The sequence below is a fragment of the Balaenoptera acutorostrata genome, chromosome 3 (genome assembly GCF_949987535.1).
Source record: "Balaenoptera acutorostrata chromosome 3, mBalAcu1.1, whole genome shotgun sequence".
NCBI lineage: Eukaryota > Metazoa > Chordata > Mammalia > Artiodactyla > Balaenopteridae > Balaenoptera > Balaenoptera acutorostrata.
The window spans coordinates 39731455-39802513 of NC_080066.1; the positions used below are offsets into that span (position 1 = coordinate 39731455).

Genomic DNA, 71059 nt, shown 5'->3' on the forward strand with positions numbered 1-71059 from the left:
TCCACTGCTGGGGTGAGCGCCTAGCCCCACCGTGCTCCTAAAGTGCTCGTCCATTGAGGAACAGAAACCCTTGTCCAACCAGGAAGCACTGCTGGCTTGTGCCTGGGGAGCGGGACAAATCCTTTAGTCACCAGGCATGGAGAAGGCGGGAGGCTGTGTCCCCATGGCCCACCGGGCTCTGTGCCCAGTAGGAGAAGGCTCACTGATCCTGGAGGCCCCGAGGGTGTCTGACTCCTCTTTGCACCTCCCATGCACCTGGCCCAGGCCCCGCTTATGCAGGATGGTAAAGGGGCTTCTTCCTGCTGCCTTGGAACTTCCGCTAACAGCCCAGCTGAGGAGCACAGATGCTCAGCACCCTCACAAGCTAAAGCTGTGTTCTTGAGCATGTCTGGGGTGGAAATACTGCAAAGGCATTACCTGGAACTTGTCAGAAATGCAGACTCTCAGGCCTCACCCAAGACCCACCGAATCAGAACCTGTATTTTAACAAGGGTCCCCAAGGATTTCACGTGCTCAGTCGAGGATGAGAAGGGCTGATAAAGAGAGGGGCTAGTCATATCCATGCAGGACTTATAAGATGGCAAGACGAATCCAACAATCGCCACCCCATCCAGGCGAGGGAAGAGATTCGGAATTTGAAAAGGCGTCCGGTGCCAGTCAGGTTCACAGTTGCAGGAAACAGAAACCACTTTGGCTGTTTTAGGTAGAAGAGGATTTGTTACTGGAAATTCAGTGTTTACAACACTGTTGGAAGGGCCCAGAACACCCCTGCAGACCCTCTAGAGAGCTGCTGCCTCTGCCCCATCAGGAAGGCAGGGCTTCAGGAGTGATTGAGGGCGTGGGCGACCCCAGACCACTGCCTCTTTTTGACCCAGAGCTGGGGACGCCACCGCGGCCACTGCCGCAACTGCCTCTCCATACTGACGAAAAACCCAACATCTCCCCAGCCAAAGCAGCGGGGAGGCCGTGGTCTCTGCCTCTCTTCTTCCTTCCAAATCTAGTGCAAGCACAACTAATTCGCAGGACTGCTTTATACAGCCAGGACTGCTTTCCCCTGCTTTGAAGTCAAGTGATGGGGGAAGAGCTTGCAGAGTTTGGGGCACCTACCAGAAGGGGAGGATGGTGTCTCATGCCCTGGCTGGGAGCACACTGAGCTGCAGAAAACCAGAACCTGCTCCATGCCACCGCTAAGGCAGGGTTCAAGAGAGTCCTTGGGAGCAAAACATTGATGGTATCTCACAGGTAGTGGGGAGGGCATAGACATGAAGACGGAGGGTGGTGCCTGCTTCCAGCCGGGAGAAGCCTGGAGCGGGGAGGCTGGCAGAGCGGGGCAAAGGGAGATGGGGCAGCAGCTGGGTAGGCCGTGCTGCTGGCGTTTGGTGGGGCAGGAATAAGTGGGGCGTCCCTAAGGTCCCTGTGGCTCAGTGGGGACCGTGGGGGGAGCTGGGCTTGAGCCAGCATTGCCGGTACCCCACTCACCTAATGGGGCTCAGGGCTCCCCGTAGCAGCACCCTGGGTGGGGTGGGCCACAGGGCCAGGAGCTGAGATGGGTGGGGAGGGGTCAGCCCGAGTGCATGTGCTTCTTGCTAAAGGGGTCACGTGTGGGTTCTCCGGGGAGCAGACTTGAGACACTTGTGTGGGGATGTTTATTAGGGAGTGGCCCAGGAGCGGCCCTATGGAAGGGAGGGGAGGAGGCAGGGTGGGCAGAGGGAAGCCGAGCTGTGCTGCAGGCCTAAACCGACCCGAAGGTGCCTGTCAGAGCTGGCCAGGCCCTATGCCCGGGCCTCCATCAGCCATCGGTGGACCTGCCGTTGGAAGGGTGACAGCTCTCTGTGACTGTCCCTGGGGCTGACAACAGCTGGGCAACAGGCCCTTCCTTTGGGGGGGGTGTCTGGGCAGCCATCTCCATGTCCACCACAGACGGCCCAGGGCAGAGGTCTCTGTGTGGGTGGTGGGCTGGGGACTGGTTCCAGAGAACCCACCACGGGCCCACATGAGAGCCAGCCTGTCAAGACGAAGGTGTGATGGCCGGTGTTGGCCAAGAGAGCCCCACGGAGAGCAGGATGACTTTGCACTTCCCCCCTCATTCCATCCTCCCTCATCCCGTTCCTGGAGGAGTGAAGATGGGGACTACAGAGGGGCGAGGGGAGAAGCTGTGAAAGGTCCGAAATCAGAGTTTTCTAATAGATTTGTCTGGACTTTTAGATCCCTGGAAGAGAGTTGAACGATCAAAATGGGACTTATTCTTACAACTAAAAGAAGGCCATGAACTCTTCCTGAGATGGGGGTTCAGGGGTACAGAAAAGGAGCTCTGACACAGTTGATGCGAGGCAGAGATGGGAGAAAAATAAAGTTGTACCCTGATAGTCCAAATTCAGCCTGTTTGCTGAATTTGGCCATCACTGAGGGGCTGCACAGAGCTGGCGATGTCCTTGGTGGGGCACAGGAGGGGGGTGGGCCTACACTGTTTGCTTGTTGCATCCGAGAGGCTCTGGAGCCTGTGTGGTGACCCAGTTTGCTGCCTTGTCTGAGCGACATGTGCTCTGATTATAGGGATGTGAGGGCCCTAAATGACTGCAAAGTACTTTTCAATCAGACAGAAAATAGGTAAGAAATGCATTTCCATTAATGCCCCAATTATCCCGGTCCCAACAGGACAAAAACCTGTGCTATGCCGGCTCCCAGGGATGTGTCGTCAGGATCCCGACTGTCCTCTCCCAGAGGCAGCTTGCGCTCCGCTCGCACAGCTGAGGGGCTAGAGAGGGGTCCTAGCGATGGCTGAGGCTCATCCCTCCCTTCAGAGGCCCGGGTGCAAGGCCCGGGAAGGGAGCCCTGTCGGTCCCTCAGAGGCAGGGCCACCAGCCCAGGGTGTCCGTGTGAAGTGGGAGCTGCCGTAGCCCTACCAGTCCCTTTTGTTAGACATGCCCTGTGGCAGCTCTGGTGCTTCTCGGCCCCCTTCAACCCAGAGAGCAATTTTGCCTCGTAAACCTCTCTTGAATGGGCCCTGCGCAGCAGCCTGACTGTCTGTTCTCGGTCAGACTCTCATCTCTCATCTCATCTCCAGGGGAGAACCTTTTCCTTGCCTCTACCAGCTTCTGGTGGCTCCGGTAGGTCCTTGGCTTGTGGCTGCATCACTCGTCTCTGCCAACGTGGTCACATGGCCTTCTCCTCCTCTGTGCAGTTACATCTCCTGCTGCCTCCATTTCTTAAGGGTACATGTGATCTCATTTAGGGTCCACCCAGGTAATCCAGGATAATCTCCCCATTTTTATATCCTTAACTTGATCACATCTGCAGAGACCCCGTTTCCAAATAAAGTGACACATACAGATTCCAGGGTTAGGATCTGTTATCTCTGGGGGCCGTTATTCAGCCTGCTACAGCCTCCTTTCCTCCCTCACATTATGTTCTAAACTGCTGGTAGTTTACTGCACAGACTGTCATTTCTGCCCCCTGCCCTTTGTCCATGCGTGCATCCTCTCTGCTGGAAACTACCCCCCTCACCCCTCATCCCCCACATTTGCCTCCTAATGCTTACTCTTATTTTGAGCTCAGGTGTCACCTCCTCCAGGAAGTGTTCCTTGATACCTCTTCTCATCACACACACCCCTGTTCTGTGGTAGCACCTGCGGGATTACAATGGATTTTTTCTGAATTTGTCTTCCCCACCAGCCTCGAAGCTGCTGAGGGCAGCTACCAGGTTCTAGACATATTTTATCTGAGTATGGATAGATTTTTGAGGAAGGAGGGATGGAAGAAAGGCTCTTGAAGGATAGATTCTAGAATCATTTGGCTTTTAAATTTAATTTAATTTTTGGCTGCAAATTTGTAACAATCTGGCTTAATCTACAATTGAGTGGGTTTAAGGGAGTAGGAGGATGGGTGGTTGGCTCCATCAGAACCTTCTCTGATTAAAATCGCAGGAAAGAAAGCTTTGGGAATAGTAATAATAATAATGGCAGCAAGATGGGCTTGCATCTGCATCCACCACCGTTCTCAGCCAGAACCCCACAGACTGGAGCCCGAGGGAGCAGTGTGGGGAGAGCGCAGAGGCATCCTTCGTGAGCACCAGCTGTGTACAAGTGGGTACACAGCTGTCTGGGCAAATGCTCCTAAGAGTCCCGTGGAGGTGGAGTAGCTGAGCGTCAGGCTGATGCTGAGCCGGGGTCCCAACCTGGCCTGGGTGTCTCCGAAGCCCCGGCCCTCCCCACTGCAAGCAGGCAGGGGGAATGGAGCCCTGGGGAGAGCACACGGGGAGAAGAGCGAAGGGCATTTCCGCGGCATCCAGTCAGGCCTGTGCCGCAGCCCTGAGGGTCTCCCCCAGTGTGGGCTAGTGCATCCGAACCCGGGCTGTCCTCCCAGCCACAAAGGAGCTGTGGGTTCCTGGGTGCCGGAGCTACAGCCCACTCAACCGCCTCTTGGTCCTGAGGGGGAAAGTGAGGTCCATTTGGGGAAGGGGGGTGTGGCTGACAGCCTGCTGAGTCTGTGCTCAAGCTGGGTTGAGACAACAGGTGTCCTGCCAGCCAGGGCCCCCTGTGACACCACACTGCCCCTCAGTTGACATTTCCTTTCCGTTCAAGGGGATTACGCAAATCCAAGGTGGTTAAGCTGCCACAGGGCACTATGGAAACGGGGCGCTGTGCTCTGTCTGCCCCTTCCTTCCAGCCAAGCAACAATGACACTGAGGCCAACTTTTCTGGCCAGACTTGTTAGGCTGAATCGCAGAGCATGTGTACAATTTAATTTGAACCTGGGCGGGCAGAGGGGAGAAGCCAGATTGATTACCAGAACAAATTTCAGAGCCAAGTCAGAAGTCCTCCCCCAAATACTGGGCCAGCTGCAGGGTGGGGGGGTGTTACAGATCTGTGTGTGTCAAAATGTCTATTAAAAAATGTGATCTGCCCACTTGAGATAATTTACATAGTGCCTGACTCTGCAGCTTCTACGCATTTCTTATAAACCAGTTTTTTATTTCTATTTTTATTTTATTTTAATTGATTCATTAATTAACCCGAATAAGCAACAACATGGACAACTGACCCTTGAACAACACAGGCTTGATTTGTGAGGGTCCACTTCTATGTGGATTTTTTTCACTAAATCCGTTCAGTACTACGACACCCAAGGTTGAATCTGTGGATGCGGAACCATGGATACGGAGGGTCACTGTGAAGTTATACGTGGATTTGCACTGCACGCAGGGTGGGCGCCCCTAACCCCGGCGTTGTTCAAGGGTCAGCCGTACATGGCACCCTCTTCTGAAGGTGGAAAAGGTAAAAAATCTTCTTCCTGCCTGTTACCCAGTCACTGAGTTTCTCTCCCTGGAGGGAATGCTCCCATTTGGGGTATGTCTTTCCAGATAGTCAGTGCATCCACATTTATGTACACATATCCTGTCCTTTTCTACAGCAGTTCGCAACTGTACTCTGCACTGTCTTGCCTGTCCCACCCCCCAACCCCCCTGTTTTTCACTTAGCAATACATCTTGGCTTGTTTCAGGGCTAACATTCCGTTATCCAGATGGGCTGTCATTTCCTTAGCTAGCGCCCTGTTGATGGACATTTAGGTTCCAATCTTCTTCCGTGACTCGCAGTGCCTCAGTGAGTATATACCTGTGCCTACTCCCACCCACGTGAGAGCCTGTCTCCGCTGCACTGTCCGAGACAGTAGCCACCAGCCACGTGCTGTACTTACATTTCAGTGAATTTGAACTGGATCAAACCGAACTGCCAATTCCTCAGTCATGGTCCTGCTCGCCACATCGCCAGTGCTGAGAGTCCCGCGGGGCTGGTGGCTGCTGTGCTGGCCACGCAGCTCCAGGGCACGTCCGTGAGCAGGGACAGCGCTGCTCCACGTGGGAACTTCCTAGGAGGGAACTGTGAAGGTCTGTACATCGTAAGTGGTGAACGATATTGCCAGATCTCCCTCTGAAGAGGCTCTAGCTATTTACATTTGAGAGCACTTTTATTTCAGAACAACTTATGGAATATTGGGAAAAAAAGGAAGGTTCCCTGTGTACCAATTGCAAGGACGTTCTGTTTCCGTTGTCAGTGCCATGTTGCTGGAGTTGGGCGCTGCTGTTCCCGCCTGTCACTGGAGCCCCACTCTGGCTGTGTCCCCCTGAGGCCTGGCCTCCTGCTGCCTTGCTGAGGTCTGCTTCTCCCCAGCTCGAGGCCTCTTCCCTCCCCCCTCCCTCAGGTCCAGGGCTCCTCCACACCCCGACTCACAGCTGCCATGTCTCAAGGGAGACGGCCCGTCTCCTCATCCACCCCTGTTGCCATGACACAGCCTCTACGGAAGACTCGGCATCCTGACTCTCTTCCACCCTCCTTTCCTTCGGTGAATGGGGACCTCCACGTTGCCAAATCCATGGCCATTGCCCAGTCCTCACCTTGCTTGAGCTGCCAGCTGACCTCTCAGCCGCACCGTGCACCCTGACTGTTCCCTTCTTCTGAAGTGCTCGGCCCTTTGGCTTCTGAGATGCCACTGATCTCTGTCTCTCTGATCGCTGCATCCCTGCCTCTTTGCAGCCTTGCCCTCCTTGCAGCATTTAACACTGGGTCGTCTTATTTTCCTCATTCTCTGCTTTTTTCCTGGGAGAGCTCATCCCCACTGTGGCCTGGATTAGTATCATTTGGGGAGTGATGGTCATGCATTTTAATTCCCATTTCCTTGATTACTTGTAAGACGGGTCATCGTTTCATGGCTTCCGGCCGTCTGTATTCTTTATGAAAGCAGCTTAGAAGCAGAGCACACACTGGACACAGGTTCCAGTCCAGACCACAGCCATGGCAGGTCCCTGTCCTCGCCCCCTCCAGGCCCTCCCCGGCCTCATCTCTCTCCACACCCTCTCAGCATCTGCAAAGTCACCAGGCCAGACACCCCCAACCCAGCCCACAGCCTGCATTCTTCTCCAGGACTCTCATCACCCCGCTCCTTCTTCTGTGGTCCCCAGAGCTTGATTCCACTGAGAAGAGACAGTCTCTCATCACCACACTCCTCCCCATTCCTCCCCAACTCTGCACATCTCACCCCGGTGCCCAGGCATGGGGGTCAGCATGTGGCCAGTGCCTCGTCTCCCTTCTGGGACATCGTTCTGCCACCTCCTCCCAACAGTCCTTCTCTTTTGAAGTTCATGCTGTTAACTCCCCTCTTCCTAAACCCATATACTCCTTCCTGTACTCTGGCCCCTCTGTGTTGTTTGGGGACTTTGATTCTACCAGACTTTTCTGTCCGCTGCCCTGATGCCCACTTTGGGGCTTCAGCATCAAGATTGACAGCTTTCTTTGTCCACATCTCATAGTTTCTTGACTTAAACCTCAGTGACTCTTTCTACTCTATTTTAGATGACTACACACCTACCTTCACTGCCTGCAAATGAGCTTGACTGCAGCCTTCTACACGCCCACCTCCCTTTCTCCATCACATCTTGTATGGCCACAGGTTTTTTGCCTCCTTCCTTTTCTCCCAATCCTTTGGTAAGATTTTACCCCCATTTGTCTTCCTATCATGACCCACCACGCCAACTAAGCCATATCCGGTAACCTGGGCCATGCTGCTTTGCCAGTTTCCAATCCTAAAGATACCTGGTGATCCTGCTGGGATGAACTGAGGGGATCATCCTTTTACTCAAACACCAATAACATTCGTGCCTCGTATGGAACTTCCTTCTGACTAATTCAGCCATGTGCCTGTCCCGCTTTCTTGGTCTGTGAGCTCCAGGACAGGAATGACAGTGCCATATCTGTTCTCCCTGTGCTCAGCCTGTGTTTGTGCAATAGCCCATGTTTGCTCACTTTGGCTGAATAGACATTTTCTGCTTTGGCAGTGACCACTCCATCACTGTGGGCTGATAATACTCAGATTTAAAAAGCAAGGTATCTATCCAGGGTAGGAAAAAATGACTAGAGAGAAAGAATAAAGGAGTCCGAGGGAAGCCATATATGCATTAAATGCCTTTTAATTTAATATGCATTAAAAAAAAATGGACATACGAGAGTCAGGTTGCAGGTAGAGGCGATTGCAAAATGGTTTCTCCTAAACTGCCGAGTTATATTCTGCCAGCATCCAGGTACTCTACTGTTAAAAAGGTTTATTTTGGTGGTGAAGGTACAGCTTGGTGTCGGGTGATGACCTTGGCCAAAAGAAGGGAAAACACTGCATCTATGCTGAAAGGAAAAAAATTATGTTTGCCTTTTCGCCTGCAGACGAGAGAAGAGAGGGGAGAGGGGAGGAGAGGCTTTCCTTATGCAGCTAGTCCTGGGCCACCTGCTTTGCGCTTTGATGCACTCATGGCAATAACCCAAGGCCCTGCTGCCAGGAAACAAGGAAGTGTGCTATCACACAAGTTGATGCCAACACTCTGCTTGTGCAAATACCTTGTGCAAACACAAGGACCCAGTGCCAGGCTCTGCATCTTCTCTGCCAGGGGTAAGTGCAAGCACACGGTCACCTGTGTCTCAGGACCGAGAGGCTGGCTTCGGAGAAGGGCTTGCGGCAGCAGGGGAAAGGGCAGCCTGGCATTTTGGGTGAACGATAACTGCCTTAAGTGGTCAGTGAAGGTCCTCCCCTGAGGAGGGGCCGGTCTCTGAGGCCAAGACCCCACGATTAAGAGGTGATAGAGTCTAAGAGAGCACAAGTTCACTGGCCTCTTAGAGCCTGGACCCAGCAGGGCACTGAGGCTCCCAGCAGCAAAGCTGTGTGCGTTCCCCCCAGGCGCCCTGTCGACAGTGCTCCCCCCACCTGGCTCCCGGCGGTGGTGCCGGGCTTCCATTTCTGGCCCTGAGACCATTGATCCTTTAGGGTCCCCTGTGTCCTGTCTACTTGTAGGCACTCTCAGGCAGTACCTTCCTTTTCAATGCCCTCTTGGGAATAAAATAACACTTTCTAAAACCACAGCGTACGGAGGATTTCACTTCTGGAATGATGGAGACCACCTGTGCTTCCTCTTCTCCATGTGCCCCTCCAGATCTGTTCTGCTGCCTGGGAGGCTGGCCCTCCAAGGACGGCACCACCCTGCTCCCCTGCCTTCTGGTTCTTGTTGGGATCAGCCACGGGGGACGTCAGGTGGTCAGAGGCTGGAGCCGTCAGGGTGTTTCTTTTCTCTCCCTCTGCCAGGCCGTGGCTTCGGCAGAGGCCGCATTCCTGTGACTATAGCTCCGGCCAGGTTCTGGGGACTGTTCCTTCCCCTGCTCCTGCTAGCCCTTGAGCGCTCCAGCGTGTTTATCCCCTGACCCTGCCCACACCTCTGTAAAGGACTTTCTTTAAGCTTCTCTTTTGAACCGCCTGTTTCTTGCTCTGTTAAACTAATTGCTCCAGGCCCTCTGTCCACCCGAATAAAGGCCAAACCATATCACATCACAGAGCGGTTCTCACGAGCCCCATGTTTTTTACGCATCATGTTTATATATAGTTTTAAAGTGTAACTATATAGTTTTAAAGTGTAACTAACTCCTTCCGTCAGTGGTTTCAACACAAGAAGCCTCCAGTTGGGTTCCTTTAGTCATTGGTCACAAGTTAACCTTCATAGGTCTTGCTAAGGATGGAAGAGAAGGCAGTAGGGAGACATTTTCCTTCTAAATTCACATTCAGGTCTTAGTCCTTTCCCCTTCTCTAACCTGTGTAACTCAGCAGCTTTCCTATGTAAGAGGGCATTCGTGCACTTACTACACGGGGTTCAGGCAAATCGCAATGCTTGGCTGGCTGTGCAGGCGTGGAGCCCCTCGGTGGTCGGCAGGCCCTTCCTGTAGACTCCCCTCTGACAGACGTGCACCTTTTCATCTCCTGGTAATGCTCTCATCCTTGGTCCTCTCTGTCCAAGGAAGAGGGGGTCTCTCCTGCTGGGTCCCCAGAGGCCCCACCTTTGGCTTCTGTGTGGCATCCAGGGACCCCCGAGTCCCGACTGAGCAGTCAGTCAGTGCTGCCTGGGAGCCCGGCTGAGCCCGCTGTGTCAGCACCACCCGGACTCGCTTTCCTGCACGTCTCAATTTGGGCTCTGCTCTCGCCCATCCCTCCATCTCCCCTAACTTCTAGAGAACCCTGTTTATACCGCTCCACCCTCCCTCCTTTAGGGTCATGCAGTCTCGGGTGTTGGGGCTGCTGACACCCACGGAGTGTGTAACGCAGCCTTGACTGTGGGGAGTCTCTGATGGTTCACACTTAAGGGAACCCGATTCCAGGACCACTCTCCCGTATTGTTAGGGCTAATTAACTTCAGACACGCCTGCTAACAGTGAAACCTGCTATCAGAATGCTCCAGAGGGAGGAGGCACAAAGCTGTCAATCTGGGGCCAAATTACAAGTTAGTAAGAAAAGTTGCTAATGAGCTCTGGAAACCTTGGTTAAGGGGCTAAAAAGGAAATATGTGAAACCAAAGAGGAAGGTGCCTGGTACTTAGCGGCCCACATTTACATCTTAATCCTTCCATCGAGGGTCTCACCTCAATTCACAATCTCATTTTCAGGAGGAAGTGGGGGGTTACTGTTTGCAACGCTGGAAGCAAAAAAACCCACAAATTACTACAGATGGTGGAGATATTTTTATTTTTTTCAGAGCAGCTGCAGCATTTACTGGTTGGAGTCTGGGCCACAGCTGCCCTGTAGCTCCCTTCCTGTCCAAGAGAGGTATGGCGTCACTTCTGGGCAAACTGGTCTCCAGTCGAAGGAACAAGCAAAGGCCATCACATAAGGAGGCAGAGCTCTCCCTTACTGCCTGAAGGGTCTCGAACAAGCCCTCCCTGGAGAGAGCTCTGACAGTGTGCTTTCCATGAGGTCCAGCGGGAGGCGGGACTTGAGGTCAGGTTCAGGTGCAGGCTTCCTGCCCCTCACAGCCTCCGAGCCTTCCTGGGGCGACAGCCGTTGTGCGGGATGGGGGTGTTGTCTGTGATTGAGATCACTTCCAGGCCCCCCATGGTCAGTCCCTTGATGGCAGACTGGAAGGAGAAGGAATAGCAGGATGGCACGGTCCCAGAAACGATGGCCCAGTGTGTCCAGACAGGGCTCGGAGAGGAACCAGTCAGGGCAGGCGGGGGGCAGCGTAGGGATGAGAAAGCTCACTGGCTCTGATATCTACAGTACCAACGTGATGCCCTCACAGAGCTCTCCCTACCAACCCCTTCACCAAGCCCTCAACGCTGCCCACATCTCCAATCCCACGTGCCACATCCCACCTTGTGCTTTACAATCTAAGAACAAAGACTGCTGTAAATCTCAACGCATCTTAAGCATTATGCTTTTGTAGTTTCCTCTGCCTGGAATGATCCCCCCACCCCCAATCCCATACGCATACCTGGTTAGTCCCTCGTCATTCTCAAAAAATCAGTAGAGATGTCACCTCTTTGGGGACACTTTCCTGATCACACCCAACAGGCTCCCAGCACCCTGGGCACAAGCTTTACCACTGCACTCACTAGTCTGTACTGAGGGACCCATTTGTGACAGTCCCCCAGGGGCCACCTTTCTGTTCCCAGTGCCTGGCACACAGCAGGCACTCCGTAAGTGTCTGATGAATTGAAACTAAGGGATCAGGGCTTGCTTTGAGAAGCTTAGTAGATTAGAGGCAATGGAAAGAAACTTCAAGCCGTTAGGGAAATCCACTACAGGGTCCACTCTCCCTCCTCTGCTCTCACCCCCGTTTCTCTCACTAACTGAAGAAGCAAGCACACATGCTGGGCTGTGAAGAAGCGAGGTCACTTACCAAGCGCCCTGGCCCCAGGCCTTTCACCACAACTCGGACGTGGGTCACACCCTTCCCCGTAGCTTTCTGGAGAGGAGCAGCAAGTGGTTAGTGCTCTGAGAGAGAAGTGCGACATCCAAGCCCCTTGCTACTGCCACCTGGAGCAACAGGGTTATGAGCTCCATGGAACAAGCACCCACACATGTAAACAGGCAGAAGACAGGGAAGGAAGCAAAGAGCAGATGGCCGAGGTGCAGGACGGACACCAGCAGTCAGCTGGGATCTCTTTCCGCCCAGGACAGCACTGCCACCTAGTGGAGACTTCTAAATATCGCTCAGATTTTTCCCAGGTGGATAAATGCAGAATTTCAGACCATAAGGTGCCCTGGACTCCAAGGCTAAGCCTCAGTACCCTCTTAGAAAGTGTTATCTTATCATTTTAATCTTTAGTTATAGTTAAAATTTTCTTTCTTGTTTATAAAGGTAGTTTATTGCAGAAAGTCTGGAAAACACACAGGTCACTCAACCCACCATGCAGAAGCCACCGTTAACACTGACATATTTCTTTTAAGTGTATAAACCTGCCCATTGGTGGCCATTTAGTATGTTTTGATGATCACTGATACATAGCAATCAGTATTTTGGGGCATCAAGCTTTGTCTGAAGGTCAAGGTTTTCCTTCCAGAGATACTCCCGGTTTGGCAGTGAACCTTTGTGAGGCCTGTGTGGTAGCAGACAGTGCCCAGGCCCTGGTCCCAGACCTGGTGGGGTCTTCAGAGAACTGGACTGGCTGCATGGCTCTGAGCAAGCCACACACCCTGAATCCCAAATGACTCTTAAAAATGTGGGCAATACCGAGGGTCTTCTGAGGATTCAAGATAATGAACGTAAAGTGTCTGGCGTATAGTAGATACTGACTAAACACACCAGCTGCAGCTCACTGCCACCTTGCTTCTAGAAAGGTCCGCAACAGTTCACGCTCCCTCTGGTACTGCAGGAGAGTCCTCACATGCCACCCCTCCTCCAGATGGACCGTTACCACAACCACACCCCACCCACCGCACTGGTCTTTAAATCCAGGAGGCTTCGGTGAGCCTTCAGCACCTGGCTCCTGCCTCTTCTAGAATGAACCGAGTGTTTCACTTCTACTGAAGCTGAGAGAAAGAGAAAAGAGAAGCCTTTTCACACACACCTCTTCAAACCACCCCCAATGTTAGGGTAGCCGCCTCAAGGACAATTTTCCTGCCAGTGATCAGCCATGCAGAAAGTGGAGCCCAGCACAGAGGGAGCCCGAAAGAACACACACTTACCACTGCGGCAGCTATGCCCGCTGTTTGCGCTGCAATGCCCGTGCCCTTCTTGGCATTCTGAAACCCCTCCGTGCCACAGGAAGTGCGGGCAAGGGGCTGGTGAGCGGCAGAGACTACCTGGATCTGTGTGCTGGGAAAGGAGGGGAGGTGTACAGAATATAATGGCTCTTCAGGGGAGTAAGAGAGCGCTAACCCATGCCCAGACAAGCCCGAGTGTGAAAGAAAAAGAGACCGTTAGCTGCTTTCACTCTGAGCTTATCAGATGAGTGTTTTTTGAACTCCTGTAGGAGGTGCCAGGAAAGGTCAGAATCAACCCCTAAACCTCACTAAAAACTGACAAGTCGTATAATCTAAAGAGAGCCATTATGCATGGAATGTTTGGGCTCCGCCCCCTAAATTCATGTTGAAATTCTAACCCCTAATGTGAAGGTATTGGGAGGTGGGGCCATTGGGAGATGATTAGGTCATGAGGGTGGAGCCCTTATAAACTGGATTAGTGCCTTATAAAAGGGACCCCAGAGAGCTCCCTTGCCTCTTCCAGCATGTGAGGACACAACGAGAAGCCAGCCATCTGCAACTTGGAAGAGCTGTCACTAGAACCCAATCCTGCTGGCACACTGATCTCTGACTTGCAGCCTCAGAACTGTGAGAAATAAATGCTGTTTAAGCCACCCAGTTTGTGGTATTTTGTTATAGTGGCCTGAGCTGACTAACAGGAGCTCCATAATCTGAGGGTGCTAAGTGTCATCCAGAGGAAAGGTGGCATATTTTCCTCCTAGTATCTTCCCTGTAGCCAGTGTTTTAAATTAGATTCAGGGTCCTTTCTGGCTTCTTTTTTTTTCCCTAAGAAATCAGATTTTCACATCAGGTAATTTTTAATGATTTTTCATTGGTAAAGTTTCAAATATACACAAGAGTGGATAGAATAATGTCTGAACTCCCATGGACTCACCATTCAGCTTCAACAATTATTAACTCATATCCAATTTGGTTTCACCTATAAACCCTGTTTCTACTCCCCTCTATCCCCTAACTAATGGATTATTTTGAAGCAAATCTTAGACCCATCATTTCATCTGTAAATATTTCAGTATATATCTCTAAAAGATAAGGACTCTTTAACAAGTTAAATTAAAATTAAGAATAACTTCAAGAAATCCTTAGACATGCTTTCCATTTCCCTCTTGATCACTGCCCAGTCTCCTGGTCTGAAGAGCTCCCTGAGAACTCACCACAGAGGGAAGTGGAGAGTGGTTATGGGGAGACCTGCTGGAGCTGGCCCTGGGCTCAGGCCACCTGCTGTTGGCCTGGCTACGGCTGCCATTTCCCTACCAGGGCTTCTTGGGTTTTCTACACTGAACAGAGTAGAAATAGACAAGAGAATGGCTTGTCCCTGAGACAACCTCAACAGAGATCTACAGAGTGGGCCACAGACCTTTAGAAAAGCAGACGAACAAAGAGAGCTTACCTGTGTCCTTAGCAGCCTGAGAAGAGAGGAAAATCCAGGGGCTCTCATCCCGAGCTCACCAGACGAAAGCGGAAATGCATCCTATGGCACCTCGCCTGTGCCCGCCCTCTAGCCCTGACTACCAACAGTCTCTTGTATTGTTCTCTAAATTGCTTCATAGGCGACTGGTGACCAAACACCAATCCCATCTCCAAGTGGGGGCTGGTGTGCAAAGATGTTACTGACGTCAGCAAGGTTTCCGTTGCCAACACACAGTTGGGAACTTACCCAGCACTGTCTGAAAGCCACACAGAACGCTAGTCTTCCAACCTTGTGCAGCCCTACAAAGGCAGAGGTCGGTGCACGGTGGCCCCAAAGCGAGTACTTTAAAGTGACCCTTATTTGGAGGTTTCCATTTTGCTTAGTTTGTGAGTAAATCATATATTCTGAAATAATCTCTCTCATTTATTAATCACCCATCCCCAGTACTAACACTTAACAAATACTTTCACAGAGGGACTTTCTGGCCCTAAAATATACTCTTCTCCAACTCTTGAGCAGAACCAGGAAATACAATTCCCAAGGACAGCAATGAAATCTTATGAATGTGATATGCCTAACCTAGTTCACATTTTCATGAAATCTGAATAAACTATATAAAGAGAGAGGTGGTCTCCCCAAACCAGGAGGGAGCCCGGGGGACCTCTGCATCAGCGTCTGTGTGCAGAACGTGGCAGCCTGACTTGCCCGCCCCCTCTGAAGGGGAAAGAAGCCCACTCTAGCCCTACCAGGTGCTCCCTTCCCTGCTTACTTGTTGTACGATGCTTTGATGTGTGCGATTGGGATCTCCTCAAATTTCTTTCCTGCCCACCTCAGAGAGCTCTCTTGTCCTGGAACTGGAGGGTAAATGCTGCAATTAGAAGAAAAATTTTAGGTAAGGTTGTCCTGATTTTTTTTTTTAATTAAAAAAAAATTACAAGGTTTAAAAAAAGCCAACAGTACAGACAAACTCATAATAAAAAACAGCAGCTCTCTGCCTCAACCTGCTCCTGAGGTCACTGCCCCCAACCCTTCTGGCGCTGCTGCCACATCTGGGAACACGGTGCTTCAGCAGCCGTTTCCTGAGTTGTTGACTCTAGACACAGCTAGTGACTTTCTGCTGGGAGGAAAGAGAATTTAATCCATGCTCCCCATCTTTCCCTGTCCCTTCTAGTATAATCAGATCACTCTTTCCAGTCCTCTATAAGCTACTCTTTCTGCATTTAAAAAAATAAAGTCGAACCTCTATTTCTTGTTTTATCAACCACAGATATCTTGACTATATTATTGTTCATTTGTACAAACAATATGATCTTTCATATCATATTGATATGACAAAATTATCTTAATAAAAAAAGACAAAATTATCTTAATAATACTTATAAAAATCATTATAAAAAAAAATCCAGTATTCCCTGGAATAGAGGTCAGCAAACTTTTTCTGTAAAGGGCCAGATAGTAAATATTTTAGGTTTTGCTGGCCGTAAAGTTTCTGTTGCAACTACTCAACTTTGCCACTGTGGTGCAAAAACAGCTACGGACAACAGTAAGTTAATAGGTGTGACTACTGTCCAATAAAAAACAGGAAACTGGCCAGATCTGGGTAGGGGCCAACTTGCCAAGCCCTATCCTAGACCAGCGGCTGTCCATGCTGGCTGAACAGCAGGATCACGTGATTCTTGCTTACACTCCACCCCAGACTTCTGGATGGGGCCTGAGAATCCATTTCTGAAGTAGCCCAAGTGAGTCAGAATGTGAACTCAGGGTTTAGCACACTGGCCTAGATATCACGTCGAGTTCAAGACCCCTCTCTATCTCAGTCCGATCTGTCCTCTGGCTGTCTCTCGGTCAGGACTCTTCATTTTCAGGTGGAGAAACTGAGTACAAATAGGGGAACAGGGTTAACAAGGGAAGCCAGGCCTTGGGTCAAGGGGCTCTACCCTGGTTCAGAGCTCTGCTCACCACCTGTGCTTTTTTTTAATTCTAGACTCGAGCAAACCTGCTGCTGCACCCTGCCTACACGTACAGATCAGATCAGTGTTTGTACCCCCTCAGCCACCTGAACTACAATGGGTTCTGATTTAGAGAATACACTATTATCTGAGCATTATCCTCCCGACTGGCTTTCCTAGAGAGATTTAAAAAAAAACAAAACAGTAGCACAGTGGTATTCAAGAGCTACAAGTGTATTCTTTCCTGCTTGGCCTGATCTTAGAGATGATTTAGCATCTCAGCAGGTTGCCAGCTTATCAGCCTGCACTGAGGTGGAATGTGGACGAGGCTCTGAGATGACATTCATATTTGAAACATTATCATTTCCCCATTGATAATTTCCCCTATGGACTTGTGGGTCAAAAACTTAAGCCTTCTAAAGTCTGAACATACCAGCATAATGCCTTTTATATAGGCCAAGATTTTTGAACTAGGAAGGATTTGGAGCTTGAACCATTTAACTGAAGGTGCAGACAAGATCAAGCTTTTAAGCCTCCCAGGTCCAATGTACAAACGAACAAGTTGTTCACCCCGAGGCAGCCCAGAAACAGGAAAGACAAAGCTTTCTAGCGCTGGTCTGCTGCCTCTTCATACCATCCTCAAACCAGGCCCGCACACACGGCATCTCTTGCAAATGGCTGACGAGGACTGAAAATAGCCTGCACAGTTGGGTAGAGAAAAATACACAGTAGTGCAGTAGTACCTACTGTCTGTCTCTCTATCACAGTTTCTTGACCTCGGTACTACTGACATTTTGGGCAAGAGAATTCTCTGAAGGGGGGCTGTCCTGCACACTGTGGGGTGTTTAGCAACATCCCTGGCCTCTACCCAACTAGACATTGTCCCTCAAGTTGTGACAACCAAAAATGTCTTCAAACATCGCTAAAAGTCCCCTTGGAGGCACAGCCGCCCCAGGCTGAGAACCGCTGCTTTACTTTAATGACTTCTAACATCCAGTGGGCCCTCATTGCTGGCAATCATACAGCGCATCCACAGTTCAATTACCCTTTCACTGTCCTGGATGACTATTTTGTACCGTCTTTTGTCCTCTCAGACCTTCAACTCCTTCCTGCTTCCTCACTGCCCGCTGATGACCTTCACAGAGAAATAGAAGCAATCAGAGGCTCTTCCAGCTCCCACTACCAAACATCTGTGCCCACAATCTCTGCCTTCTCTCCTGTTATGATGCTCCACTTGTGTGTTAGCCCCTCAAGGACAGCAGTCCGGCATCCTCATTCTTTCCCCTCTCTACTGCATCATTCCCATCAGCAAAACATGTGGTCATTTCCCCAACCTAAAAACAAACAAAAACCTCTTGATCCTAAAGCCTCCTTTAGCACCTGCCCATTTCTATATTCCTGCTCAAAGAAATGACCATACCTGCTGTTTCTTCCTGTCTTCTATTCTCCTTGAACCCACGCCACTCAGACCTTAGCCCCTCATACCTCCACCAAAAATGCTCTAGTCAAGGTCACCAACCAACTCACAATGTTAAGTCCAATGAGCAATTCTGTCATCAGCCTATGGACCTATCATATCAGTAGCATTTGATATAGCTAATCTCTCTGCCCTTGAACCACATTAAAAAAAAAAAAAAACCCTCCAGGTTTTCTTCGTACTTCTCTGGAGGTTTCTTCTTTCTCTTTTGCTGATTTTTCCTCATCTCCCAAATCTCTAAATGCCAGAGGCTCCAGGGTTCTGTCCTTGGACCTCTTCTTCTCTTTGTTTACCCTTTCTCTCTTGATGATCTTGTATCTTATGGTTTTAAATATCATCTAGGGACTTCCCTCGTGGTCCAGTGGTTAGGACTCGGTGCTCTCACTGCCAGGGGGCCCTGGGTTCGATCCCTGGTCGGGGAACTAAAATCCCATAAGCCTTGTGGCAAAAAAACCCCAAAACAAACGAAAAATCATCTATATGATGAGTCTTCCAAATGTATACCTCTAGCCCAGATCTGTCCCCTGAACTCCATTTCTAATAGTCAATATTGTATCTCCACTTGTATGTTAATGAAGCATCTCAAACTTAACCACCCAAATCCAAGCTCCTGCAGTCTCCCCCGTCTTCATGACAACTCTATCTTTCCAGTTGTTTAGGCCAAAAATTTTAGAGTGCTCCTTCAGTCCTCTCCTTTTCGCACATCTTACATGAACAAATCCTGTTGGTCATCTTCTAGGTGTATCAATCTGACCATTTATACTACCTCCACAGCTGCTACTCTGGTCCAGGCCAGCATCATTTCTCACCTAGATTACTTCAGTAGTTTTTTAGCTGCTTAGGAGACTTCGCCCACCTTCCATCCTTGCTTCCCTACAGTTCAATATCAACACAGCGGCCAAAGGGACCCTTTAAGATGTAAGCAGGATCATGTCAATCCTCCGTTCAGAATTCTCCAGTGACTTCCCACTTCACTCAGAGAATAAGCTGAAGTCCTCACGATGGCCCACAAGGCCGACAGGATGTAGCCCTGCCTGCCTGCTGCACCCCTTTGCCCTCCTGCCCCCACCTCCTGTTTTTTTTTTTTTTTTTTAACTTTAGGTGTATTTATTTATTTATGGCTGTGTTGGGTCTTCGTTTCTGTGCGAGGGCTTTCTCTAGTTGCGGCAAGCGGAGGCCACCCTTCATCGCGGTGCGCGGGCCTCTCATTATCGCGGCCTCTCTGGTCGCAGAGCACAGGCTCCAGACGCGCAGGCTCAGTAGTTGTGGCTCACGGGCCTAGTTGCTCCGCGGCATGTGGGATCTTCCCAGACCAGGGCTCGAACCCATGTCCCCTGCATTGGCAGGCAGATTCTCAACCACTGCGCCACCAGGGAAGCCCCCACCTCCTGTTTTTAATCACTCCACGTTGGCCTTCTTGCTGCTGCTCTCAAACACTAGACACACTCCTACACTCTGTCGTACTTGTTTTTCTTGTTTTCTATATACTGTCCTCTATCCACTCGAATTTAAGTTCTACGGGGGCAGGGACTTTTGTGTGTTTGGTCACCGATGCATCCCCAACACCTTGAACAGTGCCTGACGTTGCTGAGTGACTATAAGAGAATCTTGGCTTAAATTCCTTTGGCAGCTCCCCACTGCCTACAGTGGGGACTGCGTAAAAGCCCCAGTGTTACAGATAAGACCCTCATCATTCGGATTCCTTCTCACCCTGCTGGCCTCATCTGCCATCACACATACACTTGAATACACTGCATTCTTTCACAATGCATGCCTTACACAGACTGTTAGTTTGCCTAAAACGACCTTTCATCTTTTCCAGCTGAACTCCCATTCAGTTCAGTTCTTAGCTTCACATTATTTTCTTGGCACTCTTGCCTGATTTCCTCTGGAGTCAGACACTCACTCTTTCATACTTCAAAACAACCATCTCTTACCTCCAATATACCACTGGTCAGATTATGGTGAAAACATTTGTATGTTTGTCTTCCGTGGTAGACTGTGAACTACTTGTGGGGAGGAATGATCTTCTGCATTTGTATCCCCAGCACCTAGCACGGTGCCTGGCACCAAGCAGGTTCTTAGAAAAGGTTTGTTAAATACAGTGAAGTACAAGTAGCACAAAGAGGCAGTGGCACTGTGGAAAGCAAGTTGCCAGTCGCTCGGGCTAAGCACAAAAACCACCCTGGACCTTAGACCAACTCAAAAAAGTGCATAATAACATACACCCTAGTGTAGCCACCCATCCCCGCCCCCTTTTGTGTCCGAGACCCAGGGAAGGTTGTTAGTCTGACGTGATCCCAGAGGGAAACAAAGGTGATATTTACTATACAACTTGGACGTTCACTCATTCATTCATCAAATGTTCATGAGCATTCATTTTGTGCCAAAGCTCATCTCATTTGATCCTTACAACCTCTTCCGGCGTCATTTCCACTTTCAGACGAAAAAGCTGAGGCTCAAAGATTAATCTGCATAAGGTCCCGCAGATGGCAAGTGACAAAGAGTTGGGAATTCACTGGTTCTCTGACTCTGGAGGGTGGTGCCAGTCTCCCGAGAGCTGGACCTAAGTGGCCCTCACCTGAAGCTGCTGCGGCTCGGAGCTGGCGCCGGAGCCTTCGCCTTCTCAACTTCCGGCTTGGCCGCTGCGTCTTGCATCTGCTGGGCGCTAGTGTGGATGGTGGGGGCCGGCACTCCGGCCACGGCGACCCTGTGGAGAAGGAAAGCTCGGTGAGGTCCAGGCCTAACCGAGTCCTAACTGGAGTCCAGGTGTCTCATGGGACACGGGCAGGAGCGAATTCCCGCGGGTGGCCATAGGCTCGGAGGGAATAATCATTCTTACCTGGTCGTCGGTGGCCAAACCCATAACCGCAAGAGCCAAGACCCCGCATTTCTTACAACCTGCATGACTTGAGTTGACCCCAGTCAGCTCCCGTCCGCGGCGACCGCGGAGCTTAGCGGGGCTGGAGCGGAGCCAGCACCACGAGCGCTTGTGGGGGAGGGTGAAGAGGAAAAGTCACCTGATTCCTTTTTATAACATACATTAAAGATTTTTCTTCCCATTTAAATAATGTATAATAACTATCGTTGAGAGTGGCCACTGGGAATCCTCCCCCCTTTTCCTAGTTTTCTAACATGAGATCTTCGCCCGCCCCTCCATATTGGAATGGTTCGTTCTACTAGTTCCGGGGAACCTAGCTCTTCCCGTCATGCTGTGCCCGCGCTGCCTTGTGGGAATATAGGATTGGCCCAGGACCTCGCTGGAAGCCGCGGTACCTTGTGGGAAGGTTGACAGATGGCGGCGCCCGTAAGGCTGACTGTATTAGGGGTGGCGAGGGGCTGGCGGCGGTTCGAGGGCCCCTGGACCCGTAGACTGGGTTCTCGCAGTTTGGCCCTTGCGGCCGCACCCTCGAGCAGCGCGTCTCCATGGCGCTTGCTGGGCGCATTGTGCCTGCAGCGGCCACCGCTGGTCTCGAAGCCGCTGACCCCATTGCAGGAAGAGATGAAGGCTCTGCTACAGCAGGTGGGATTGAGGTGCGGGTCGTCGCTTCTAGGTGCAGTTGGGGAAGCAGTAGAGGCACGCTGACTTGCGTTTGATCCCGATTCCGCCACCAATTAGTTTGTGTGACTTTGGGCAAGTTATTTCACTGCTGTGAGCTTCAGTATACTTACCTGCAAAATAGTGCCTACCTTACTGGGTTGTTGTGGTACGTAGTACGCGTTCAATAAAAGGTACTTCGTTTTCATTGATCTTTTCTGTTGTTACCGTCGGCAACTCTTTGGAGATGCTCTCCTTTTTCAGTCAATATACTGGGGATACGGTGGTGAACAAGAGGGATTTAGGCCTTATCATAGGTAGTTGACAGTTTAGAGAGGAGAAAGTCTTTGTTATGTGATGAGCATAAGGAAAAGGCAATGGGTACACCATAAGATGTCTGTGATAAAGTCTGTTTGTGTGAGGGGCAAGTGAAGAGACATGGGCAAAAACGGTGTAGTGGCTATGAGGATCTTAAATCCCCATAGATAGTGATTAAAGGATATTATGTTTCCCCAGAACCTGAGACGTTTTTGTCTTGGCTACTGAGAGATAAAAACTTCACTTCTGTGCTTTTTACTTGGCTTATTACTCTGCAAACATTTTATTAATCGCTTTATAGATAATCATATAGGACCCACTTTGTACAGACACTGCTAAGTGCTAGGCATGCAGTGGTGAATGAGACAGACATAGCTCTGGTTCTCAGAGCACTTCAATTTGGTGGAGGGGGCATCAGTCAGTAACCAAATAACCACGTGATTATGGAATTGAAGTCTCTGGTAAGTGTTGTAAAGGAAAACACAGGATACTGTAGTAGTGTTTAACAGGGACATTAATTTGATTTTAATGGAAGGTGTCATAGACTATCTTTCTTAAGAAAGTGATATTAAAAAAAAAAAAGAAAGTGATATTTAAATTGAGATCTGAAGGATGAGTAGGAATCTCCCAGGAGAGCATGAGGGAAAACATTCTAGGAAGAAGGAATAGCATCTGTAAACTCCCTGAAGCAGGAAAGTTCATGGTGAGATTCTGATCAAAGACTGGCCTGACTGGAGGGAGGTAAGTGGGCAGGCAATGCCTGTCCTAGTTCTCTGTTCTTTGTGGCAGTCTTGACCTCCAAACACATTCTAATGTTTTAGCAAATATAACTCAAGCCCAAAGTGCAGGTGATCTTTTTTTCTCTGTTTTCTCTGTGGTGTTTTGGTTGTATGCCTGTTGGGTGGTAAACTTCTGAGTCTGTCAAGTGCACTGTAACTCTGTTTTATTTTGTTTTTTTTGTCCTTTTAATTTTCCCAGTTTGGGGTAGATATTTGCTCTTTTAATTTTCCCAGATCGAGGTAGAGAGAAGCCTGTATTCAGACCATGAGCTTCGTGCTTTGGATGAAGCCCAGCAACTGGCAAAGAAGAAAAGCGACCTTTATGGTGAAGAGGAAGATGAGAGGAATATATTGCTGTTACAGGATTTGGAAGACATGTGGGAGCAGAAATTCCTACAGTTCAAACCTGGAGCTCGAATAACAGGTTTGTGGTCTTTTCAGGCCAGTTGGAGGTAGAAAAGGGGGGTATTCTGGTTCCCAAACAAAGGATTCTTGCTTAACCCCTGCTTGTGATTTAAGTAACAAATATTTCAAATGATAGAACTTCTTTCACGTGGGAGAAAAAGAAATTCTTTTCCCTGTTCCTCACATCCACCCTAATATAATTTTTTCAAGGTCTATGTTATTTTTGAGTGGGATGTAAGGGTATTGGGATAGCCTTATCTGTCTCAGTTAAGCCTCAGGAATGTTATCTGGGTTTAACTCCTAGTTTGGGACTAAGAGTGGGGGAAATTAAGTGTTTCCCACTAGTTTCCTGTATTTTATCTGAAATCCCTCCCAAAGTAGGGGATTGAGTTCTTTTATTCTTATTTCACGATAAAGACTGAAGAACAGAGAAAGTAGGGGCTGGTTAAGTCGGTAACAGTGTCAAGACCAATGAAATAGTAGTGTCTGGGTATTGCTTCTTTTCCAAAGGCTCAAAGTACTTTGTGTTTGGCTTTTCAAAGGAGGAGTTCAGCTTTTGGTTTCTTCTTGTTAAATTTTAGTTTCCTCAAGATTGTTAGACTCTGTCCTGAGAGAGGTCAGGGTTAAAGAGATGGGTCAGGGTTCTAATTTGATTATAAGTTCTTTGAGGGCAGAGGTTGTGGCTCTACCTTAAAGGAGGACTCTAAAATTCTAATCTTCTTGGTTCTGGCAGAACACGGTTCTCTTGTCTCCTGTGACCCCCTCTTTTCTTCACAGAAGCCGATGTAAAGAATGACCGAACCTCACTGCACCGGAAGCTAGACAGGAACCTCATTCTGTTGATCAAAGAGAAGCTTGGAGACCAGGATGTTTGGATGCTGCCCCAGGCAGAGTGGCAGCCCGGGGAGACCCTCCGCCGAACAGCTGAACGAACCCTGGCCACACTCTCAGGTGAGTTCTCTGCCTCCCTCTAAACCCCACAGGACACACTTCAGACTCAGCCTGAGGATTTGCAGGCTGACTGTGGGCCTGGCTTTAAGGGTAGGAGGTTGCAAGGTTAATGGAAACTTTGATATTTATAAAATTTCAGCTAGAAAAAAATCTTAGATCAAGTGAGAGTCTTTGTGCCACTGAGATTTTTTTTTTGTTTTTAATATTTATTTTGGCTGCGCCGGGTCTCAGTTGTGGCACGTGGGATCTTTAGTTGTGGCATGAGGGCTTCTTAGTTGCGGCATACAGACTTCTTAGTTGCAGCACGCATGTGGGACCTAGCTCCCTGACCAGGGATCGAACCCAGGCCCCCAGCGTTGGGAGCGGGGAGTCTTACCCACTGGACCACCAGCGAAGTCCCGGCACTGAGATTTTTAAATTTTATTTTTATTTTATTTCTTTTAAACTATTTTCTTTTCTTTTTTTTAAAATAACACATTGGTTTTATTGATGGCAGAAGAAAAAATTCTTTCACTTGTAAAAGGTAGTTGCTTTATCTGACTCCATATTTTTTCCCATTCTTTGTGTGGGTTGATTTATTTTTCCCCCTAAAATCTGTTTTTTCATTCTCCAAATAATAATATCCACAGTGGCTGCATTTTATTCTAAAGGGAAAGTAGGAGGTGTAGTCACTGGCTTGTTTCTTCACAAAGACTCTTGTCATACTCGTTCTGAGCCCGGGGAGGTTGGTAAAGCTGCTGGGTTGGCTGAGTGGATCGTCCTGGCTGGCCATCATCTCCTCTACAAGGCTCAAGAGTTTGGCTGTAGATGCTGTCTTCCTCCCATCTCCCTATTTGAATGGGCCTGATGTTGTTTAGAAGCGGCTTCTTCATAGTTCCTGTACTCAGTGAATTAACAACTGCTGTTATACCTGAAGGATGGAGAGTTTCCGCTTCTGATCACTAAAACTTGTCTTCCCAACAGAGTGCAAAACATTCACCTCCTGGTTTCTACAGTTTTGCATTCTCCATAGGAATAGGTGATTCTAGTACTTTTTTTTGGTTTAATTGGCCCAGATCTTCTTTGGGGCCCAGTATTGTAAAATATTTTGTCATTATAGGGTGTAGCTATGAGGGGTCCTGTTGGCTTAATAGGTCCTACTCGCCTTCCCTTCAGGCATTTCTGTCTCTCCACTCAACACCAGTGATACTATTCGTTCCAGTGGGATTCTGGTAATTAATACTTACATTAAAAGGTGCTTCAGTTTTTACGACACTGAAAGCTTCATTATTTATTGTTCATGGTTTCTTGTCATAAAAATGATCAGGATTAGCTGTTTGGTTTTCTCTCTTTTTAAAAAAAATTAATTAATTAATTTTTTGGCTGCGTTGGGTCTTTGTTGCTGTGGGTGGGCTTTCTCTAGTTGCGGTGAGCGGGGGCTACTCTTCGTTGTGGTGTGTGGGCTTCTCATTGCGGTGGCTTCTCTTGTTGTGAAGCACAGGCTCTAGGCACGCGGACTCAGTAGTTGTGGCACGCGGACTCAGTAGTTGTGGCACATGGGCTTAGTTGCTCCGCGGCATGTGGGATCTTCCCAGACCAGGGCTCGAACCTGTGTCCCCTGCATTGGCAGGCAGATTCTTAACCACTATGCCACCAGGGAAGTCCCTGGTTTTCTCTTTTCCTACATTTTTGATTCTTATAATTTATGGATTCTTCAGGAAGTGGATTTTTTGTGTGTGTGTGCCTCTGCATAGTATGAATCTTTTGCTTTGCACAGTTACTCCCCTTCCCTTTTTTTTTTTAAGCAGCATTGTTGTGCTAAGAACTTAGAGGATATGGAATTTCTTTAGTTCTGTCGCATCTAGAATATGGTCTGTCTACACTTGATTTTCTCCTCAGCTCATACTTCAGATCCTGAAGAAGTACTCAGTTTTGCAAAACCTGTTTCTAGGTAACCCACTGCCTTCTAAAATTGACTTTGAATTTTGGGTCTCTTTGAAAATGAGCTTTTTCATTTCTTGGCCATCTGGTATCATCTTGAGGAAGATACCTTGGTTGGTTATCATCTTTTGCTCCATTTTGTTCAGTATTTGACAATCTGTGTTATCCCTGACAGACCTGTGATTTAGGTTCTATCCCAGAGCCCAGTGCAGAGGCAGCCAACTGAAAAACACCCAGACTTTCTACGAAAGAGGCTTGTTTGTTTAACATAAAGCATCGGCCTGGGGGAACAGGCATCCAATTCAGCACACATCTAGGGGCCTGTGGAAGTATCCTGCGGGGACAGAGGCTGGCAGATGCCGTCCCTGTGCTCTCCCTCACCCCCACAGAGATTTTAAAATTTATTACATTTAAAATTGATGCTCCTGCCAATCTCTCAGCCTGCTTCTCTTTTTGTCCTTGCAGGGTTGCTTATTGGCATCACCACTTACCCATTCACCCAACTAGAAACCTCAGAGTTATCCTTGACCTCATTCCAACATCCATAAGTTCTTGAGTCCTATCTGGTCTGTTCTAAATAGTCCCCTCTTTATTCCTGCAGCTTTTCTGGGAGGCTTTTCACTTCTCACTAGTCCAGATTTTCTCAGCCTTGGCACTATTGAAATTTGAGACGGGATAATTCTTTGTGGGGGCTTCTGTGCCTTGTAGGATGTTTAGCAACGTCTCTGGCCTCTACCTGCTAGATGCCAGTAGCACTAACACATCCGCACTCCCACTAGCGTGACAACCAAAAATGTCTCTCGACACTGCCAGACATTACGTGGGGAGTGGAATCACTGTGGTTGAGAACCGCTACACTGGACTATTGAGGTAGATGCCAAGTGAGTTCCCCCTTGCTTTTGTGTTGTCCTCTTCAGTGCTGCCAGAATGAGCCTTCTAAAATACAAATCCCTTGTCACTTCTCTGCCTCAAATTCTTGAAAGATTCCCCATAAAAGCAGACTTCCAAGCAAGGCCTACAAATCCTTTTTGCTTTGGTCCCAAGCTCATCAGTCTTCCATCTTGCCACTCATTAATGTATAATCGAAGTTCTAACCTAGCAAACCTTTTGCATCCTGTGAATAATGTGGTTTTTCATACATCCCTGTTTTGGAACCTGCTGGTCCCTGACTGGAATGCTTTACTCCTCCCTAGTCTGACTGCGCAGTACATCCTCCCTTCTGTGGTGGAAACTTCTGGGTAGAGAGAGCTACTCCTCCCTCTAGGCTCCCATAGCACTTGTGTGTGCCCTTACTCAGTTTATGCAGCAAACATTTACTCTCTGCCTACCATTTGCTGGACACTCTCCAGGCAGTGGGGTCACAGTGATGAACAGAACGCTACCTGTGCTTCCTGGGAGCTTATGTCCTAGTGGATAAGACGCTCTTCATGTATTCCATTGCCATTTAATTGTTTATTAACACGTTGTCCCTCCCCAGCCAGAATTCTGACTCCCTTGAAAATACAGGTACTATCTATTCCTCTCAGTCATCCCAGCTCTCAGCAAAGTATCTGGCACATAGTAGGTACTTGCTGAATATTTATTGAGTAAATGATCTGGTTGTATAAGTGCACAGCCACTTTTCTGGCTCTGCCACCAGCGTAAGTACCTGCTAACGAAACGTCAGCAGCCACTGTGCACCCCCTTGATCCTTTCCCGAGAGCGACCTGTGTGGCCTGCAGGAGAGGGAGCAAGACAGAATGGAATGGGAGGGGACTTTGCTGCGTTCTTGGTTTCCTTAGCCATCACACAAGAGTTGGCAGCTGGGTTTCTTGCCAGGATCATTGGACTCAGATGCTTAGCTTCCCTCGGTCAGTCGTTCATGTTCACGACTGGTGCTCAGCTCCACCTGCTGTGCAGCACGTGGAAAGGGGCTCCCCTTGGCACCATGCTTTTCTCCTTTGAACATTCCCGTTGCCATAAATAAGTGTGAAAGGATATATTAGTATTTTATAGGTGCATATAAAATGAAATATGTTGATTTATTTCAAATTCATTGAAATCGTAAATAAAATAATTAAAATGGCAAAGAAAAGCTCAAGCAGTATAAAAGTATAAATACAAAACAGTCAAAGTCTATTCCTTTCCTCCCCTTTGGTGCACTTCCCGAGTAGTTCTGCAAGATGGAATTCCTAGAGGTGGAATTAATGGTCAAGGATGGACATATTTATGTTTTTGATAGGTGCCACCCAAGTTCCTGCAGAACGTACATAGCATGTGACATTTTCAGGAGTGGGGTATAGGAGTGCCTGTTTGTCTAGACCTCACCAACATGTGAAATAGTCTCTCTTTAAAATTTTTTTTTTTTTTTTTTTTTCCTTTAAAATTTTTGCATGTCCAATCAGTAAAAAAATTGATCTCGTTTGGATTAGCAGTTTCCTGATTGCTAATTGATCATCTTTTCATATGTTCATATGTTTCATATGGCTATTTGTATTTCTTCTTCTGTGAACCGCCTGTTCAGATTCTTTGCTCATGTTTGTAATGAACTGGTTTTTTTCTTTTTGATTTAATTACATTTAATCCATTTCCCCAGATTATAGAAAAGTAATATGTATTCATTGAATTAAGTGGAAAATCAGAAAAGTATAAAGAAACATGCCAGTATAATTCCACCACCCACAGATCCCCACTGCTGACATTTTGTATCACAGGTGATTTCACATCATACATGAATTCCTCATCTAATGCTGATGCTGTTGTTATTGTTTGTAATATTGAGAAAAGCAATTCATTGTATATGGTGAAAAAATACCAAACAGTGTCTGGTAAATGTAGTTCTATAAGAAGTAATAAGTAATTTTCCCATCTTAGAGGCAATCAACATGAACACTTTGTGTATCCTTTTAGAAACTGCAAACACATACATATTTTATCTGTTCCTTTTTTCCACACAGTGGGATATACATGGTTACATACCTTTCTTTCTCTTCTTATGCACAGCTTTTAAGCATATCTCTATCAGCAGGTGAAGATGTATCTTACACTTTCAGCGCCAGTGTAATATTTCATACATGTATGTACTGCAGTTTGTTTAACCAGTGTATTGCTTTTACAAACAAAGGTGCAGTGAACATCTGTGTACACTCCACTGTGCTCACATGGGCAAATAACTATATCCAGGAGGATGAATTCTAGAAGCAGATTTGCTAAATCAAAGGGTTTGTATAACTAAAATTGGTATCTCTCGCCAAATATAGCACTTGTACTAATTACACTCCCACAGTATGTTTGAGAGATCTCAGTTTTCCCTTATCCTTGACAAGCAGTGTACAGCTCAAAGTTTTTTTTTTTAATTAAATTAAATTAAATTAATTTACTTTTTTATTGGGGTATAATTGTTTTACAATGTTGTGTTAGTTTCTGCTGTACAGCGAAGTGGAGTTCCCTGTGCTACACAGCAGGATTCTCATTAGCTGTCTATTTTATACATATTAGTGTATATATATGTCAGTCCCAATCTCCCAATTCATCCCACTCCCCCTTTCTCCCCTCGGTGTCCATACGTTTGTTCTCTACATCTGTGTCTCTATCTCTGCCTTGCAAACTGGTTCATGTGTACCATTTTTCTAGATTCCACGTATATGTGTTAACATATATTTGTTTTTCTCTTTCTGGCTTATTTCACTCTGTATGACAGTCTCTAGGTCCATCCACGTCTCTACAAATGACCCAATTTCGTTCCTTTTAATGGCCGAGTAATATTCCATTGTATATATGTACTACACCTTCTTTATCCATTTACCTGTCAGTGGATATTTAGGTTGCTTCCATGACCTGGCTATTGTAAAGAGTGCTGCAATGAACATTGGGGTGCATGTGTCTTTTTGAATTGTGGTTTTCTCTGGGTATATGCCCAGTAGTGGGATTGGTGGGTCATATGGTAATTCTATTTTTAGTTTTTTAAGGAACCTCCATACTGTTCTCCGTAGTGGCTGTATCAATTTACATTCCCACCAACGGTGCAAGAGGGGTTCCCTTTTCTCCACACCCTCTGCAGCATTTATTGTTTGTAGATTTTTTGATGATGGCCATTCTAACCTGTGTGAGGTGATACTTCATTGTAGTTTTGATTTGCATTTCTCTAATTGTTAGTGATGTTGCAGCTCAAAGTTTTTGAACTTCGGTAATATGATGTGTTTTACACATCAAATAGAAAATAAATTTGTACAAATAGAAATAAATTTTATTTCTACAAATAGAAATAAATTTGTATTTCTTGAATTATCAATAAGATTGAGCATCTTTTTTTTTTTAATTAATTAATTAATTAATTTATTTTTTTTTGGCTGTGTTGGGTCTTTGTTTCTGTGCGAGGGCCTTCTCCAGTTGCGGCGAGCGGGGGCCACTCTTCATCGCGGTGCGTGGGCCTCTCACCGTCGTGGCCTCTCCCGTTGTGGAGCACAGGCTCTAGACGCACAGGCTCAGCAGCCGTGGCTCACGGGCCCAGCTGCTCTGGGGCACGTGGGATCCTCCCAGACCAGGGCTCGAACCCGTGTCCCCTGCATTGGCAGGCAGATTCCTAACCACTGTGCCACCAGGGAAGCCCCTGAGCATCTTTTTATGAGTTTATAGTTCATTGATAATTATTTTCATGTGAACTTCTTGTTCATATGCATGGTTCATTTTTCTTTTAGAGTTGTTTTTTTCCTCATTGATTTCTAAGTACTACTTATACCTTAAGATATTCCTTTGTTGAATGTGTTGAAAATATTTTTCCTAGTTTGTCATTTTGTCTGTGACTTTTGTATGCTTCGTTTTTCCTTGCGGAAAGATTTTAATTTTTATGTAGATAAATGTTTTTTCTGTTTTGGATTTTTGAATTTTGTGTCTTGGTTAGGACTTCCCCTCTCAAAAATGATACAGAAAATATCCCACATTTTTTTTTTTATAGTACTCTTATGGTTTCTTTTTTCTTTGTGAAAAATTTTTAAATACAGAAAAATTCAGAAAATATTAAACATCCAGGAAACCATCAATCCAGAATGAACAAACCATTTATGAAAATTTTAACTTACTGTTAAATCTTTGACCTGTATGGTGTCAATTTTGATGTGAGGAGTGAGGTTGGGATCCAGCTTTATTTTTTCCTTTTAGCTAGTCCATTCTCCCAATGCCATTTAGTAATTAATCCATCATTTTCCCATCCTTTGAAATGCTGGGTTGGGGTTATTAACCCATTGTTGTAGATTGCAGATGTTGTCTGTCCATCTGTCTTTGCCTTTTAACTTTCGTTTTCACCCTGCAGCCGTCAAATTGGGTCCTTTTTATACTTTCCACATGGCATTGCGTTTAAAAGCCTGACGAACTTTGCTTTACAGATACCAAGTGTCTTGGTCCTTCATCAACAGATGGTGACCGGGCTGAGTCTAGAAGCTCGGTGCTCTAACTCCCAGGTAGTGATATTTGGACTGCATTGCTGATTTCAGTCTGAGAGCAGTAGCTTGGCACGAGGAATGGACCCAGTGAATCTGGAGCCTATGGGCCAGGAGCCTTTGGATGGAGAGGAGACAAGGGTCTTCAGGAATGACACTAGTTCTCACTCTCAGGGATTGCTTTTACCTCAGGCTGGAAGTGGCTCTCACAGAGACCCCCAATGATTTCAGGCGCCATAGTAAACAGGTGGGTGTATCCTCATCTTCCGATTCTGTTCCCCCCTTCTCAGAGAACAACATGGAAGCCAAGTTCCTGGGAAATGCACCCTGTGGCCACTACAAGTTCAAGTTCCCCCAGGCAATGCGGACAGAGAGCAGCCTCGGGGCCAAAATATTCTTCTTCAAAGCACTGCTGCTAACTGGAGACTTTTTCGAGGCTGGGAAGAAGGGCCATCATGTGTGGGTCAGTAAGGAGGAGCTGGGTGACTATTTGAAACCAAAATACCTGGCCCAGGTTAGGAGGTTTCTCTTGGACCTCTGATGGACAATGCTCAGACAGGTCTGCAATCGGGCCTCAAGGACGTTGCGTTTGCCTCTTCTCTGCAGGGAATATCAAGCAGCAAACTAAATTCTGAGAAATAAACAAGTTTTTCATTGTGTGGGTCTCTGTTGATTTGTTCCTTGAGGACTACTGGCTTCTTTGTGTCAAGAGAGAACCGTCTCTTAGGCTGCCTTTCCCTTTTTTCCCCATGCTCATAATTGAGTAGTATTGCATTACTTTGTAGTGAATCAACTGGCTTCATGGACCCAGGAAGAAAGAACGGAAGGAAGTGAATCAGCCTTCTAAAAGCCTTGAGTTCTGTGAAAGCTTTTAGGCCCCTGAAAAAAACAGCCTACTGCTATGTAGTTTCTTAGTCATTTTCTGTTTTGTATTTCTCTCCCTTTCTGCTTGATATGAGAATGTATCAATCTAGCCTAGGAAATGATTCCTTCCTTGTTTGCTTTGCTTTGCTTTCCTTCCCTTCCCTTCCCTTTCCCTTCCTCCCTCCTTCTCTCCCTTCCTATTTTCATTCATTCTTTTTTTTTTAAAGCATTTTATATTTAAACAGAATATAATCACTTCTTACATGTTTTGAAACAGTCATGTGAAATAAGCAGGGTCAGCCTGTTATCTCCCATTTTAGAAAAGGTGGCTGGATGTCGTGGCCAGGTGTGATTGATTGAGTCTTACCGCAGGTCACTGATGGTGCAGGAGGAGACTGCTGATCTCGTGCCTCTGGGTTGGGGCTCTTGACCCCTCACCAGGTTGCTTGGGTCACCGCTGGGCCCAGTGCCTGGCGCAATGGAGGGCACTCAGTGAGCATTTGCTAAAATGAGGGGAAGGGAGGGAGGGTCTCAGGCATGCTTCTTTCTGCCCAGAATAGTGGTTCCAGTAGCAAGACTGCAGTCCTGGATCCTATCAAACTAACTGGTTTCCTCTCAGAAGGCCTTCTGGGTTAAACAGTCTGGCCCCTAGCAAATTAATTGTACACAAGAGGGAGTCCTTGGAACCTCTGATTTATAACCAGTTGGTCAGAAGCACAAGTGACCACTTGGACTTGTGGTTGACACCTAAGGGGGAAGAGGAGGAGTCTGGTAGGATGGAGCCCTTAACCTGTGGGAGCCGATGCTTTCTTCAGGTAGATAGTGTCAAAATTGAGTTGAATTGTAGGACATCTAGCTGGTGTCACAGAATTGCTTGGTGTGGAGTTGATACCAGAATCTTAATGGGCATTCATAAGATGGTCTGTTTTGTTACAGGGTTGTTTCTTTAAAGGGAAATAGCATATATAAAATTGGTAAGTAGAGAAATGGTGTCAGGATAACCTGGAGTGAGGTTGCTTCCTGTGAGGTTTTCCCCAGACTTTAATATTTTGAAGTGATCAGGGGCAGATAGAATACCTTAAGAAAAAAGCTGAAAATTGTGTAGAAGTGACTTTCTTTATTGCAAGTAGTGGCTAGTTGAGTAGCTTCAAGACTCACCACTAGCTTTTCCACTGTGTTAGGCTGCCTGGGGAAACTGAGTGGAAAGGAAGACCACTCCCCACCCCCGCAATCCTGCTTTGTTTTACAAAACTGATGAAGAAAGCCCTGTCCTGGATCACATTTTTGATTTTGATGGAACTAGTCTCTGCTAGGACCTGCATCTCAAAGACCTTACATCTCAGGAAGAAAAAAACCCTAGGATTTAAGGCTGCAAGGGACCAGTGTACATGCCAGTGGAGGTTTAACTGTGTTAGCATCATGTGGGGCTGGATTCTGTTTTGTTGGCACCCTGGCTACAAAATTCTGGAGGTTTTGAGTGGTCTGCCCCAATCCCCTTTCCCCAGAAGCCCTGTTATTTTGGGAGTGTGATTTTGCAGAATGCAAGTGTTTTTTGGCATTATAGTAGAAATGACCGTATATGCTGAGTGCCAACCTGAATTGTCCATTGGCTGCCAAGCATAACCAAAAAACTGTTTCTAGTGTGTCCTTGGGGGACAGGTTGCCATGGAACAAAGTAAAAGGTGATGATCTCTGTATTTTAAGGGATGTCCTTAAAACAGTGAGAGGAGGAAGGAATATTGTGTGTGATGTGGGTGTTAGGAGTTGCAATTTGAGGTGTGTTTGTGTGCTCTAAGAAGAGAAATGCTGCTGTGTGTGTGTGTGTGTGTGTGTATCTGTGTGTATAACCTGAAAAACAGACCACCTCACTAGAAGTCTCCTCCAGAAGTTTAGCCCTCACCTGGTCATTTTCTTCCCCAATGATTTCCAGTCACTTGTTTTTCCCCTTTGCGGGGACTATGGAGAAAATATCACTTTTATAAACCTGTTTTCCTGATAACGTATCCTCAAGAGTCACCTCCTGCTGGGCCATTTCTGCACCTTGAACATGCCTCTACACATAGCACTTGATAGGACAATGGTCTGTCTCCCACACCTAACTGAACTTCCAAATCCTAGGGCAGGGCCTGCCTCACAGCCATACTAAGACATATTCAAGTGAATCAGCTTCTTTCCCTGTGAGCGCTGAACTTGGAAATCAGAAAACCTGGGTTTGAATTTGTTTTATGACCTTAGGCAAATTACACCTACTGTCACTATTTACAACAGTGGAATGACCCCTGAGTGCCAGGTACTGGGCTGGAACCTGTACCTACAACGTGCATTTCTATTTAAACCAGCAGGGCAAGCATTGTTATTCCTATTTTATAGATGAGAAAATAAACTCAAAGAGGTTAGTTAACTTGCTTAGGGTTACTCTGTAGTAATTTGAACCCAGATCTGTGTACAAAACTAGCTCTTAACCTTTCTTAATTTTTGTCATCTGTAAGATGAAGATGATACTGTTTCTCAGGTAATGTGATAATTTATGTAAAAGTACTTAGCACCATGCATGGCTTATTATAAACACTCAGTAAATGTTTCCCTCCTTCCGACATATTTAGGCTGCTAAATCCTCCGGAGTTCAGCTGTATCATCTTTAGCTTTTGAAACTCCCATTCTCACCTTTTCCAGGTTATACATGTGACAGCCAAGCATTTCTGACCTATTTGGAGAGGAACATGGGTAATTTGGACATTGATGGATTCCATCAGCCCATCTCAGAGTGAGTGGATGGCAGGTCAGTCGCATAACCACATCCATCTGGCTGGGCATGATTCCCACCCTGGGCCAGGAAATCCAGAGCTACTGTTAGGTACAGGCTTGGGGGCACTAAAACCAGAATGGACTGGCTGACCCATTCCGTTACCCCAGCAGGGGGAAAAGGAGCACAGTGGAAGGGCCAGCAACCCAATTATTAAGAGCTCACAGGTCGCTAAGCTGCAAGCACACACAGCAAGTTAAAGCCTGTTTGCCTGGAATCTTAGGGCAGCCTCGGCCCCCCGCCCTTCTCTGCTTTATTTCCTAGAGGCCTGGATTATAGCCAGTCACTTCAGGCCATCAGTCACTTCCCACTTGCCTTGGAATGTCAGTGCTTAAACCACAGGACATGAAGGAGGAAACTGTTCTTGTCCTTGCTTCCAGAAGTATCCAGAATAGGTGCCTATGTAAAGACTCAGGGCTGGGTCCAAACAGTGAGTCACTGCTGCAGCTGAGGGGCTGGCACTGGGATGGGAGGCCATTACTAGCCCACAGCAAGGATCTCTCTCTCTCTCTCTCTCTCTCTCTGTCTCTCTGTCTCTGTCTCTGTCTCTCTCTCTCTCTCTCTCTCTCTCTCTCTCTCTCTCTCCCCCTCTCTCCCTCTCCCCCCTGCTCCAAGCCATCCTCAAATGGGCCAGGGGAGCCAGCAACATGTTTTGTTCAGAGGATTTGGCAGTACGGGCACACCATTGATCGTTGAAAAAATCAGATACCCAGGCCTCAGGTAGCTGCTGAGTGGCTGAAGAAGGGATGGAGATGGGGGCGGGGAAAAAGCTCCAGTTTCTCTTTGGGCCCAGGAGGGAGAAAATGGCCCTAATACAGTTAGATGAGGACCATTGAGAGTAGGGCTCTTTGAGGATGACAGGACTGGTAGTTAAACTTGAGAACACCCTGGGACTAGGGTCTTTGGGAGGACACGTAAGGAAGCCTTGGGGTGGCAGAGCTGAGAAGAGGGGAGGGGACGCCCCCAGAATAAGAAGACGGCTGGAGGCGGAGGGGGTGAGGCGGAGGGGGTGAGGCGGGGCTTCAGGACGGGTAGGATGGTCTCTTATGCACGGGCACCACAAGGTGGCAGGATTTGCCTGACAAACACTTTGTCCCCTGCAGCCTCACCAGGCCTGGCCTTAGGCCGCTGCCTTGGAGAGGCTTCTTTTCCCAGGCTCCGCAGAGCCTTCGGTACCCGGTCCTCTGGGGTGAGACATGCACTGGCCAGGACAGATGCCGGGGGTGTTCGCATACTCTGCTTCTCTTGATTCTCGTGTTAGCCCTGTGTGGCAGCTTTTACTTTCGCTGTGTTTTGATCAGCAGACAAGCTTGGGGAGGTGAGGGGACTCTGTGAAGGTCCCATAGCCAGCGTGCAGTGGAGCCAGGATTTGAACCCAGAGCTGTGTGATTCTAAAGTCACCACTGCCCCGTGCTGCCTGGACAATTAGCTTTGTGGCAGAATTCCCACACCCGTTATCAAGGGGCAACCTGTCACAGGCCCATGGACCCCTGGAAAGGCCTGAACGGGGACAATTCGGGAGAACATGAAGAGGATTTGGAGTGGAGAACAATTGAGACTAAAGAGATTGAAGTTGTTGAACTTGGAGAAGAGAAAGATGAGAGTCATGGTCTTCAAGTGTGTATATTACTTATTCAGGGCACTGAGCTTGAAATGCAGCGCATGGAATTTTGGGAAATTACAACACGGGAAGAATTCCTTGACATTTAAGATTATTAAACATTAAAGTGAGTTCCTGAGACATTCCAGTCACCATTCAACAAATGTGTGTGGAGGAGGTGCTTTGACTGCCAAGCGCTGGGGATAAAATGGTGATCAAAGTTCTCCCGGCGGATGTCCTCCTGACGGTTTAGTGCTGAGGATGGGGGCAGGAGACAGACCCGTCGACCAGCAGATAGAGCTGTGCCATGGGAGGACATGTGCTGTGCACCCAGCGCGGTCAGTCGGGGGCTCAGAGAACACCTCCTGGACAGACAGGGCTAAGCTGAGACCAGAAGAATGAGAAGGAGTGAGCCGGGGAGGAGCGGGGAGGGAGCGCCTGCCCGCAGAGGTCTGAAAGAAGTTCTGTGGGGCTGGAGTGCGGCACATGTGGGAGTTATTTTACAGTGTTTCACATTCTTAACTGTCCAGTACAGCTCAGGAGTTGTTTTGTCCAAAGGCAAATGAGTCCCATGATCTCTTATTACAGTGGAGCCATATCTTACCTGGGGGCTGAATTCTAAAGTCAGTGCTTAGGGAATTCCCTGGCAGTCCAGTGCTTAGGACTCAGGGCTTTCATTGCTGTGGCCCCGGGTTCAATCCCTGGTCGGGGAACTAAGATCTTGCAAGCTGCAAGGCGCGGCCAACGAAACAAAACAAACAACAAATAAAGTCAGTGCATACGTAACAAATCATGTACAGTTAAAGCTACCATTGAACTGTCCCTTAGAAAGGTGTCACATATATGACTGACACAGGTCTGTTGGGGGAATCCAACATGGCCAGTGTTTCACCCAGCGATGGAACCAATCATGGTTTATTTGGTTGAGCACAAGATTAACCAGTTGGCTTGTGTTTAGGGGCTATATTGTATAAAATACTAGGGTTTCCGTACCTGTCACTGAGGGGCAATTGATTGCAGGTCCGTGTCCTCCCCAGGAAGGGCCCGTATTGCGGCAATTTGGGATAATATGAAGGAGATTCAGAATCACACTCAGCATTATGAGATGCTCACACAAAGATAGGCATTCGGGACACAATGGAGTTGCCTCACCCATCTCAGGCTCGTTCCAGAGCAAGAGCCCTGGGAGCAGTAAGCTCATCAATAGTGGATGGAAATGCCTGCACGATTGGCAGATTATTGGTCTCCCCTTTAAAAATCCCAGTATAATAGTTTGAGTTCATAAGAGTAACATGTGCGTATGATGTGATTCTATGGTATTCATTTGGTTCCCAGTAGTTTCTGTAGCTCCCAGTACACTCCCAACGGCAGAAGCTAATTATCAAGCAATGAAGCTTATACCCAAATAACCAATATACCCAAAGGAGGCTTGGCCTCAAAGGTGACAAATTAACATTTTTTTTAAGGTAAGAGATTTGCATTTTAGGAAAGTTCTAAGTCAAGCCAGTGATGAGAGTGATTAAGTGATTAAAGTTGGGTAATTCTAGCCTCAGCCAATAAGAATAAGTGATGCTTGTAGTAGTGAGTGTAGATTTCATGTATGGCATACAAACCGACTGAAGGCAGGTCCCCAAACTTCATTGCACTGTGGCTGCGTCAATAAAATAAGAATTTAACTTTTTTTCTTTTCTTTTTATTTAAGAATTTTATTTTTTAAGATGACTGCTCTGAAGCAGGTGACACTCATTTGGATGGAAAAGTGTGTTTGCTGAAGAAGTACGTTTCTTTCTTGCTTGCTTGCTTGCTTGCTTGCTTGCTTGCTGTGTTGGGTCTTCGTTTCTGTGCGAGGGCTTTCTCTAGTTGTGGCAAGCGGGGGCCACTCCTCATCACAGTGCGCGGGCCTCTCACTGTCGTGGCCTCTCTTATTGCGGAGCACAGGCTCAGCAATTGTGCCTCACGGGCCCAGCTGCTCCGCGGCACGTGGGATCTTCCCAGACCAGGGCTCGAACCCGTGTCCCCTGCATTGGCAGGCAGATTCTCAACCACTGCGCCACCAGGGAAGCCCAAGAAGTATGTTTCTTTTAGTTGCACCTCATATACAACCTTCTCTGAACATCATCCTCGCAGCCATTGTGTGTCCATAGGCGAGAATGAAAAGTTTTGATTACATCTCTGTCCCCAACGAAGACACGTGGCCCCATCTTCTCCCATGTCCATAGAGAACATCTCTGTGCACTTCCGTTCTCCCATCCCCACTTCTCACCAGTCTCTCACACACACCCTTACACATCACATCACACACCTGTGAATTCACATCACACAGCTTTGAGCATGCACAGCACACATCCACCTCCTTGAACATTCACAGCATACACCCACCCCCCACCCGCCAAGAGCTTTAAATATTCTCATCACATATACACATACCCTTGAATGTTCACATCACAGACAAACCCTTGGATGCTTGCTCCTATCACACATTTATACAAACCCCTGAAATCCATCTGATACATATGTACCCTTGAACAGTCACACTGAAACACACACTGCACATTCTGCAAGCACACACCTTTGAAACTGGTAGCAGAATACACATGTAAATTCTTGCAAGTTCACATCACACACAGACTCTTGAAGATTCACCTCACGTGCTGTTTGCTGTGCAGGTCATTTGCCTGTTGCTCTCAGATTTATCCCCTCCCCTTCCCCTGCTCTGCAATATGTGTGTGTGTGTGTGTGTGTGTGTGTGTCTGTGTGTCTGTGTGTTGAGGGGGGTGCTGACCCCTGAAAATTACATTTTCCAAGCTTTCTTGCCACTGGATTCCAGTTGGGTTTGGCCAGTAAGAGTTACCAGTGAGAGGTGGGAGGGTGAAGGGAGAAGCCAGGTATTTCTCCTCCTTCTTTGCTTGGGTGGCCTTCCCAGCGTCCCTCTGTGGTCCCGTCTCCCGCTAGCAGACTTATTCATGATTCCAGTTCCTGCAGGATGGCAAGGGTCCAGGCAGCACCAGCTCTTCGCTCTGTCCCTCCAGCTCTAGGGGTGGTGGTGGCTTCTACTCTTGCTAATCTCTGTGTTGCTTCATCATCCTCTGTTTTTGTTTTCCAGACTTTGCAACACTTCTGTGACTGGTTTTCTGTATTAAACTCCCTCTTCTGAACTACCTGGCGTGAGTGACTTTTCCCTAACTGGACCCTGACTTCTGCTTCTCTAACACCCACCCTTTAAAATATTCTCATCTCTGACCGACACTTTCCTCCAACTGTGCTCAGGTCTTTGTTGGATGGAATCCTGGTACAGAGTAGCTGTTCAGTATTTGTTGAATGCATGAGTACAGTGCCTCCTTCACTGTTCCAGGATTTTTCTGGGACAGAGCTTGCTGGACCCCGGGACTAGATGGCTCAGGGGCACGTTCAGCCCTCTCTAGATGGACCACAAGCGATGACAGTGAGCGCAGCCTCATGAGGGTCCAGGCCATCTCAGACGGAGCCCATTTGGAGAACGGAGGGTAAATGGCCTTCAGCTGAGTCGTGGGAGCTTTCGTGGAGCCTCACGATTTTGCATCACGGCGCCAGACGTGGTTTCAGAAGCAAGGGGACTCTCAATGCCTGAGATAAATAGGGAAGAATGGGAGTGTCTGTCCCTCACGACTTGGGTGCACCTGTGGTCTGAGCAATGCCCCCAAATCTAAATTCCTAGTCGTGAAACTGACTTGGGCAAGCTGTTCCTCATCTCAGCATTCTTGCTTATAGAATCACAAGGGACCGTGACCCATCACTTATTCATGTTTATAAAATGTCTAAGGAACTGTTTGGTCTTGAACAAGTAATATGCCCCCATGTGGGCCTCGGTTTTCTCATCTGCAGCCTTAGGAAGTTGGCTTCGCAATGCTGGTGGGTGTTGCCTTGGGTTGGTGATTGGTGGTCAGGGTGGGTCCCAGGTGGTACATAAGTCTTCCACAGGGAGGCGCCACACACAAAGACATACACAGCCCCAGACACTCCAGGCCAAAAGCTGTGCGGCCCACGGAGTCAGAAAGCCCACGTTCCTCTTCCCCGGAGCCTCCCTGCATGCCAGTGCCTCTGCGTGGCCCTCTGCCTGTTACAAACTGAGTTAAAGCATTGGAGATCACTGCAAATATGCAAGGATAGGGTGAGGCAGAAGTCAACAATCATTAACACATTAGAATTACTATAGCTCATAGGATTAAACAGAAGCATGAAGAGGGTGTGGGCACTCAGGACAGGTAGAATTTGAAAGGGAAGACAGAGCCACGAGAGAAGAAGTATTAACACCAACATCCAAGCATTTTCACACATATTTGATTCAATTTAATATAGCTTTACTTCGAGCTGACTGATACGCTATATTCTCCCTGTAGTCCAGTGTCCTAAATTTATGTGATTTTTACAGTGTGCTCGAGGAAAGCAGGGTTATGTAGGTATCCCTAATTGACAGGTGCAGGGAACCAGGAGCTGGGGAAGTGGAGTGGCATGGCCCTTGCCACACACCTAGTAAGCGGCAGAGCTGGGACTTAGATTGAGATCCTCATGAGCCATGAAGGATACCCCTGGGTACTGGAAACAGTCAGTAGGGTGGGCACCCGCCTCAGGGTGGTTTGGGTGATTCTGTCAGCTGTGACAGGGAGGCAGTGCTGGCCAGGTCACTTCCTCTCTTTACATTTGGGGTAACGAGACCTAGAGAGGGAGAGTCTCTTATCTCAGGCCTTATACAGAGCCAGAGGCAAAGGCAGGAGACCCAGGGAGTCCTGACTCCCACCCTCAGGCTTTTGCCCAGATGCCCTGTGCGGGAGCTGGGCTCCAGTGTGAGAGCTGGGGCCTGGCTCCAGTGTGAGAGCTGGGGCCTTCTGGAAGCCTCGGGAACTCCCCTCCAGCTCACAAACGCCAGGCTCTGAGGATCCAGCACGGCCCTGGGGAGAGCCTCTCCTCGGGCCCCTGGCAGGGCTCCTTGGCCCTCATAACCCCCACCCAGTAGAGCAGGGATTACTCAGCATACCAGGGTCTGTGGAGGTAGGGAGAGCTGGGCTCTTCGCACAACTTTCCCTGGGATTACAGGATAATGCATGTGAAGGAACATTCGCTCGTCCAAGTTTATGGGTTATGTGGAAATCAAATGGTAGTAATCTCCCCGGCCATCTGGTCTTGGCACCGCTAGCCAGGACCTCCCAGAGGTCTTCTCAGACCCCTGAGCAGGGCTGGGGCCAGGGCTGGATGTGCTTGTTGTGCCTGGGGCCAGGCCAGGATTTTCCAAGGGTCCTGGAAGGGTTTCTACCCCCAGTACCAGAGAGAGGAAGGCAGGGCAGGGCAGCTGTAGCTCAAGCAGGGATGTGGAAACCCATTCATTACCAATGCTACTACATATGGACAGTCCACCTGCTCTTGTAATGAAAACTCAAACTTGCATTTTAGAAGGTCTCATTAGGCACATTTCTGGGGTTGGGATGGTGGGAGGAGAATTTTTCTCAAGATTAGATGCAAAGATCTCCCATCCTCCATAAGAAGTCTAGCCTAAGAGGTAGAGTGTGCTTTTGAAGCCCAGGCCTTTCCTGCCTCCAAGAAATGGGAAGTCAGGTTTTCTGTAGCTAGTAATTTGGGCTCTGCTTTCATGGCTGACAGAAAGCCCATAGCCCACTGAAGCTTTTGAGGGAGGAAGACAAGAGGCAGGGCAGTGTCATGTAGGGGAGAAACATGTGGACTCTGGCTCCAGATGGCCAAGTTTGAACTCAGCTCTGCCCCCTGGTAGCTGTGTGATCTTGGGCAAGTCATTTGACCTCTCTGTGCCTCATCTGCAAAATGGGAATACACATGGAACATACCTTGTGGGGTAGCTGTGAGGATCAAATGAGTGTGTATATTAAAGCACTTAGGAGATTGCCTGGCACCAGGGTCCCGAGTCCAGAGAGTGTCCTGCGTGTGGGGTTGTGGCTGATATTTAGTCGGTGCCAGCGGTGTGCTGGTGAACAGGTTCTTGGAGGTGGTGGGCAGTGGGGAGAGAGTGCTGTTTTGTAGCATTTGCCAGTTTCCATAGTGTTAATACTCCCACCATGGCTGGTTTTGAGCCACCACTGTGGTGCCACTAAATGAGGGACTGGGAAGAGGTGCTCATAGTTGGCTCTCAGGGTTTGGTGTGATCTGGTTCCAGCACAGTTCTGGTCCAGTACTACTCGTGTGATAAGGCTGCTTAATACATATTAAAGATTTTCATACTGGTTGGTAAATAGCCACTGACTCAAGAGTTCTCCTACTGTTCTGTTGACCCTGGCCCTCCCCTCATGATCCTCCCAGAGCTCCCACTGGTCCATTAACTAAAAGAGTTATGAGGACCCTGCTCCTGTGATTTGGCCAGTATCAGTTCTGATGGGTCAAGGATGTGCCAGACGAGTAGATAAATTATTTGGGTATCACAGGTCTATAGACTAGTGTCAGGCCAGTAAGCTGAGTGACCATGGCTTGTGGACATGATGCCTAGCCCACCACTGTCGGCTATCTTGGGAGGCCCCATCCCCAGAGTGTTCCCCAGCACAGCCATAAGACAAAGATGCAGCCCTGCATCTATCTGGAGGTTGAACAGGGGCAATAGTGTACATCTCTGTTAATGTAGAGTTTGCACATGATTTGCTTCAGTGATTTAAAAAATGTAATCAATATGACCTGCTTCTCCATCTTGGAATGCAAATACCATCACATTTCTCTTATTCCTTCAGTTGATTGCTTGAACAATCTTTATTATTCGGAAGATCAGGGTCTCTCTTTTGAGGCTTCCTGCCCCTTGAATCGTTGGCTAAGTATGAAGGAGAAGACCTACTTCCAAATACCAGGCAGAAAGACAGCTAGAGTCTGACTAGTCCACTCCCTGGCTGTCTTGGTGGGTGGCTGCTGTGGTGCCCTCACTCAGGACTCCCAGCTTGACCTGTGTGCCAAGGCGGTTGGATCTGGTTGGAGCCAAGCAGGTAGCAGAAATGAGCGTGTTGAGTTGTGGGCGACAATAGAGAGTGGTGGTGTCTGTGGTGAAGTGGCATGTGCATTCCCCCAGCCAAATGTGGCCAAATGTGGGCCCTGTGTTGCCAGATTTTCTCATTTTTTCAAAAGAAAGGATATATGTGGGGTTTTATTTTTGAGGCATAATTTAAATACAATAAAATATATAAATCCTAATGATTTTTTACATATGTATACATTTTACATATGTAACCACCATCCATATAGAGATATGGAACATTTCCATCTCTCAGAAAGTTCTGTTGTGCTTCTTTCTAAGTCAATAGCTACCCCTCCCTCCCCAAAGGTAACCACTGACCTCTATATCCATAAGTGAGCTATGTCTGATCTTGAACTTCTTATGATTAACATCTTACAGTATGTATTCTTTTGAGTCTGGCTTCTTTTGTTCAGTACAGTCCTCTTGAGATTTTCCATCTGGCATGTTATCAGTAGTTCATTCCTTTTTATTGCTGAGTACTACCAAATACCACAATTTGTTTATCCATGCTCCCTTTGAGGGATATTTGGATTGTTTTTACTTCTTGGCTATTGTGAGTACAGGTGTTATGAGCCTTCATGTGTAAGTCTTTTTTCCTGGACATATGCACTCATTTATCTTGGGGATATATATATAGTATATATACTATATACTATATACACACATTGGAGTAGTATTGCTGGGCCATGGTATAAGTCTTTGAAACTTTATTAGACATGGACAGTTTCCATAGAGGTTATGTCAGTTTACATTCTTACCAGCAATGTGTGAGAGTTCTAGTGGCTCTGTATCCTCACCAGCACTTTGAACCATTCTAGTGGGTGTGTAGTTGTATCTCATTGTGGTTTCAATTTGTATATCCCAATGAATAATGATACTGAGCACCTTTACATATATCTATTGCCCATTCAGTATTTTCTTTTGTGGTGTTCCTTTTCAATTCCTTGTCCTCTTTTAAAAATTGGGGTGCCTTATTTATGTAATACATATGATATATATATATATAATATATATATACATATATATATTCTCTATTCTTTATGTATTCTGGACACAAGTCCTTTGTCAGATATGTGTGCTGTGAATATTTTCTTGCAGTCTGTGGCTTGCCTTTTCACTTTCTTGGTGGTGCTGTTATTTTTTTCCTTAAATGTTTGGTAGAATCCATCAGTGAAGCCATCTGGGTTTGAAGTTTAATTTATATAAAGTTTTTAACTACAGATTAAATTAACAAAAATAGGATTTCCTTTTTCTTCTTGTTTCAGTTTCAGTGGTGTTTTCAAGGGATATTTTTCATTTCCTCTAGGTTATTTATTAACATAAAGTGCTTCATAATATCCCCTATTGTCTTTTTAATGTCTATATATGATCTATAATAACATTCTCCTTTATTCTTAATATTAGTATTATGTTTAATCTCCTTTTGTCTTCATTATTCTTACTAGACATTAGCCAATTTTATTAATCTTAAATAACACAATTTTCGCTTTTTGGATTTCTCTGTTACTTTTATCTATTTCATTGATTTTTTGCTCTTATATTTTAATTTTCTTTCTTCTACTTTGGATTAAATTTGTTCTTCTTTTTTTAGGTTCTTGAGGTAGAATCTTTGGCCATTGATTTTATACCTTTATTCTTTTCTAATAGATACCTTTAAAGCTATAAATTTCCCTCTAAGCATTGCTTTAGCTGCATCCCACAGATTTTAGTATGCTCTTTGTTCACTTCAAAATATTTTCTCATTTCCTTGGGATTTCTTCCTTGATCCTTGGAGTTATGTTGTTATTTATTTATTTATTTATTTAAGGATGCTACTTAATTCCTACATATTTAGAGACTTTTAGGTTTTGTTTTGTTGATGATTTCTATTTTAATCCATTGTGGTCAGAGAACATACTCTATATGATTTTAACCCTTTGAGATTTATCAAGACTTGCTTTATGTCTCAGCATATGGATTATTTAGGTGACTGTTCCAAGTAGATTTAACAAAAGTTATATTCTGCAGTTGTTGAATATTGTTTTCTATGAATATTAATTAAATCTAGGTGGTTGATAATGTTGTTCAGGTCTTCTATATACCTCTTGATTTTTTGACTAATTGTTATATTAATTAAAAATATTCATCTATGATTGTAGATTTGTTTATTTCTCCTTTTAGTTATGTTAGTTTTTGCTTCATGTATTTTGAAGCTCTATTATTAGGTGTATATGCATTTATGATTGTTGGGTCTTCCTGATGAATTGACTCATCATTATAATATGTTCCCTTTATTTCTAGTAATATTCCTTGTCTAGAAGTCTATTTGTCTGATATAAATATAGCTACACCAACTTACTTCTCTTTTTTTACATCAACTTTCTTCTGATTAACATTTATATGATATATCTTTTTTCACCCTTTACTTTCAAACCATGTCTTTATATTTAAAGTGTCTCTTGAAAATAGCATAATTTGAGCTCAATTCTTTATCCAGACAGACAATCTTTTATTTTTTTAAAATTGAAGTGTCTGGTGTATTTACATTCAGTATAATTATGGCTGGCTTTAAGTTTGCCCTTTTACTCTGTGTCCAATCTCAATCCCTTTCTTATATATTTGTTTCTTATTTTCAGCCTTCTTTTGAATTAATCAAGTATTTTAAATTATTCCTTTTTATTCCTCTGTTGGCGTTTAAACTGTACTTTCTTATATTATTTTAAATGTCTATTACAGAAATTATAATATGTATGCTTAACTTTTTCACATTTAACAAATCGTGTAATTAGTATTAGTGTTAGTCCATTTAATAATATAAGAATCTTAGAAAGTATGATTCCTTTTACTTCCTCTCCCACCATTTGTGTTATTTTTTTCAGATATTTTACATACACCAATATTTACCCTTTCCCTTTACTCTTCATTCCTTCCTGAAGATCTGGATCTCCATCTGTTCCTCAGCCAGAAGAGCTTCTTATAGTATTTCTTTTGGTGCAGTCTACTAGTGGTGAATTTTCTCTTCTTTCATTTCTCTGAAAATGTCTTTTTTTTTTGGCCACACTGTGTGGCACGCAGGATCTTAGTTCCCTGACCAGGGATCAAACCCATGCCCCCTGCAGTGGAAGTGCAGAGTCTTAACCACTGGACCACCAGGGAAGTCCCAGAAAATGTCTTTATTTTGCTTTCATTTTTGAATAATGTTTTCACAGCATATAGAATTGTAGGTTGTCTGTCTTTTCTTGCAGCACCTAAACAATGTCATTCTATTGTTTGCTGTAAACAATGTTTATATTACTGAGAAGTTTTCTGTAAATCATATGGTTATTACTCTAAATGTAATGTCCCTCCTTTCTTTGGCTGCTGCTTAATTTTCTCTTCATCTTTGGTTATCAGTGTTTTGACTATTATGTCATCAGATGTGGTTTTCTTTGTATTTATCCAACTTGAGATTCGCTAAACTTGAGTCTGTGGATTGATATGTTTCATAAACTTTTGAAAATTCTGGTTATCTTCCTTTCAAATATTTCTTTTGCCTTAATTTTCTCTTTCCTCTTCTTCTTGGATTCCAGCTGTATTTATATATACTGTTTGATTTTTTTCCCACAGCACTCTGATGCTACATTAAAGTTCTTTTTTTTTTTTTTAATTCTCCAAGGACCAATTTATTCAAACTTTAGTTCTTTTTTTCTCTTCGTGCTTCAGTTTTGTTATTTTCTTGTTGATCTTTTTTTTTTTTTTCATTTACTGGTCCTTTCTTCTGCTTTATTCAGTCCATTATTGAGTTACTTCTTTATTTCAGACTTTTTTTAGGTCTGAAATTTCCATTTGATTCTTCTTTAGAGTTTCTGTCTCTGATGAAATTCTCCATCATTTTACCCATCATGTTTATACTTTCTACTAATTTCTTAAAATATTTATAACTGTCATTTCAGAGTTCTTGTCTGTTAATTCATTATCTAGGTCATCTGTAGGTCTGCTTCTATTGACCACTTTTTTCTTGATTAGAGTTGTCATCCTTCTTTGCATTTATTGTCATCTTGGATCAAAAGCTAGATGTTTTGTAGAAAAGAACAGTAGAAACTGAAGTAGGTAATATTTATCCCCAGAAAGGTGATGTCCTTTTTTCTCTCAGCAGTAAAATAGTGGTTTCATCATCATTGGTTTCAAATGCCTTGAGGATGGGATCAGGCCTCTTCTCTGGGATCTAAATATTAAATGATTTTAATCTCTCTCTCTGATTTCCTTTCCTGCTTTCACATTTTCATTCTGTGGGAGACTTCTTGCTCTCTTTCCAGCCCAAGTCCACATGCTGCTGCATAGTTGATAAACATTCTGTGGGGGGAGGATTGGCAGGTAGTGACTGCCATCTCTACCTGAGGGCTCAATCAGAACCCAATTCATTATGCCAGCCCTTATGGTCATTATGAGTTAATCTGGTTTCCTTTTAATTCAGCAAAATACCCCTATCTACTACGAGTTTGCTCCTCTGCCTGCCCATGTTCCCAAGAATTAAAACAGCTACTGGTCTCTATTCATTTATGAAAGGCTTGTCTCTGTCTAGAATTTAATTCATTTAGATATCTCTCCATCCTTAAGTCTTTGCTGGGTTTACAAAATATGATTTTATGGTTTATCTGATGTTTTCTCATTGTTATGGTAAGAGTGACTGTCTTTTATGACCTGTTCTATTAATTGGAAACCCAGATGATTGTTCTTTTAGTGTGAAATCATCTCATTTTCAGGGTAGCAAAAAATTCCAATTTTTAAAAAATGTTATGTAGGATGAAGGAAATGCTTTTGCGGGCTAGACTGCTTTAGGCCATAGGCCATATGTTTGCATCTCCTGATCTAAAATAATTCACCCTCCAAAATTTACAAGCAGCTCATGCAGCTCAATATCAAAAAAAACAAACACCCAATCCAAAAATGGGCAGAAGACCTAAATAGGCATTTCTCCAAAGAAGATATACAGATTGCCAACAAACACATGAAAGAATGCTCAACATCATTAATCATTAGAGAAATGCAAATCAAAACTACACTGGGATATCATCTCACACCGGTCAGAATGGCCATCATCAAAAAATCTAGAAACAATAAATGCTGGAGAGGGTGTGGAGAAAAGAGAACACTCTTGCACTGTTGGTGGGAATGTAAATTGATACAGCCACTATGGAGAACAGTATGGAGGTTCCTTAAAAAACTAAAAGTAAAACTACCATACGACCCAGCAATCCCACTACTGGGCATATACCCTGAGAAAACCATAATTCAGAAAGAGTCATGTACCAAAATGTTCATTGCAGCTCTATTTACAATAGCCAGGACATGGAAGCAACCTAAGTGTCCATCAACAGATGAATGGATAAAGAAGATGTGGCACATATATACAATGGAATATTACTCAGCCATAAAAAGAAACGAAATGGAGTTATTTGTAGTGAGGTGGATGGAGTTAGAGTCTGTCATACAGAGTGAAGTAAGTCAGAAAGAGAAAAACAAATACTGTATGCTAACACATATATACGGAATCTAAAAAAAAAAAAAAAAGGTCATGAAGAACCTAGGGGCAAGACGGGAATAAAGACACAGACCTACTAGAGAATAGACTTGAGGATATGGGGAGGGGGAAGGGTAAGCTGTGACAAAGTGAGACAGTGGCATGGACATATATACACTACAAAACATAAAATAGATAGCTAGTGGGAAGCAGCCGCATAGCACAGGGAGATCAGCTCGGTGCTTTGTGACCACCTAGAGGGGTGGGATAGGGAGGGTGGGAGGGAGGGAGATGCAAGAGGGAAGAGATATGCGGACATATGTATATGTATAACTGATTCACTTTGTTATAAAGTAGAAACTAACACACCATTGTAAAGCAATTATACTCCAATAAAGATGTTTAAAAAATAAATAAATAAAATAAAATAATTCACCATTACTGATGAGATAACTGTGAATTATTGTAGTATCTTACTTCTCTCAAAAATGGTTTGAGATTTTTGTTAAAATCTGCCTGTACTTAGAGAGTCTATCATGCTTATGTTCTTCACATATTTCACAAGTGTTATGATAGGGAAAATGTTAAGAATCTGCTTGTTAAAGCCATTGGTGCCCATGGTCAACAGTCTTTCAACCACTTAAGTCCTTGGATCACAGCAAGCCGTACCTTGAATGCAAATAGTATGGGATCTCTTTGTGGGGGAAAGAGAAAGAACTGACATTGCTAGGGTTTGTGTGTGTGTGTGTGTGTGTGTGTGTGTGTGTGTGTGTGTGTTCAGGGTTGGGGGTGGGGAGCACTTAGGGAAAATAATTAGCTGCATAGGGCTAACTGGTAGTCCAAATTGTCAAGTCCAGTATAGTGTATAATCTTAAAGACCTGGACAGAATGCAAGGCTGCTCTTTTAAGTCCAGTGAGAGCCTGAGGCATGGATCAGGAATTCTGTCAGAAGTATCCATAAGATAGAGAACAGCCCCAGGGGCAGAGGCCGGGAAATGAGCCATATCCAGTGTAACTAACACACTTCATTTCAGCAGATCTCATTGTGATATTAATAAAATCATATATATATATATATATATATATATATATTTTTTTTAAATCTATCTCATTGTGAAAAGTTAATCTGACTCTTCTCAAATATAACCCTTAATGAGCTCTATGATAAAACACTTGACAGAGCATATCCTTCTCCAGTATTTGAAGTTCTGCCAAAAGTTTTTCCCCGGGGGCTTACAGGTAGGTGATCACTGAAAAATCAGGAACCTGTTCTTTTGAATATGGAGGGGAACAGCAGGAGTGAGAGGTGAATAGTGTCTGAGTTCACTGTGATGCTCATATTTGTTACATATTTCCTATCTTGGGCCCCAACCATGTTGATCATAGCTCAGGTTGCTATAACAAAATACCAAAGACTGGGTGGCTACAGCAGATATATTTTTCTCATGGTTCTGGAACCTAGGAAATCCAAGATCAAGGTGCTGGCAGATTCAGTTCTTGGTGAGGGCTCTCTTCCTGGCTTGCAGATGGCTGCCTTCTCACTTTGTCCTCATAAGGTGGACCGAAGAAACTCTGGTGTCTCTTCCTTTTCTAATAAGGGCACTAAGCCCATTATGGGGGCTCCATCCTTAATATCTCATCTAAACCTAATTACCTCCCAAAGGCCCCATCTCCTAACACCATCACATTGGGGGTTAGGGCTCCAACACATGAATTTTGGGAGACATAAACATGCAGTCCATGGTACTTATTGATGATTTATATCACACCATCTCTTTGTCTAGTCAGTTCTGCAACATTTTCTTTCCTCCAATTTGTAGTCTTTCCTGCACATCTTCATGGTGACTGTTTCATTTCAGCATGACAGGTTTATTTCATTGCTTCTCTAAAGTTGTATAAGTAGTTCCTTTGTGGTTTCTTGGAGTTCTTATATTTGGTTGGCCATCTTTGCCCTTCTTGAAAATTTAAAACCTTTAATTAAATAAATAAATGCACAAACACATACAGATTTATCTGCTTTTGATTAAGCAGATAAATGCTCAAAACAATGCAATTTTTGTGAATATTTTTATGTACTGCATTAAGAGAAAAATAAGTGACATGCTTAACACAGCATTTTGTAGAAATTCAAAGGTTAATTTAGAAGATTAAGTAAATACTTGGAAATGTATATCGTTCTTATAAACACTTTTATATACAGTTCAAAATAGGTGACACATTTAATATCAATATGTAAATATTCTAAATTTAATTTGGAAATATTAGGTAAACAAATGCTCAGAAGCATATCAGTTCTTTCAAAGGCAGTCACCAAATGGATAGGCATGTTTTCAGTGGCTGTAGTTATTATTTAAAAAAATGCATGATCAGTGGAATCTTGGGGAAATAAGCCTTTGGATTTTATACGTCAATAAACTAGGTTCATAACTCAGCCCTGCCTCACTCCAGCCTCAGTAGAGACCTGAAGGGTGGCAGGAGGTGGGGGCACTAACAGAGAATCCATTGGGTTGCCTGGCACCACAGTTCTCAGCTCAGCATTCATTCCTGCCCCCAGGGTTTAGTCCCCAGGCCACATGACCTAGCAACAAGACTATCTCCAGATGTGTAGGGATAGAGACCCTGCTGGCCAGTTTACTGGGTGGGCAGTGGTTTATTGTGTCTGAATCTAGCTGGGCTGGGGCAGCAGGGACCCAAACCATGGTGCTGATGTCCTCTCCTTGTTCCCCTGGGTGACCACACAGTGGAGAGGAAGCAGCCCATACTTTTTTTTTTTTTTAACATCTTTATTGGAGTATAATTGCTTTACAATGGTGTGTTAGTTTCTACTTTATAACAAAGTGAATCAGTTATACATATACATATGTTCCCATATCTCTTCCTTCTTGCGTCTCCCTCCCTCCCACCCTCCCTATCCCACCCCTCTAGGTGGTCACAAAGCACCGAGCTAAACTCCCTGTGCTATGCGGTTGCTTCCCACTAGCTATCTATTTTACGTTTGGTAGTGTACGTATGTCTATGCCACTCTCTCACTTTGTCACAGCTTACCCTTCCCCCTCCCCATATACTCAAGTCCATTCTCTAGTAGGTCTGTGTCTTTATTCCCGTCTTGCCACTATGTTCTTCATGACCTTTTTTTTTTTCCTTAGATTCCATATATATATGTTAGCATACTATATTTGTTTTTCTCTTTCTGACTTACTTCACTCTGTATGACAGACTCTAACTCCATCCACCTCACTACAAATAACTCCATTTCGTTTCTTTTTATGGCTGAGTAATATTCCATTGTATATATGTGCCACATCTTCCTTATCCATTCATCTGTCGATGGACACTTAGGTTGCTTCCATGTCCTGGCTATTGTAAACAGAGCTGCAATGAACATTTTGGTACATGACTCTTTGAATTATGGTTTTCTCAGGGTATATGCCCAGTAGTGGGATTGCTGGGTCATATGGTAGTTTTATTTTTAGTTTTTTAAGGAACCTCCATACTGTTCTCCATAGTGGCTGTATCAATTTACATTCCCACCAACAGTGCAAGAGTGTTCCCTTTTCTCCACACCCTCTCCAGCATTTATTGTTTCTAGATTTTTTGATGATGGCCATTCTGACCAGTGTGAGATGATATCTCAGTGTAGTTTTGATTTACATTTCTCTAATGATTAATGATGTTGAGCATTCTTTCATGTGTTTGTTGGAAAGCCCATACTTTAGGTTGAGAAGTCCTGTGTTGAGACTCGGCTCTGATACTCACCAGCTGGACAAGTCACTTACCGGTCGATGAACTATTTAGCTTCACTCATCTTCAGTTTCCTTACCTATAAAGTAAGACTAATAATGCCTTTCTTACAGGGTTTTCGGGAAGATGAAATTAGATAATGGGTACAAGAATGCTTGCTAAATTGTACAAAGTGCTGCATACAGTGCTAATGAGGTCCACTGCAGATACTCATTTCAATCCAAGAAGCAGGTATTAAGCACTACTGTTTACCAGGCAGGTCCTGTATTAGGCACTTCAAGGGGTAGAATGATGAATAAGAATCAGCCCTTGGGAGCAAGATAAGATACACTGAAAGTTGCTATGACGGAATTCTTTTTTTTAATGTGTATTTACATCTGCCATGGAAATGCACTTTTTAGCAATATATGAAGTTTAGGATAACTTGTTATAGTGGACATGTGTTATTTGCCTCTCGAGTATTCTTTCCCCATTATCTGGTAATAGTATTCTCCATTTTTATCTGGGGGTCCACCTCTCCCCATCTCTCAGCCCATGTGGTTTTAGTAGACTCCATCCCTGGTAGGGGTAGAACATAAGGCTCAGTCTTTTACAGTCAGGGCATTTCATTCCCCTGCTGACAATGATTGTTTTAAGAACTAGCACATAACGCAAGTTGGCCAATCGGAGTCATTGAGATCTAACTCTGGGATTTTTGTTTGAGTACTGGGGAAGTAGGCTCATGCTTTCTCACAGGACTTGAACCTGGAAGTATGTGGCATTAGAGCCATTATAGTCATCTTGTGGTTTTGTCAGGAGAGCCTTTCTGAGAATGGACCGTATCCAAAGAAAGAGGACCTTAGAGATGAAGAATCAGGTTTTAGTGATACTCTTTGAGTGACTGGATCCAGCCATGCCTGAAGTAAACCCTGCCTCTCAACTTTTCAGCTACATGTATCACTAAATTCTCTTTTGGCTTAAAAAAAAATTTTTTTTTTTTGGCCGTGCCGTGTGGCTTGCGTGATCTTAGTTCCCTGATCAGGGATTGAACCCACACCCTCGGCAGTGAAAGTACGGAGTCCTAACCACTGGACTGCCAGGAAATTCCTGACTTAAAACAATTTGGATGGGTTTTTTTGTGCCTCCTGACTCACGACAGGATGCCTTGAAGAATCCTTCAATAGGTTCTTTGGAGAAGACCACACAAGCCAAATATTTCACTTCATGGTTGCCCCCTACTATTATGGCTCTTCCATATACATACCCTCACCTACTGAAGACCATGAAGCAGCATCAGGACCCAGATCATTTTTTCCCCAGTTTTACTGAGGTAAAATTGACGTAGAAAATTGTGTACAATGTGATGATTTGATACAGGTGTATATTGCAAAATGATTACCGTAATAAGTTTAGTTAACACATCCATTACCTCACATAGTTACCATTTTTTTGTTATTGCTGTGGTGAGAACATTTAAAATCTATTCTTTCAACTTTTAAGTATACAATACAGTATTGTTAACTATAGTCACCATGCTGTACAATAGATCCCAGAACTTATTCATCTTATAATTGGGAGTTTGTCCCCTTTGACCAGTACCTCCCTATTTCTCCCACCTTCCAGCCCCCTGCAACCACTAATCTACTCTCTGAGTTTAGCTTTTTTATTTATTTTTTTTTTTAATTTTTAATTTTTTTTATTTATGGCATGCAGGATCTTAGTCCCTTGACCAGGGATTGAACCCATGCCCCCTACAGAGGAAGCATGGAGTCTTAACCAATGGACCCCCAGGGAAGTCCCGAGTTCAGCTTTTTTAGATTCCACAGATAAGTGAGATTATGCAGTATTTGTCTTTGACTTATTTCACTTAGCATAAGGCCCTCAAAGTCCATCCATGGTGTTGCAATTGGCAAGATTTTCTTCTTCTTCTTTTTTTAATGGCTGAGCAAACCTTTCAACAGGATACTGGTCTGCTGTTCAGTCAGATGTACCTGTCCTGTGACAATGACTCGCCTTCTCCCCAGCGGCACCAGGCCTGAAAACTCTTTCTGGATGTCATTTACTGCCCTCTCCCTGCCCTCTTTTAACCAATTCTGGGACCTGATGTCATGCAGGGAATCTTTTCTGACTAAGTAGGGGAAGGCCTGAATCATCTTCTCTTTTATATCCCACCCCACTAACCCTGCCCAAGATGTCCCTCAACCATAGAATCTGGAAGGGCAGACTGTAGAAGTCATCTAGATGCAGAGAGAGGAGGTGACTTGTCCACCCTCATTTGATGAGCTGGTTTCCAGTTCAGGACAAGCAATCAGGTCTCCGCTTTTCAAGTCCAGCCCTCCTTCTGCCACCGTGTGACTAGTTTTTGTTTACATTCTGTATTTTTGCATGGGACATCCTAGATACTTTTAGACCAGTGTGGTCGGTCTTGGCATTTACACTCCTAGGGAGCAAGGATGGTGCAGTTTGGTTGATTCATAAAGCTACCTCTGGTTTGGCATCCTGCTCATGCAAGAGTATGACAGGAATTTCTGATGGCAGGCTGAGGACGGAGAGGTTGTGTGGGGCTACAGGTTCAGGTGAACCAAATGCCAGGCTGGTCAGTGTGGGACACAGGATGGGTTTGTGTGAAGTGGGGGTGGATCACTCCCATAGGGACTCCATTAAGTTCCTCGCCTGCGATAGGGACTATCTTCTTTGAACTTATTGTTCCTCCCTGGGAAATGGGACTGATGCCTTGCTCTCATTTCCTTGTTGGAGAGTATACTTGAGGGCAAGCTCTCCCAGTAGACGGTGAGCTTTTTGAGGGCTGGGGCCAGTCAGCGGTGGGTATGTGAGCGCATCTGCATCTCTGCTTCTACAATCTACTTATCCAGCTCACAGCGCTCCCAGTGGCTGGAAGGGACTCTCTGTTCCATGGCATCCTTCTCCCCTTTAACCTCAGCTACGTTGTGGATGAGCCAGAACCCACATAGTACCTAGATGAAGCCAGTCTACAGAGTGCACTGCACACACGGTTATGCCACCCAGGGACAGGGGACAGAGAGGGGGAGAGATGCCCTGGATGATTTTCCAGCTCCTGTGAGAGTTACTTTCACTTCCTGCTCAATATTTCCTTGGGTTTCCCTGGTAGCCCTTCCATCACACCCTCTACTAGTTGAGCTTATCTGAGGCATTTCTGTTCCTTGATTAGAAACAGTGATTAGGACAGTGTCTCACACGAGCTGCATCCCTAGCTCCTCACAGCAAACCCCACGTGTTTGCTGAATGCAAATATGTTTGCAGCTGAGGGCTGTGCGGCTGTGACAGAGGAGTGTTCAGCTGTACAGCGGGCTCAGGGCCCACGGCCAGAGCTGTAGACACAAGCTTCTTAACTGGATGGGGGCACTGGAGAGGGTGAGCCACTGCATGTTTCTGGGATGTCCCTAAGGGAGGCTTGGTTTCAAGGACAGAAGGCAAATAGCTCTAGCAACACCCCCAGAAAAGGGGGACTTGGGTTTTGCACTCTCCAGTGTTCTTACCTACACTCCCCTTTGCCTGTGACCTGAGGTTCTCAAGGTGCTCCCTGGTCTTCCTTGGGACCCATAATCCATCTTGCCTCAGTTTTTTGAGCCTCAATTAATTGCAATCTCATTCTCTCTCCTCCTCTTTCTCCTTCTTTTTTTTTTTTTGGATGTTGAAACCTGCATACCTACCCATCAAAGAGTCTGTAATCCAACGTGGCAGATATTCTGTGCTTCAGCCCTGTGTCCCCTGGGCCCAGCCTAGCTCCTGACCTCCAGTAGCTGCTCCCCAGCCCTCTCGTAGGGCTGGCACCTGTGTCTTGCAACCTGTTCTGGGCCGGGCACATGGTAGGTGCCAGGAGACATTTGTGGCATTGAATTTGGGGAGAATATACCTGATATAATAGGATGCTGGTCAAGGGAGACTTAGGATCGTAGAGCTTCAAGCTGGTGGGGGACTGGAGGAAAGGGGGAATGGAAGTCTGGGAGAAAGGCAGGGCTATGGTAGGTGGTGGATGTAACCAAAGACACGTTTTGGCAACTGAATTAGTCAGGATCATCCAACTGCTGCAGCAGAGAAGTTCAAGATTGCAAAGTCCTAACACAATAGAAGTTTATTTTTTGCTCGGATAACAGTATATGTGTGTTTGACAGGTGGCCTCCCATGTGGTAATTCAAGCACCCAGACCCCTTCCATTTTGCAGCTCTACCATCCCCTAGGACCTCAAAATACTTTGCTAATGGGATGCTCTACACCCAAGTTAGAGAGAAAGAGAGAGACAGACAGAGACAGAGAGACAGACAGACAGAGACAGAGGCTGAGAGAGACAGAGAGAAAGAAACTTGTATAGGGGCTTTTATGGGCCAGCCCTGGAAGTGTTATCTTTCGCTTCCAATCACATTCCATCAGTGAGACAACTGCCACTGAAAAGATAGCTTATTACTCACAGTTCCCAAGAGGAGGGGTCATGCCAGCCCATGTATGACCACATGGGGAAGCAGCAGGGTCGGTTAGGAAGCAGAGGGAGAGAGAGGGGAACCGCAGAAAAGCCTTTATTGTATTTTCAGTGGGGAGGAATGGGCGTGGCAGGGTAAGCAGGTTTAGGATTGACTAGTTTGAATAATTTCTGGGGTCTCAGTGTGTAGGGGTGGCCCCTAGTTGTCTGATGCCTGGCCCTGGGGTGATTAGGGCAGAGGGATGGTGTCCCATAGGATAAGATCCTGAGAAAGCAGGGGTTGGGGGTTTGGGTTTGGACTGGTTAGTTTGCATATGAGAGGTGTGCTCTTGGGAGAGTTTACTGTCTCTAGAAATCTGCTTACTCTGGGAAGTCAGTTTCCCCAGGGTCAGTAAGGACATCAGAATAAAAAGGCATACTTAATTCAGTGACCACACAATTATAACAAAGTCAGGGAAATATAATCTAGATGTGTGCCCAGGAAAAAGAGATCAGTTTTGGTGAGCACATTTAGTGTCTACCTCCACAACTTAATTAAGTGGAAAAAGCTTCAAGTTTGGAGTTAGAAGATGGGGATTGAACTCCTGACCTATGGCATGGAACTGTGTGAGCTTGGATGAGTCACTTTCTCACAACATCAATTCCATTAGCTTTCAAAAGGGGAAAATAATTAGAGCTTCATCTCATGGCAGTTGTTGTACAAGATAGTTTTGGCACACTCCAGAGTGTTGTTCAAATGCTAACTGTGTTTTTGTGGTCTTTCCAAGTTTTCAGGGGGCCACTGTGGCTCTGGAGACAGAGCTTTGCTGTCATTTAAGCACAGGTCCCACCCCCAACATGCTTGGAGTGGGACCAGAGAAGCAGCTGGGATGACCTGTTTCCCCAAAGCCACATGCAGAGGCTCAGAGGGTCTTTACAAGGATGGCTCAGGATTAACAGATATGGCTGGGGTATTTCATGCCATATCCAGCTGGGAACACACGCGGCTCAATGGGAAAGATGGTGATTAGTGACTTTGCCAATCCTTTTTAAAAATGATTCTTTTTCCCATTTTAAATCAGTACATGCTCATTAAAGAAACAGGGTTAAATATAGAAAAATACAAAGAACAAGGCACTGCTTGTACCACCACACAATCACTAGTAATATTTTGTTTCTGCTTTTTTTCCTTTTGGTAGTTTCCCTCTGTGAAATGGCTTTTAATTCATTTATTCTTAATCAAGAATTCAATCTGATACATAATACATACAAAATTCAAATGTTACAGAGGGTTATGCAATGAAAGAGAAGTCTCCCCCGTCCCAGTTCCCTTCCTGGAAGGCAGCCTTGGTTACCAGCCCCTTGAGTTTCCTTCCAAAGTTAATCAATGCACATATAAGTATATGCATGCATATTCTTTTATTTTTAAACACACATTCTCTCATGGTATACACCCTCTTCAATAACTTGCTTTTCCCCATGATAATGCATCTTAGAGAATGCTCCACGTCAATTCACGGGAGCTGCCTCAGTCATTTTAAAGGCTGTATAATATTCAGTGTTATGGATTGTATCATAATTTATTTAACCAGTCTCTGATATTGAAGGATATTAAGTTTGTTTCCAGTCTTTTGAATTTTTCACAATGCCTCAGTGAATATTCTTATACATATGTCATTTCATATATGGGCAAGCATATCCGTAGGATAATCTTCTGGAATTGCAATTGCTAGATTGAAGACTCTACACATTTTAAATATTATGGTTTATTGCCTCTATAAAGGTCACATGCATTGAAAGTGCATAGAAGGAGAATGTCGGTTTCTTCACATGCATGCCAACAATCTGTTAGTTAGCTTTGTCAAGTTGTCCAACCTGATAGGTTTTGTATTTTTAAAATCCATTTTATTCCAGTTACTGTTAACTATTTTATCTTGTCCATATTTTCCTATTAGACTGCTGATCTTATTGATTTGTAGAACCTCTTCATATATTAAGGGAATTAAACTTTTATCTGTGATATATGTTGCAAATACTTCCCTCAGTTTGTTACTCTTCTTGTGTAACTTCTTTTTTCACAGAAAACTTTTATTTTTTGTTGGTGTATTCAATCTTTTCTATCATAGTATCTGGGTTTGTATTATACTTTTAAAAATGCCTTTCCCACTCCAAGAATGTAAAAGTTCTTCTTGTACTTTTGTGGTTTTATTTTATACATTTTAACCTTCTTTTCCCTCAGGAATTTATTTTGGTATAAGGAAGAAGGTTGAGATTAAACTTTTTTTTTTCCTGGTAGAGACACAGCTTATCCCAACATCATTTATTGAATACTGCATCCTTTGTTCTACTGACTTGAAATGTGATATTGACCATGTGCTGTATTTTCGCTTGTATTTGGTTATGTTTCTAGAATCTGAAATCTGTTTCATTGATGGGTTCTCTAAAAGTAAAAAATAGACTGAAGGAGGGAAGGTCTATGTGAGGAGGTGATATTTCAGCCGAGGCTGGCAGGGCCTTTCAGGTGGAGACAACAGCATTTGCAAGGGCCCTGAGACAGGAAAAGACTTGTTTGCATTAGAGGAAGTGACAGAGAGAAGCCTGGTGTGACTGGGCCCCAAGTCAGGGAGCAAGTGGTACGAGATGAGGCACGCATTTGGGAGCCTTTGAAGGGTCTTCAGCAGGGGAGTTACCCAGTCCAGTTTACATAGGTATTTTTAAGTCTCTCTTTTAAAATGCTCAAGGTGCTTGTTGGATGAACGAAGCTACTATATGCAAGTTTCATTCTGCAGGGCCCTTCGCTCTTCACTCTTGGGGTTTCCAGCACAGCCACCAGGCCCTCCTGCTCCCTCTGCCTCATTGTGCAGAAAGCAGTGAGACTGGCATATTAGCCAGTAATTAGCTTTTACTTAGAAAAGCATGGCTTTGCCTTCATGAAGGGACAAATACCTTTAAAAATCTAATTGCTTTAATTGAATGAATCTTTTACCAGATAGTTCTGAAAACTCTAGTCCTTTCATTAGAAGCCCCATCGAGCAAAGCCATTTGAAAATGCTCAGTTAATATAGCAGTCACTGGAGCATCGTGTTGAATATATGTAGTTGTTTTATCATGAAGGGTAGCCTGACTCTTGACCAGAACAGTGCTTTTCCCGCTCAGGGCCTCTCTTGTAGGTTCTCTTGAGCAGTGCTACTCAAAGAAAAGGTCCCAAACTAGCAGCATCAGCATCACCTGGGAGCTTGCTGAAAATGCAGAATCTCAGGCCCCACCCCAGACCTCTTGAAACAGGATCTCTGAGGTTGACGCCAAGAAATCTGTGTTTTAAAAAGCTCTCCAGGAAGTTCCTAGGCACACTCAAGTTTATATTCAAAACTCAGAAGGTAACTAAGAAGCTTTGTCCCATCAGCCTGTTGGAGAGAGGGTCCCCAGCAAGACACCCTCACAAAGAACTTGTAGTCATATGTTCACTGTACAAACAATTATGGAGCAGCTAGAGAATGCTAGACACTTCCTAGGGACTGGGGGTACAAGAGAGTCCCTGTCTTTCAGGAATTTTGTCTAAGAGGTATTTTTGTTTTCGTTTTTTAATAACGTGAATGGAGTCATTTTAGAGGGAAGTCCAGGATTCTGTGGGAACCCCGATGGGTGTATCTGAGGTGCTTTTTTGTCACCCAGCATCAGCTTTCCCTTTTTGGGGGTACTTTCCTATGCTTTGGGGGAATCACCTCTTTCCTACTCTCAGTCTTTTATGTTTCAGGAAAAGCTGGGCCTACCCCAGACTTCCAGGGTGGTTGAAGCTCACAACCCAGGTCACAGAGATTGCTGTAGCAAAGGACCCAACCCCCCACCAGAGCCAATGAGAGGCAGTGTGACTTCAGTGGATTTTTGGGAAAGAGGCTCTCCCCTTTAGATGTGAAGTTGAGTTGGTATGAGGTCCAGAGCTGCTGCAGTCCTTGTCAATCCTGAGGATAGAGGCTGTCTGAGAATCAAGACAACCCATGAAGGAGAAGAGAGTCAGACTAGAACACAGAGTCACGCAAGTCCTGGTGACATTGTTTAAGCCCTTGCTCCAAGCCAGGCCTGAAGCTAGCCCACCCCCTGGAATTTTCAGACATGGTGAGGTAATAAATTTCCTTTTTGCTTAAGCCAGTTTGAGTTGGGTTTCTTATACTTACAATCGTAAGAGTACTGATTTTCAATATCAGGACAAAATTATAATACTGTATTTTACTGTTTATTTTATGTGATGTGAAAATACTAGCATTAATACTCGTATTTAAAAATTAAGTATTTGAAATTCATTTTTATAATTTTTTTAAAAAATCAATTAATTTATTTATTTTTGGCTGTGTTGGGTCTTCGTTTCTGTGCGAGGGCTTTCTCTAGTTGCGGCAAGCGGGGGCCACTCTTCATCGCGGTGCGCGGGCCCCCCACCGTCGCGGCCTCTCCTTTTGCGGAGCACAGGCTCCAGATGCTCAGGCTCAGTAGTTGTGGCTCACGGGCCCAGTTGCTCCGCGGCATGTGGACTCTTCCCAGACCAGGGCTCGAACCCGTGTCCCCTGCATTGGCAGGCAGATTCTCAACCACTGCGCCACCAGGCAAGCCCCTGAAATTCATTTTTAAATAATCAGTGAAACTAAAACCTTAATACCTTCAAATATAAAATACGTATAAACATATTATAAAACATCAACTAAAAGTGATAAAGTATTAACATTATACAAACATTACTAAGCTAATATCATCCTGATACACGATATTAACCACGACTAGCCCTGCTGCTTCCACCCCATGCCTTATCTCCTGGTTCAGCTGGCAGCTCCTCTTGTTGTCTCCTTTCGGCCTGTGGATGGTAAGGTTGCCCTCTGTTGCTAGTCTCTGTGCAGCACTATCTCTTTTTTGTTTTCTCTAAACCCTGCTCACACCTTTGTAAACTGCCCCTTTATGAAACTCTTCTCAATTACCTAGTTTGAGTGTGCCATCTGTTTCCTAATACACATCTGAACCCCAAACCAGAAACACTCATGGAAGAGTGTTACCTGCTGCAGCATCCAATCTAGCTTGAGGGGAGGGTGATCAAGGCAGGCTTTCTTGGGGAGAAGCTATGTGCACTGTTTTGGAGGGATGAATAGGAGCTAGGCAGGAAAATGGTGATACAGCTCACCCCTGCAGACTGATCCATGGGCTCACCTCCTCCAGGAAGCCTTTCCTGATCTGGAGGAGCTGGGAGATGACAGGGAAGACATTCCAATCAGAGAGAGCAATACAGAAAGCAATACATACCAGAAGGCTGAGAGCTGCAGGTGTTTCAGCAAGATATGAACGTAGGTCATAAGGAGGAGTGGAGGTAAATGGAAGGCTAGAGAGGCTGGCAGAGTCCAGGACTCCACTTTGCCCAACATATGATGTGTTCTTTAGTATCTGGCCAGATCAAGGATGATAACAAGTCACCCATGGGGCGTGGACCACGTCTTCTGCTTGGATGTTTGAATTGGTGCTCATCCTTGGTGAGAGTGAACCTGGTTGTGGTTGGTCCATGGGTTTCCCAAAAGCCCAGGAAGACCCTGGAGGGACCCTTAGTGCAGAAGACTTCTCTTTCCAGGAGCAAAGGGTAGGGGATCCTCTCAGCTCTGACCAAAGGGCTTGGCCAGTAAGCTCAGGAGGTGTTTCTTGATGGAATGATTGTGCCACTGAATATACATGGAGGGAACAAACAGCTGAAGCTGGGGATGGAAAGGAAACTAGTTCTGAAACTCTTATCAGCAAACCATGCCAAAAAAAAAAAAGCCATTCCAAATGACTGTGGCTAATTAATGGCCTTGAAGGGTGGCTTCTGGCTGTGTGCTTAGACACAATGGTGAGCTTGGGAGCCAATGACTCCCAATGACCTTCTGCCCTCAGCTGTGCAAGGAGATGGAGGCTCAGTTGATCTGGGAAGAGGACATGGGAATTGGAGGGGTCCTGACACTTGGAGGACACCTTCTCCCATGACGCTCTAAACCTAAGACAGAAGGAATATGAATACTCAGGTGTGCTCACCTGAAACACAGGTAGACTCAGGGAAACCACAATTTATTTCTCTTTGACATGTGATGGAGAAAATGAGGGCAGGAAAGGAGAGGGAAAGAAAATAGCTATTTATTGAGTACTTACATGACAAACATAAGCTAGGTTCTCTTAAAAACCTTACGAACATCGAGAGGTAGGCATTATTTATGTCTATTTTATAGATGATAAAATAGAGAAGGAAGAGGTTAAAAAAATTTCCCAAAGTCACACAACTAGTAAAGGGTGAAGTTGGGATTTGAACCCAGGCCCACCTGGCCCCAAAAGCCATAATTACCTCTTTTACTGAGGGTCCACTTGTTCTGAAAATTGACATTAATGGCGTTTTTGATTTAAGAGCTAGACAGCGTGTGCTGAGCCTGAGACTGGACCTAGTTCCACTGCTTACTGGCTGGGGGATGCTGGGCAAGGTCTTGAAACTTTCTGTTATTCAGGTTTTGCAGCTACAGCTAACAGTGGATCATTGTCATGGAAGAGAATCTATTTAGAGGTTGTAGTGCAAATGGTCGCCAGAAAAGGATTATAAGGAATGGCAAGCTTTTCTTTGTCTTCTGTGTTTGCCACCTCATTCCCTGGATGGGGACAGAATTTCTCCTGGGTCAAGTCCCATATTGATACTTCCTTGTGTGTGTCTTTGATTCATTAACTTAGGAAAGGCTGAGAAGCGAACTGACCCTTTTGATCACTGTCATTTCCTCATCTCTGCCTTCCCCATCCAGCCTCACTCTGGAAGCACTGGCCCGAGTGGTTTCCAGGGCCTTGGCCAGGGGTTTGCTGACCCGCCCGTGGTTTGAGGCTTGCCCTGTGCCATACAGCTGGCACCACCTAAAACTGGTCTGGAGCCACTTTCCCTCAGCACTTCACATGCCCCACGCCAGCTTGCTCCAGACTGCCCCAGCTTCTGATCTTCTATTTCTGAATTGGCAAATCAGCCTTCCTTCTTCCCGCAAGTCCCCTTTGGAGGCTTCCTCCCACTACCCTGCCCCTGGCTGCCTGTCCCACCCGGCTCCTGGAACCTTCTACCTCAGTGAGGCCTACATGGCCTTTACTTCCACTAGGTTCATTTTGGCTCGATGGGCAGGACACAGGAAGAGTTAAGGCTTCCCGTATTATGAAAGAGTCATGGTCTTCCTGAGGGGCTAGAAATTTGGACAGGATTGAACATGTCTGGTCTCAGGTCTAATTTATGAATTTCACCAGTTGAGTTTGGGAAAACTGGTGTGCACTGTGTTTTTTTTTTTTTTTTTTTTAATTCACTATTTTATTTCATTTCATTCTATTTTATTTTTGGCCACACCATGCAGCATGTGGGATCTTAGTTCCCTGATCAGGGATCGAACCCGTGCCCCCTGCATTGGGAACACGGAGTCTTGACCACTGGACTGCCAGGGAAGTCCCTGGTGTGCACTTTGGATAAGAGAGTTGCCTCTGAGGAGAATTCCAGAACACTGAATCTGAAAAGGACCCGAGGGACTTACTCCAGTGTACCCCTTTCATAGATGGGAAAACCAATGGCACACAACTCATTTTTGGCAGAACTGGAGCCAGAATTCAGGTATTATTAGATTCCCATTTTGATACTCTTTGCCCCATACTGTATAGACAAGCAAGTTTTTCTTTGCATTTAGGATGGTTTTTCCCCCTAAGAGGGATAGTCATTTCTTACTGTCAGTTGCAAGCAGTGGAATGGATAGAGAAGAGGATCAAATATAGCAAAGAGGTGATGTGTCAGGCACTTGCTGGGTGCTTTTACAGATATCTCAGAGACAACCTACCAATGACTTATGAGGCAGATCTTTTCTGGATCTACTTTAAAGATCTGGAAAACTGACGCTTAGAGAGGACAGATGACTCTTTAAATGACTACTCATAAGGGGTGGAAGAGAGCTTCAAATGGTGGATTGTTTGCTTCTAAAGGCCAGAGTCTTCTCCTAATGCCACACTGTCTTTTAAAGTGTGTGTGTACATGTATGGGTGTGAGCATGAGTACACGTATGAGTGTGAGTGAGAAAGTAAGTGTGTGTGTGTATTTGCAAAACTTTCCCAGACACAGGTGGACAGAACAGAAGCCCTGAATGGAGTGACAATGGTCCATGTCCCAGGGCTGCTTGGTGGAAGAGGACGAGGGTGCTGATACATGGAAGTTCCAGGATGGCTGGCTTCGCATTCCTTCTTATTAGAGCTGGTCCAGGCTGCCGTGTCAGGAACGAGCTGAGAGACCTTGAGTCAAGGCAGGGTTGCCAACCATCTGGGGGTTACAGAGAATCCTCTGTCCTGAAAGGGGCTGCAGAAGATGGCACAGAGGATCCTTCCGAGCTCTGAGACATTCCCACGACTGTCAAGAGGTTACCAGGGTGCCCACAGGGCGAGCCACAGAACTCTGGATTTCTTCCTGGCAGGTGTGGGTGGGAGTGGTGGGTGTGATGGTGATCGGACACCAGGCCTGTCCCATGTGTGTGCGTTCAGCAGTTGGCAGGAGCCATTTGGCTGTTTCTCATACTCACAAAGGGCTTAGATATGGGCCCTTGATATTATCCTCAAATGAGGTTATACATGCAGTCCAAGATCTGCTGACAAGATGGAGAGGAGAAGACATTCATCACACGGCCCTGAGCACATAGCATTACTGAAGCACACAGCCTGCAGTGCCCTAGGAATTAATAGTTCATAAATCCTATCATAAATCCTGTCATTATTTTGTGGATAATTATATTACATTTAAAACACACAATGATAATTTGTTAAATGTAAACATTTAGAACAGCTACAAATATGGGTACTTGGTGATAACCATTTCTCATTCTTTAATATTCTGGAAGCCTCAAAACTGCAAGTGGTCTGGGTCTCTCTTGACTTCTGAGGACCCCTGAGTGTGGGTGTTTATGTTGCTGAGATTGAGGATGCTTATTTGTGTGAGTGTGGGTGAAAGAATGTGTTTGTGAGCCTGTGACGGTGTGTGTGTGTGTGTGTGTGTGTGTGTGTGTGTACGTGAGCATGGGTGTGTGTGTGTGTTTGTGAGAGAGTGTGTTTATATGCTGCTGGGGGACCAGAGTAGGACCACCCCAGCCTGTGGGGACTGGTAGGGGGAGGGAGCTGTCAGAGCGCTGCAATCCTAAGACCTCAGGGGCATAACTTGATTTGATGATTTGGCCCGAGTAACCCTCTCAAAATAGAAAAATCAAGGGCCCAGTGTGGAGGCAGCCTGTCTGGGCTCGGGCTGGTAATGAGGACTAACAAGGGTTGATGGAGCCCGGGAGCGATGGGCTGAGATGGCCCCGAGCTGCCTGGCACCCTGGGCTCTGCAGCCATCCAGTGCTGCCCAGCCTGGCCTAATGCTATAACCCACAGAGGTCCTCATCGATAAGGGCCGAGGGAAAGGGAGACAGCAGCTTTGCAAGCCACGGCAGAAGGACAGCCGGCTCTATGGAGACCCAATAGGAAGCTGCCTCTGTGGGCTGGCAAAGCTGAGATCCCTACGTGGAAATTCCTGGAGGGTACCTCAAGTACCGATGAGGACAGGGGGTCTTACCTATCCCTTGAAAATATATTACATAAATACATGTTCATTTTAGGAAACTTGGAGATGCAGAAAAAAGAAACAGGTACACCCAGAGATCCCCGCTGTAGACATTTTGTTTGGTGCCATGGGGATCAGGGTGTAAAGTCGGTCCATAAGGAGAAGTATTACCCTGGACAATTCCTCAGGAATGTGTCACATTGGGAGTGGACATACCACTTCTCAATCTATACAACCCAACCATTTTCCTCTGGGGTTGGACCAGATCACTGTTTGGTAGTTGAGCCCCAGAAAAAGTGATTGGCTTGCTTTTAGGGGACAGGTAGTATGAAAAATGCACACCTTGAAACATTAGATTACACTCAGCATGGGAGGATGCTCACGTCCTGGAAGGCAAATGGGAATTGAGAGGGAATTTCAGCAGCCTTGTGTCCCCGTCTCACTCATGGGCTCAATGAGTAGAGTGGCAGGTCAGATCTGCACTATTTAAGCTTTTCTCTGTCTCCCACCCCCACCCTCTATGGAGTGCATAGAGTTGAATTCAGAGAAGTTAAATGCATGTGTGGTGTGACTCCACTTTATATCTTTTCAATCTTTGTCTATGCATATGAATACATCTATATGATTGATTGGTTGATAAAAACAGGATCATACTTTGTATGCTCTTTTCAGCTATTAGATCCTGGATATCCTTCTATATAATATCCATATCATCCTTTGTCATGACCTCCTGGTATGCTACTGAGAAGATAATACCATCATTTGTGTAATTATGTAATCAATCCTTTATTGCAGGACATTTACTGTCAAACTTTTGTTATCCTAATAATTGCTGCAATAAATTTCCTTCTTCAGGAATCTTTGCTTTTCGATCCAGTTACTTTCCTGGAAGAAATGTTCTCAATGAGGAATTCTGCATCAAACATATTTACCAGTTTAAGTCTTTGGTCCCAGCTCACCTGCAATTTTCACTCTTATGCAGGGAAGGGGAAGAGCTTAGAAAAATTTGATCAGTATCCCAGAAAGAGGTGGATTGGTCCTATCTGTGTGGTGAAGGGCATGTGAGAGTGGTTCCAATCTAAACCCCTCTATTTTGTCTTACCATCTTCCATCGACCTCAATTTCCCTACCATTTGCAAATAGGATGAGCTAGGCTCAGGTTACCCCTGGTTTCCTTGGAGCAATAAAGATGATGCATTACATTTATGGAGTGCTTTACAGATTTTGAAACAATTTTATGAGTTTTATCTTGTTGAATCTTCACCAGGCAGGCCCTGTTAGTTCTTCATTTGGCAAAGGAGGGGATGGAGGTCCAGAAAAGTTAAGGGAGTTTCCCAAGTTCACAGACATCAGAATTGGGTACCAGACCTTCTGAATTTTAGTCCAGCAAACTGAAAGTGCTGCTGGGATCACAAGGTGGAAACAGTCAGGGTCTTAGCTCTCTGTCCCATTCGTAGCTAAAGGGAGGAGCCAGACTTCCTGGCTGGTGGACAGCTGTTGTTTCTGCTTGCCCAGCATCCATTCTCTTTTCCTTTAGTAACATACTGAATTTTGTTTGAGAACCACCATTAGGTTAGTAGTTGCTAACTTAAAGTATATGCTACATTTTGTCTGGCAACCCTCAGCCTCACCAGGTGTTGTTTCTCTGCTGGTACCATCACTTCAATAGTTTGTTCCTCCGTTCTTTAAGGCCAGGTGCTTTTGGGTGATGAAATACATGGGAGGAAATATATGGGAGAAACTCATTCTCCCCTTCAGACTTCATCTTGTTCTCCCTGTTCAGGGTATGCATATCACCCAGATCTGGCATATTCCATCCCTTTGGATAGCAGTTGATTCAGTGATGAACATGTGACCCAAACTGGATCAATGAGATTCAGTCTAGGGACTTATTTTTTTTCGAAGGTGAAACTCTCTTCCTACTCAATTTGGAACTGCCAGGAGCCACTGTGAGAGGGAGAACCTGCTTCAGAAATCTCATCTGAGGATACCCAGTGCAGAGGAAAGCAAAGCTTGGAGATGGAGACAGCAAAATCCCGATGACATTTTAAAAATAGTGATGTATAGTTGATTTACAATGTTATGTTAGTTTGAGGTGTACAGCAAAGTGATTCACTTATACATACACACACACACACACACACACATATATATATATATATAGAGAGAGAGAGAGCTATTCTTTTTCATATTCTTTTCCATTATGGTTTATTACAGGATATTGACTATATATCCTGTGCTATACAATAGGACCTTGTTGTTTATTCTTTATATAATCGTTTGCATCTGCTAATCCCAAACTCCCAACCCATCCCTCCCCTGTCCCCGCACCCCTGGCCACTGCAAGTCTGTTCTCTATATCTGTGAGTCTGTTTCTGTTTCATTTGTGTCATATCTTAGATTCCACATATAAGTGATATCGTATGGCACTTGTCTTTCTCCGTCTGACTTACTTTGCTTAGTATGATCATTTCTAGGTCCATCCATGTAGCTGCAAATGGCATTATTTTATTCTTTTTTATGGCTGAATAATATTCCATTGTATATAAGGACAACATATTTTTCCATTCGATGACATTATTTTATCATCTGGAAATCCTGCAGATGTTGTGACCTTCTGCTTAACCCCTACAAAAGCAACAAATGGGACCTCCACTGCACCAGAACTTCTATTACTGCTCCTGCAAAACTACCTAAGACCTCACACTTGCTTGTACCCTCACTGTTCTCCCTTCTGCTTTGCCAGTCTCATGCCGACACATCTACTTGAAGGAAGCTAGTCTCATGTCTATACCTTATTTAAAAGGAAGCTGGGAAAGTGTAGTTTTTGGATTATATCTCAGAAAGGCAGGCTTTACAAAGTGGAAGTGTTCAAAAGTTACAGATGTTACTATGATCTACCCCTTGGCTGCCTAGCATCCATATGTGCCATGTTTTCATGCTTATATTTCCAACCATAATAGTAGCAATAACCTGTGCTTGCTTAAAATGGTACAGCTATCACTGGGACAATCAAAATGCACTTCCTCAAAGGAAGGACCCAAAGTTTCATTAGTTTCTGCACCTAGATACAAGTTCAGGTTTTCTGGGCGACGACCATATCTCCTCTGGTTGTCATAATATCATACTAATATTCTGTAGCCTGTGGACTAAATTGTAGACTCACATAGACTATATAAAATATTAGAGAAAAGGGGAAGGAAGAAAAAAGAAACTTTATTAAATACTAGATATGTACATGACACAGCAGGCAAAGAAGAAAATGTGGCTAGCTGCCACAGAACTTATTGATGCAGCTGGCTGTGACACTGCGAGGGCGTTTATAATGTCCTTCCTCCAGTGCCCATTTATGTTCCCTTTGTCCTCAGCAAATCAGCTGCCTGTGATTCTTTATCTGGTGGGGTGACCCAATCTTCATTCTTGGGAAATCTGAATACTTACTGGCTCTGTCCATATGGGCTTAGAACTGTTAACTTTTTATCACTGGATATGGTAATTTTAGATGTGCCCCAGGGGGTCCCTTGGTTTACAGAAATAGTCCTTTCTGCCCTCATGTGTGACAGCAGTCTACTTTGATAATCCGGATCAGTCATTTTGTCCAACAGGGCATGATAAGTCTCATATGTCCATGTGGAAGTCTCAGGTTCCAATTCAATGGGCCTATTATTGTGTCCCCTGGTAAAAGTATCCCTCCCATTGGTTCAAAGACCTTTACATCAGTAGAACCCAAAGTCACAGAAGGCAAAAATTTAGCAAGTGGTTCATTAGTCATCATGATGCGAGGAGCTACTCCCATCTCCTATTTCTAGAGGTGAAACCGTGGTCATTAACTTAAAGGATATAAAGATGTAGACATAGAGAATGGACTTAAGGACACAGGGGATAGGGAGAGGGAACCTGGGGCAAAGTGAGTGAAGCATCGACACATATACACTACCAAATGTAAAACAGATGGCAAGTGGGAAGCAACATAGCACAGGGGGATCAGCTCGGTGCTTTGCGATGACCTAGAGGGGTGGGATAGGGAGGGTGGGAGGGAGACTCAAGAAGGAGGGGATATGGGGATATATGTATGCATATGGCTGATTCACTTTGTTATACAACAGAAAGTAACACAGCATTGTGAAGCAATTATACCCAATAAAGATGTATAAAAAAAATTCTGAAAATGAAAAAAAAAACTTAAAGAATAGACTACATTTTGTAGGGCTACATTTTGTGAGATTATTTAATAACCTGTTTATTGTGAGCTTCCTCCTCAGTAGAAACCACAGAGTATTTCCACACTCTGTCCATTCTGAGAGGTCCATTCAAGTGCCTCTTCTCCAATAGTCCTTGTCACCAATCCTCCAATCTAGTTT

At 45.4% G+C, this 71059-nt stretch overlaps 2 protein-coding genes across 4 annotated transcripts; one reads left to right on the top strand and one right to left on the bottom strand.

The window, feature by feature from the left end:
• Positions 1–10524: 10524 nt before the first annotated feature.
• Positions 10525–21083, bottom strand: MRPS11 (mitochondrial ribosomal protein S11). 2 transcript variants are annotated; one of them, XM_007194362.2, is made up of 6 exons: positions 20741–21083; positions 20480–20608; positions 15242–15326; positions 12984–13113; positions 11695–11760; positions 10525–10930 (listed from the first exon to the last, which is right to left on the bottom strand). In XM_007194362.2, the coding sequence occupies exons 1-6, from the start codon at positions 20787–20789 to the stop codon at positions 10823–10825; spliced, it is 567 nt and encodes a 188-aa protein (XP_007194424.2). In that variant the 5' UTR covers positions 20790–21083; the 3' UTR covers positions 10525–10822. The 2 variants fall into 2 exon arrangements, with proteins under 2 accessions (XP_007194424.2, XP_007194423.2); XM_007194361.2 differs by having other exon boundaries at positions 15242–15340; positions 20741–21081.
• An 87-nt stretch (positions 21084–21170) lies between these two features.
• Positions 21171–31880, top strand: MRPL46 (mitochondrial ribosomal protein L46). 2 transcript variants are annotated; one of them, XM_007194363.3, is made up of 4 exons: positions 21171–21421; positions 22768–22957; positions 23716–23889; positions 31514–31880. In XM_007194363.3, the coding sequence occupies exons 1-4, from the start codon at positions 21194–21196 to the stop codon at positions 31762–31764; spliced, it is 843 nt and encodes a 280-aa protein (XP_007194425.1). In that variant the 5' UTR covers positions 21171–21193; the 3' UTR covers positions 31765–31880. The 2 variants fall into 2 exon arrangements, with proteins under 2 accessions (XP_007194425.1, XP_007194426.1); XM_007194364.3 differs by having other exon boundaries at positions 21186–21432.
• The last annotated feature ends 39179 nt before the right edge of the window (positions 31881–71059 follow it).

Coding starts and splice junctions, on each gene's coding strand:
- MRPS11 (XM_007194361.2), bottom strand. CDS start 20,805: ATGCAGGTTGTAAGAAATGCGGGGTCTTGGCTCTTGCGGTTATGGGTT. Junction 15,341..20,479: donor CCGAGCCGCAGCAGCTTCAG/GTGAGGGCCACT, acceptor TTCTAATTGCAG/CATTTACCCTCCAGTTCCAG. Junction 10,931..11,694: donor GCCTGGGGCCAGGGCGCTTG/GTAAGTGACCTC, acceptor TTCTCCTTCCAG/TCTGCCATCAAGGGACTGAC.
- MRPL46 (XM_007194363.3), top strand. CDS start 21,194: ATGGCGGCGCCCGTAAGGCTGACTGTATTAGGGGTGGCGAGGGGCTGG. Junction 21,422..22,767: donor TGAAGGCTCTGCTACAGCAG/GTGGGATTGAGG, acceptor TAATTTTCCCAG/ATCGAGGTAGAGAGAAGCCT. Junction 22,958..23,715: donor ACCTGGAGCTCGAATAACAG/GTTTGTGGTCTT, acceptor TTTTCTTCACAG/AAGCCGATGTAAAGAATGAC.